Raw genomic sequence first — 72,089 nt, 5'->3', positions numbered from 1 at the left:
GAAGCACAGTGTATCTCATGTTTTTACAGGGGGGTTGTGGGATATCTATATCTAGGAAAGTTACTTTCAAACTTTGTCAGCTGTTTCAAATGAAAAGATATTGGTAGTTTACGAAGTGTGACCTGCTAATTTTCTGATGCCGAGTCTGACAAAGGAAATCTCTGAATATCAGTGGGATTACATCCATCAGTCTTCACATGAGTATACACATCCCTGAGGACTGTGTCCAGTGAAGGGGCCTCGGGTTTGGAGACAGAAGACTGGAGTGGGAATCCATTTTCCTTTCCTGTCTGGTGAGCTTGGTTATGTGATTGAGCCTCACTAGTTTTGTTTTCTCACTGTAGGTAGATATAGTTATAGCATTTATAGACCACTGACTTAATGGAATAGTTAAACTAAGGCAGATGAAGAGCAAAATGTGAATGGGAAAGGATATACAAATGCTAGTTTCTGTTCTTAATAAGTACCGTTTTCTCCTAACTTAAAAAAAATCATTCTTGTTTTAACTGTGTTTTTTCTTCTTACAGTATTTATTCATTCATTCATATGTCCAAACACAATTTATTAAGCCATCTGCCATCCCTCACAGTGGTTAGGTAGGTATATATCAAAATTAGGAGGCATCCTAACTTTGGTATCTATTGGTATCTATCCTCAACTTTGGTATCTATTGGAGATCTCAACATTTCAAAACCAAACCCCTGATCCCTGCCCTATACCTGCCCGCCCTGCCTCCCAGCTTCCCTCTCCCCCACCTCACTTGATAGCAACCTCATCCTTCCAAATGTCCAGTACAAAACCTTTGGAATCAAATTTGACTTCTCTTCATCTCTTGTATCCCACATCTCCAGCCTTTCAGAGAATGTTCTTAGCTATCTTCAAAGTATGTTGAGAGTCAGAATGCGTCTTTCCACATCCACTGCTGCTACCCTGGTCTAAGCCCCTGGAGTGGGTTGAGTTGTGTCTTCCAGAAACATACACTTAAATCCTAAACCTTGTACCTATGAATGTGACCTTATTGGGATAAGGTGTTTGCAGACATCATCAAGTTAAGATGAAGCCATACTGGATAGGATGGGCTATAAATCTCATAACTGGTGTCTTTATAAGAGCAAGTAGAGGGAGATATGGATATGGTGACACAGAGACACAGGGAGGAGACAGCTGTGTAATGGTGGGGGCAGTGATTGGAGTGATGTGTGGAGCCACTAGAAGCTGGAAGAAGCAAGGAAGGATTCTTCCCTGCAGACTTAAGAGGAAGCATGGCCCTGCCAATAACTTCATTTCAGATTTATAGCCCCCAAGACTGTGAGAGAATAAATTTCTGTTGTTTTAAGGCACGAAGCTTGTAGTAAATTGTTATGGCAGCCCCAGGAAACTAATACATCCCCTCTCATGCTTCCATGATTGCAGTAGCCTCCCTCACTAGGCTCTCTGTCTCCACTTGTATTCTTACATATATCCTCAACATAGCAGCTACATGATCCTTTCCAAAGCCTAAGTAAGATCATGTCCCTGTTCAAAACCCTCCAATGGCTTCTTAGAGCAAAACCCAGAGTTCTTGCAGTGGTCTTGGAGATCCTGTAGCATCTGCTATTTCCTACCTGTCCCCCTCCTTCACTCTGTTCTAGCCACCTGGCTTCCTGCCTCCTTGTTTCAAACACCCAGCTGCTCTGCCTCAGGTCATTTGCATTTGCTATTCCTCTGGTCTGGAGGTGATACCCTAATATTTAAACGCATGCTCAGGCATGGAGCAGTTAGGAAGAATGCTGGCCCAAGGGCTAGAGCTGAGTCCTAGAGGCTCTCTGCTATGCAGGGAGTCCATCCCTTAGTTGTCTACTGCCCGGGGTGATGGCCATACCAAACAATACAGCCATATTTCACTATTTTAGCAACATGTTTGGCCTTATAAACCTTCCTGGATAAACATCAGCTTTGGCTCTACTGTATTTTCTCATTTTCCAAAAGCCCACAGAGTTTAACCTCTTCAGATCTTTGCTGTAATGCCACCTTCTCAGTGAGTCCCTCTCCAAGCCCACTATTTTAAATTGTACCCCTACACTTCTTATCTAGCTCCTCTACTTTCTGTTTCTCTAGGGAACTTATTACCATCACACACGTGCATACACACACTGCTTATTTACCTTATTTATTGTCTGTTTTGTGCAGTAGAATGTAAGCTGCATAGAGCCAGGGTTTCCTTTTTTTATAATAATTTTTTATTATGTTATGTTAGTCACCGTACAGTACATCCTTAGTTTTTGATGTAGTGTTCCATGATTCATTATTTTGCGTATAACACCCAGTGCTCCATGCAATATGTGCCCTCCTTAATACCTATCACTGGCCTATCCCAATTCCCCATCCCCGTCCGCTCTGAAGCCCTCAGTTTGTTTCCCAGAGTCCATAGTCTCTCATGCTTCATTCCCCCTTCTGTAACCCCCCCCTTCATTCTTCCCTTCCTTCTCCTACCAATCTTCCTGCTATTTCTTATGTTCCATAAATGAGTGAAACCATATGATAATTGTCTTTCTCTGCTTGACTCATTTCACTTAGCATTATCTCCTCCAGTCTGGTCCATGTTGCTGCAAATGTTGAGAAATCGTTCTTTTTGATGGCTGAGTAATATTCCATCACATATATGGACCACATCTTCTTAATCCAGTCATCTGTTGAAGGGCATTTTGGTTCCTTCCACGATTTAGCTATTGTGGACATTGCTGCTATGAACATTGGGGTGCATATGGCCCTTCTCCTCACTACGTCTGTATCTTTGGGGTAAACACCCAGTAGTGCAACTGCTGGGTCATAGGGTAGCTCAATTTTTAACTTTTTAAGGGACCTCCACACTGTTTTCCAGAGTGGCTTTACCAATTTGCATTCCCACCAACAGTATAAGAGGGATCCCCTTTCTCCACATCCTCGCCAACATTTGTTGTTTCTTGTCTTGTCAATTTTTGCTATTCTAACTAGTGTAAGGTGGTATCTCAGTGTGGTTTTGATTTGAATTTCCCTGATGGCTAATGATTTTTTGCTCTGCTTTGCTTTGATTTTGTTATTTTTTTATTCCCTGCTCTGTTCCCAGCATCCAGAACAGTGCCTGGTACATTGTAGACACTCAGTGAACATTTTTTAAACACATGAATGAATGCTTTCAAATACCTTATAGTATGGCTGTATGTACATCTATGAAAACAGAGTCCTGAGAAGTCCACATGTATAAGAACTGCTGTTTACAAAACTCTCATCTGGAATGTTGGAGCCCAAGCCACAGGAAGATGCTCCCCCAGCCCTCCCCTCTCCAGCCCCCTGACTCTAGAGAATGCTTGAGCACGGTGGACCCAGGATGGACTCTTTCCAACAGCTTTCCTCATTTTTATAATTGTGATGAAAATGGCTTTTGGGACACAATCCCAGCATCCTCCTTCATGGCAAAATAGTTTTATTTCTATTTTGTCAGGTAAAGTATCATTAACAATTTGCCTTGTTTTGACAGCATGGGGCTATAATTAGTTTCTGCAGGAAAATGCACCAATTAACACAGTGCTTGCTTCTTGGCATGAATCTAAATGGAGACTGGAGGAAGCTAACTGAGAAAATGTAAAAAGAGTTTCATTGACATTAGCAAGAAATCCACCTGCCTGTGGATTAAGAATGCTATGTGATAGCTTAGTTACCTCTTTCTTCAAGGAACAGTGTCTTCTCCCTGTGTCAGCTCCCCCACAGTATTCTCTTTACGCCCATTCCACCTGTGGTCTCTCCCTTCTCTGAAATTCCTTCACATTTATATTACCACTCCTAACACTCAGAAATAAGTATTAGTCTTTTTTTATCTTTAGTATGTTGTCCAGATATGTTAAAAAGAATATGGAATTCTGTCTGGTAGATAAAAGATAGATGGAGAGATAGATAGGGAGTTAAGGAGATAGAGAGAGAGAGAACAAAAGCTAAGAGAGATCTCTGGGATAAGTTTAAATGAAAAGAGTATTTTGAAGAGCAACGTATATGTTACCTTTTGTGCTATACAGATGAGAAAATAAGGATATATATTTATATTTGCTTATACTTGGATAAAGTAGCCCTGGAAGGTGGCAAGAAACTATTAATGAAATGGTTATTTGTATGGGTAAGAGACAGGGAGAATGGGGATGGTATAGGAATGGGTTTCTCTGTGTATACTTTTTTTAAAGGTTTTATTTATTTATTTGACAGAGAGAGAGAGAGAGAGCAGAAGCAGGGGGAGCAGGAGAGAGAAAAGCAAGCTCCCCACTGAACAGGGAGCCAGACGCAGGCTTGGTCCCAGGACCCTGGGATCATGATCTGAGCCGAGGCAGATGCTTAATGGACTGAGCCACCCAGGCGCCCCTTGTATACTTTTTTTTATATCATTTTGATATCTGGAGCAGAGATATATGTCACCTATTCAGTGTTTTGGCTGCTGTTTTGCAAAGGACCATGGTGCTGTACATATGCACAGCCTAATACAATGCCAGTGACGCCAAGTGCTCACTAAATGAGGTTGGTCGCATGTGGAACAGTAGGGCGGGTGTGTTAGTATGTCATACCCACCCTGGCTGTTCTATGTTCATGTGAGCATGCTTCCACAAAAAGAAGAAACTGTGTTTGTTGAGATGATCTTTTCTCAGCTTGCTCTCATGCTGAACCTCCCTTTCACTTCAGTTCTATAGAATTACAGAAAAGCTAAGACATCATGTTATATTCTTCTGCCTATAATAATAATTAGCAGGTATACAGTGCTTCACAGTTTACATGGCCTTTTGCAAAAATGTTCTTTTGGACAGTTACGTGTGAAGCCCATACCTTTGTTGCCGTAGTCTAAGCAGTGGGGTGTCATCGTTGATCTGGGCCAGCCTTAGAGGAAATGTGCGGCAAAGCAGAATTGGTTAAATGGATGGATTCTGAATCACAAAGACCCGGATTAGAATCCCAGATTCACCACGTGTTTGCTGTGTGAGGTCGGACAGGTTACTTACATTTTCTGAACACTTGTATACTCATCTATAAATTAGGCATAATGATTCCTACCTATTAGGATTGTTGTGAGAGGTAAGAGAAGTTGAATATATAGCATTATCTCTCATATGTGTGAGTACCCAATAAATTTCGGAATGACTTATTATTATTATGATGATGTATTTATTTCCATTGCATCTGGAAGATTTATCTATCCTTGCCACCCCAAATATCTCTTGCCCCTTGGCACAATGGTCATTAAGACATTAAATATACATTACTTTGGGTTAAGTATATACTCTTCCTATGTGTTCTCATTAGCAATGCAAATTTACTTAATTTAGCTTAGCTTTGATAGTTTTTTCCAGGATGAGTAACTAAGAGCAGGTAACAAGTGGAATGGAAATGAGCCATCAGGAAGAATAATTTCAGAGCATGAACATCTCCTCCCCAGGAATAACAGACCAAGGAGGAAGAACCATGGGAGTGAAGGGAATCTGCACAGTCAGGAACTCAGACAGATGGGAAGCACTGGGAAGCAGCAATGAAAGCCAAGAGGAGGGCCGAAAACAGGGACTGGAGGGCCTGAGAGAGTCCTGCTCTCCACACCTGCCCGGCTGCTCCACAGGCACTGTACTGTGAACTTGTCAGCTGAGATCCTAGCCACGTACATCTACCTGTTGGAGTATATTGTGAGCTTGGGGCCTGCCCATGGATGCTAGTGGGTGTTACAGTGAGGCTATGTACCACGTGGCTCCCTTTCCCCTCGTAAATTACACTCAGGCTTGGAGCATGACTGTGGTACAGCAGATGAGTCCAGTTGCTTTGGTAAGCTAGATTAGAGCAAGATGAATTTAAAAGCAGAAACAAGTGTTGGAAAGTGATGTCTTAATCCAGGAGTGAAGTAAGAGGCCAGGTAGAGGGGGATATCTTTGCCTTTTCCTTGAGGATTATGCGCATCTGTGGCCATGTTTCTGCATTACCACCAAGTCTGCATCCCAATACTGATGCATTTTTGTCATCGTCTTAAGAATTTCCACATAATAGTCAGCTTGGTCTAGAAGTTGTTTCATTTTGGTATTTAGGATGGACGGCTATATCCCCTATTTCCCACAGTTAATTCAGTTATTAGACGAACAAGTGTCTCCCTTCCTGAGCCAGCACGTGTCAATATTGACCAGTTGGAAATAAATATGGTAGCCACTCCATGGTAGGTGTAGACCCACCCGTGATTAGGAAAAATGTGAGTTTGGCATTTCAGGTTAAAGAGCTACTACTGCTTCTGATCCACTGGCTTCCTGATTGACAGCTGAGTTCTCAAAAGGATGCATGTTTTGTCAGCACTGACAGTGAGTGCAGGGCAAGGAGGTCTTCATGTAGAATTGTCCTAATGGTTCCATTTCTAGTTCCAATGCTCTGAGATTTATGTTATAGCCTTATTTTCTATATTCTTTCTTTCTCTTTATAGCTAATTATAGCCAATTCCTCATAAGCCACTAAATGCATCTTACGTGGAAGATTTTAGCTCTAGAATGGCTTCCCTTCTTCAGTTTATTCCTCAGATATTAAACTTGATTTGAGAGAAGTCAATGCCAGAAATAATCAGGTGAGTAAATCATGTAGCGTGCTTCAAAATCAAAATATAAACTTGGGAAGAGATGTTTTTGACTATGCATCATCCAAGGCATTATTGTATTCTCCAACACAAAACTCAACATAAACAGTTTGGTAAATGTGTCCATGCATATACTTTTTCTCCACAAATATATACTGATTTATTATTTGCAAACTTCTGGGCTTCCTCTCAAAGCCTACTCCAACCTCCTTATTCTCTAGAGAATTAATTATCTCATGTAAGATTCCTCCATCCTTAGTATTTATTTTCTATCAATATTTCTCTTGTTTTAGTTTGTTATATGTGTATTTTTGCACTGTTGGATTGTGACTTCTAGATTTTTAAAGAAAAACACAGATATTAGATATTATCTACCAAGACCTTCTTCATTTCACGTGTGCATTATAACAATAGCTAGCATTAGATTAATTTTTGTAATTGAAACACTTAGTGTAATGCCTTGCATAGAAGAGGTACTCAATAAATATTTGAATGTCAGGCATTTCAGTTACACACACGAAAAAATCCCCTTCTCTACCCGCTTAGTGGGATGCTCATAGTCTGCTAGGGGACATACAATGCCTTGTCCTGTAGGAATGGTACACATAAAGTACATTGGAAATTCAGAAAGAAAATGGCTCTGAGTGGCTGGTCATAGATGGTTTGTGGAAAAAGTGGTTTATAAACTAGAAATATATATGTAGAAAAGAGTGGGGAGAAAAGAGTGAGATAAAAATATTTGGGATGAAGCAGACAGCAGATAAAGATATTTGGCATAGGGACAGGGAAGCCCAAATACATTATGTATGTTGTTCAGTTAAATGGAAACTTGACTAAGTGAAAAGAAAGTATGAAATATGACAAGAAAAATAATTTAGGTCTTGAACACATTACATTTTATGAGGATAGTGGAGAATTAATGAGTTTGGATCAGGAAAATCACATCTAGAGAACTAGGTATATGATATTCCATGTTTTAAGAAAGTGCAATGTTATAATCTAATATCTTTTTTTAAGATTTTATTTATTTATTCGACAGAGATAGAGACAGCCAGCGAGAGAGGGAACACAAGCAGGGGGAGTGGAAGAGGAAGAAGCAGGCTCATAGCGGAGGAGCCTTATGTGGGGCTCAATCCCAAAACACCGGGATCACGCCCTGAGCCGAAGGCAGACGCTTAACCGCTGTGCCACCCAGGCGCCCCTATAATCTAATATTTTGAACTGTACTATATTATCACTCTTGAAATTCTTCTGGTGCTTCTAGTAACTTAACTCCTTTGAATAATCCTTGATAATTGCTTAGGAAAGTGAAAAACTTTTCTTGTAAATTCATGCATTCCCCAAATTTGGGCAACAAGAATTTCAGGTAGAAGGAAGAGCAAGTGCAAAAGCTTGAGAAACAGATAAAAGAAGCTATTGATAGGAATTGGAGAAACACTTGGAAATGAGAAGGAAGCAGGAAGTACAGTAGTGGTTTCCTAACAGGGGCTAACTCTCTGGACAGGGGGCCAGCACCTGCAGTTTTGGGAGGGAGCATTTGATTGTCTGGGCTCTGGTCACCTCTTGGTCTCCTGGCTGAGCCAGGGTAATGAGAAGAAAAATCCATGAGAAAGGGCTTTCAGGGCCTCTTGGGAGTTTCTTCTGTTGGTGACAGGCTTGTAAATTTACAGTTTCACCAGAACAATGCCCAGTGGAGAAGAGTTAAAACCCCAGTGGAAGCTAAAGCATTGTGAGGAAGAAGGAAGAGCTGCTGAATGGCCTGAAAAGAACAAATACCCACTTCAAGGGGAGAAATGTTGATGCTTTCAGCAACAAGAAAATAGCTAGTGGAAAGTGGCTAGTAGAGAGGATTGGAGTTGAATGTTTTTTGGTCTGTTTTCTTTCTTTCTCTCTTTCTTTCTTTCTTTCTTTCTTTCTTTCTTTCTTTCTTTCTTTCTTCCTTCCTTCCTTCCTTCCTTTTTTCTTTTCTTTTCTTTTCTTTTCTTTTCTTTTCTTTTCTTTTCTTTTCTTTCCTTTTCTTTTCTTTTCTTTTCTTTCTTTTTTTCTTTCATATTACTCAAGAGCCACATAAGAAGATTCTTGACTCCCCTGCTTGTCAGGACTCTCTCAGTCCCAGTGTATTCAGATTTCTATTGTGAGAGACATAAAGTATGTGTTCTGAACTCATAGACATTTGAAGAGTGAAGATAAAAATTTTGAAGATCAGAGAGGCACTGAATAACTGGAGTTTGGAGACAATTCAAAAACAGTGACAAGAGTGTGAGAATATTATAAAATCATAAACCTTGGGTGAATTGTGCAGAATGCCCGTCCAGAAAAGAGCTAGATGATATACCACAAAAATCTGAGAACTTGACCGTGTCAGCTGTTTTCTGTTCCACAGCTCACACATGGAATGGGCAGGATTTATAGGTGTGGCGAATGATTACTGACCAGATATATTGTAGAAGAACTTTTCTCACCTCCTTTTCAGGGTTCTGTCACTCAGTCCAAGACCTCTTATCACATTACCTAAACATTTATGCCTGCATTACTGCCATGCTTTTATTCACATGATTTTCTCTATCTGTCAAAAACCTCATCTTGCCCAAATGTCAGCTTCCCTATGAATTATTCTATAATTGATCCCATCAACTAGAAGTTATTTGTCCTTCTAAATGCCCATAGAATTATAAATGCCCCTCTCATAAAGTACTCACTATATTTTTGCTTTTTTTCTAGTCAACTTTTTAACCCTTGCTTTTCTTGAGAATAAATAATAATTATTAGAAACAGACTAATTGAAATCTATACTTACGAGAAATTAACACATTTCCTTAACTCTGGAAATGCACATTTCTATAATAGGTCCAGTTTACCTCGGTAAACAGACAACTCATTATCTCAGTCCGAAACATCTCCATTTAGGCCAGTGATGACCTTATAATTTTGTATCAGAACCATGAAGCTGCATTGGGTTAATTTAAGTACCTGTTGTGGTTTCCCCAAAGCAAAGTGAGATCCATTTTCATGGGTAATGAGTGAAAACTGCTGGCAACTTTCAAATTACATTTTCTCCACTTTTATAAAGAGACGCATGGATTCTGGACTGCAGCTTTTGGGGTTAGGGACTGTGTCTGTATTAGTGCTATCCACACTTGCACAGTATCTGCATGTGGTAGTGAACAGTGACTCATCTCAGAAGTGATGAATGGATAGTCCCTGGAGTCTAGGAGGAGGACTCTGCATGTATTGTAGGATAACCAGCACTTTCAGTTCTGTCTCAGGGTGGGATTAGGATCTAGTTAGATCCATTAGAAGATAAAGGATATTGGAGAAGTAGGTGTACAGGAGTAATGGCCCAACCTTGTCTAAGGAGACTGAAGTTTTTCTGGCCTGTCTTTCTGGGGGAGTCTTTCAGGACTGCTGGGTTCATGTTTAAGGAAAGCCTTAGCAGTGAATAGTGGTTAGCCAATCCACATGCCATTCATCCTATTCAGTCTTAGAATCACCTGCACCTATATTATTAGTTACCTGAATGGCAGACAGCATAGGTATAAAAGACTCGTGGGGTTATTAGCTTAACTGACTCTGGTGACCTATCAGATTAGAAGGGGGATTTCATGTTTAAAGCCAGAAGAAATTGCTGGTGTACAAAACCACTTTATAGTACTTGGTCCTCCACAAATCCCAATGCTCTCTAATGTGACTTTTGAGAGGGACAGTCAGTGACAGAGAGACCACCAGGACAAAGGCCCCAGGCTCAGATTTTCTCTCTGTTTTTATGAGCAACAACTGTAGGAGAATGGCATGTTTATAGTTAGTTGGTTAAAGTTCTGGAGCCAGACCTGGCCTCGAATCTTGCCTCGGCCATCACTTACCTTAAAATATGAATGTATTTGTATTATGAGAATATAGTAATAGTATCTTCTTCACTGTGTTGTCATAGCATTTAAATGAATTAAATCATATAAAATGTTTAACATTGTGCTTATAAGACGCTTAGCAAGTGTTAGCTGTTGAAGTTTTATGGGTACTAGTACTCTTTTATGATTCCATAGTCATGGAAACCAACCCATACAGGTGCTCAGCATTTTTTTTTTTTTTTTTTTTTACTTTATGGAAACTTTCATACATGGATCCCTTTCCTTCCTTCCCTCCTTTAACTTCATTCAATATTTACATATTGAATATCTGGCCAAGATCTATACTGGGTGCTAGGTATGCAATGATAAACTTAATATCTGTTCCCGAGGAGGACATGGAGGAATAGAGAAGAGAAGTACATCAATTGGTTATTATAATGCATTGTGATCATTACAATAGTGTGTGCACAGTGTATAATATAGCATGAAAGAAGCAATGAGTAACTCTAATAGGGAGAGGATGGTCATAGGTTGGGATGAATGATCATTTACCAAGACGAATGGATGATGGGGAAGGCCATTTTAACAGAGGGGAAAAAAACCCAGGAATACTGGTGTTAGCGGTGTGTTCTGTAAATGTAATATAGTGAATTTGAAGGACTATTAGGACAACAGGCTGGGACCGTGGTTCGGAGAACTGGGTGTCAAGTTTGGAATTTAGGGAAAAGTCATCGGTTGCGATATGTCAGAATAATCCCCCTTGTAGAAGTGGGGAGAAGGGACTCTTGAATTCCACATATTTCTTATTAACAGATGTCTTCTCATTCAGTCGGCCATGATTTTGTCACGCACCCACTCCTGAACCAGTCACTTGCAAGGGGAATGGAAAGGCTGTTATTAGCTTAGACTAATCAAAATTCACCAGGTCTCCCTTGAAGCACATGGCCACTCACCACTTGAAGCAAGATGGAATTTTCTCAGCAAGGAGGGAGGCCAGAAACAACTGTTGGATAGACAGTGTTGTCGGCTCCGGGAGTCAGATAGGCTTTAGGGACCAAGTGCCTGTTAGGGACGAGGAGTGAGAGACGACTCCTAAGCTGTGGTTTGGGCCTCTCAAATAAGTCTATTAATTAGCTATATAGACATTGTTCAGTAGGCTTAGATTCAGAAAGGGACTGTACTAGAGTGCATTCATCCCATACTGAGGGGTAAGGAAAGGCCTTGAAATGTGAGTTTATCTTAACTGCTCTATAGAGTCAGGTCTGTTTTGAATGAAAGCTGAATATTCACTAAATTGTTGCCCCAAACTGAGCACATTTGGGAACAATATGTGCATATCCAATGATTTGATCTCATTTGTCAATAAGGTAAACATAACTGTGAATGCCAGCATTAATACAAAATAAAATATTCTGCTTGGAAAGAGATTCTTTTTAAGGCAGAACAAATTTGAATTTTCTTCTATATAAGGTCCCTTAATAAATGTTCCACATCTTATTTCCTCCTTATAGACTCACCAAAAAGTCTTAAGCTTGAGAGTTTATTTACCATGACCGTGGATCCAGAGTTCTATTTCCAAAGCAGTCAATCTTTGCATTCTCGTCAGAGCTACTGAAAAAGTGACCTGCAATAAGGGCATATTAGGTCTCTCCCTACAGTGGGAGGCCCATCTATTTCTAGAAATATGTTGCTATGTTACAAATGCACTATCCTCATACTATAGGCAGGAAGACAGTGGTTTGAAATTAGCGTATACAAAGCTAATAATGGGAAATAATAAATCTGAGAGTTCTAAAAGCATCAGTCCTTGTTCACAGTTTCCTTCTCTTTGTTTTCAAATAAATACAATTTTTTCCCTTTATACGTTTTCCTTTTCTTTTTTTCAGAGAAAACAAACTCAATGTTCCTAAATAATTTAACACAAAGAGAACCTAGATGATAGATTAAATTTCAGTTCATAAGCCTTCCTCTCCTGTGAATTTTCTACCACATGTCACATAAAAATAAATAAAAATAAAGATTATCTCCAGCAAATGTTAATTTCATTGCATGGCGCAAGTAGTACAAGGGACATTCTGAATATTGATTGATGTTGGAGACGAACTCCAATTAGTGTAAGCAGCATGGAGACATTTGACACTCATTTGCAGCAAGGGTGTTAAACTTTAGAGGAAACACTGCGCCCTGTAGAGTAAGATTTCATAGTGACAGCCTTGAGCACAAGAGATGTGTTTCTGAAGTAGAAGAAAGAGACTGGACTCTGCTATATGTCTGACATAGAAAAAAATTATAATTTTATAACTTTTCAAATTACATAGCATTATAATCTGCTTAGTAGAGTATCAGGTAATCTTCCCAAAATATATTCAAAGTGGCGTTTCTATTTATAGGCATAAAGGTACTTTGATCCCTCAGCAGACATTTTCTAGCTACCTGCTATGCAAATTTTTATCCCAACATCATATAACCCATATCTATGGCAACAGCCTCTGTTTGGTCTTCCTGGTCACCTTCTGTCATTCACGCTGGATCCCTTCTGTATGCAGCTATTATAGGACAGTAGTAATCATTTCACTCAGATTCTTTGTCCCTCAGCGATGCCTGTCACCTACCTGATAAAATTGATACTCCTCAGCCTTACATTCACGGTCCTCTCATGTAGAGCCCCAGTCTAACTCTCTGACGTATATGCTGTGTAATTCTACTTTTATCATTTGCATCAGTGTCATCACTTGAAGAAGGGGTTAATTAGCCTACCCAAATGTCTGCTTCTTTGAGGATAACCTGTAGATAGGGGACCGTTTTTCTTCTTTGGCTACATGTATAGTCTTCCTGCCTCTGTGTATGTTCTTCCTTCTGCAAGGAGGAAATTCCCATCTCACTCTGCCTCAAATCTAATTTTAAAGACTTATGGAATCTCAGCTCTCAGATATAGCAGTTCCTATGTCTTATTTCCCTAACAATAGCTTATAGAGGTTCCTTATTCATGGGTTTCTTACTCATGTCCATCTTTATGTAACATATAATCAACATACTTTGAACAGAGAACATTGAGAACTCACTGTGTCTTGAAGGTAAAAATGGTTCCATGTCACTCTTATCAGGTAACTGACAGAAACTGTAGAATTCCAAGACATTTGCATGCACATACCAAGCTCACTGACCTCACTGACCACTTTTAGAGGAGAAATATGATGCAGAGGCTCAGAGCTTGGTCTCTGGAATCATATAGACCTGGTTAAACCTGGCTCTACCACTTACTACTTATAAGATCTTGGGCAAGGTTTTTGGTTTGTCTTTTTGTTTTTGTTTTGAGATTTATTTGTTTGAGAGTGAGTGTGTGTGCTCACGAGCTGGGGGAGGGGCAGGGAGAGAGAGAGAGAAAGAGAGAGAGAATCCCAAGCAGACTCCCTGCTGAGTGCAGAGCCTGATGCAGGGCTCAATCCCATGACCCCGACCCTGACCCTGATCACAAGATCATGATCTGAGCTGAAATCAAGAGTCAGTCACTCAACTGACTGAGCCACCCAGGCGCCCCTTGGACAAGTTTTTTTATGCATTATTAACCTCTATTTTCTCATAGAGGACTGGGAATTGAAATTACATGGTTGTTATAAAATAGCAATGCGATTGACGAACACATGCCAACCAAAACACTTAAAGAATGTAAACTATATTTATGGAAAAAGAAATAGAACATCATGGACATGTTAAATACTGACATGAGACAGTAGGCTTCCAATTAGATATACTGATTTCTCAGGTCTTCAACTCTCCATAGGTCACAAAGATTGCCTTTATAAAGAACATATAAAGAATTTATATATCTTCTTACTTGACTCTTCTACCCTGGTTGTGTATCTGCCTGCCCACTAGTTCTTTATCATGAGTACTAAACAACGTCAACACATTCTGAAGTGTTTATTGTGATATTCGGTGGGTCATTTTCCCGTGGATAATTTCCCGTGGGTCATTTTCCTCCTGGCTGTACTAATATTGCCTATTTTGTTTGGTAGATGAAAGGACTAAATGAGGTAAGGCATATAAAGCACTTACAAATGTGTCGGGCACAGCCTAAGTGTTCATTAAATCATAACTGGAATTAGGGGTACTTGGTTGGCTCAGTTAAGCATCTGACCCTTGGTTCAGCTCAGATCATGATCTCAGGGTTGTGGGGTCGAGCCCTGTGGACTCGAGCGTGGAGTGTGGTTCAGATTCTCTCTCTCCTTCTTCCTCTGCCTGCCCCACCCCACTCCCACTCACATGCGCACTCTAAATACATAAATAAATAAAGTCTAAAAAAGAATCTCAGCTGGAATTATTATTTTAGCTTTTGAACATTATTTTTTCCTTCAGTGGGGGAATCAAACAGAATAATTTAGAATAACTTATCTGAATCTTTTATCAAGTGGTACCACTTTTTATTTCCCCCATGTCTTACCATGACCAATGGGGACAATAGGAGGTAGAATGGGAAAAATAATATTTTCCATATTAGCAAAGATATATTAATCAAGAGGAGTGTAGAATCCATGTTGGCCTCACTAACCTCTGGAATGAACATTCTTTTTGTTAAGGTGGAGCCAGAAAGGGGTGAAGAAAGGCAATAAAGGGAGAGGCAGTTGTGATACTGTGATTTATAATAAGAAATGTGTATTTGTCTTCATCCCTATTTCTGGCACAGAGCTCCTAAAATTTGGAATTTCCTGTGATGAGTGCCACAAAAGTGTCTTTTGTTATATTAATGAGGTGACTTTTGGACCACACCTAAGGATGGGGGCTGGTTGCCAAGAGAACCTGCCATATGATTAGCAGGTTAGAACTTTCATTCCCACTCTCCTGACCTCTGAGAAGGGGAGAGGGGCTGGAGGTTGAACCAGTCACCAATGGCCAGTGATTTAAGCCATTATGCCTATGTAATGAAGCGTCCCTTGGGCTTTCTTCCAAAGGAAAAGGACTGGGTTCAAAGAGCTTCTGGAGGTTTGGGGAGAGTGGCATGTTGGAGACAGCATGGAAGTTCCATGCCCTTTCCCCATTCCATGCCTTATATGTCTCTTCCATCTGGCTGTGTTTGAGTTACACCTTTTTGTAATAAACCAGTAATCTAGTGATGTAAAATGTTTCTCTGAGTTCTGTGAGCTGTTCTGGAAAATTAATCAAACCCAAGGAGGGAGTTGTGGGAACCTCTGATTTATAGCCAGTCAGTTAGAAGTAGAGGTAATAACTTGGACTTGTGACTGGTGTCTGAGAAAGAGGGGGATAGTTTCATGGGATTTAGCTCTTAACCTGTGGGGTCTGCTGCTATTCTCCTGGTAGATAGTGTTAAAATTGTGTTGAATTGTATGATACCCAGCTAGTGTCTGGGAATTACTTGGTGATGTGGGAACACCCTCCTCCCAACCCTCCCCCACAATAGACACATACACATTGAAATTGGTATCACAGTCCTTTACCAGTCACTTGAAATCTGTAGCTAATCTGTCTGGCTGTTGGAGAACTTGTGGAATTTAAGAAATAAAACAGATGAACATAGGGGAAGGGAAGGAAAAATAAAATAAGATAAAAACAGAGAGGGAGGCTAACCATAAAATACTGAACAATAGGGAACAAACTGAGGGTCACTGGAGGGAAGGGGGGTGGGGGATGTGGTAACTGGGTGATGGGCATTAAGGAGGGCACTTGTAATGAACACTGCGTGTTATATGCAACTGATGAATCACTAAACTCTACCTCTGAAATGAATACTACACTATATGTTAACTAACTACAATTTCAATAAAATCTTGAAAGAAATGACGCAAAACAAAATAAAAAGCAAAGTCTCATCAAGCAACATGTAGTATTAGCCATCTCCTGTATGTTCAGTGTTTTCCTGAATTCTTTGAAGGAATAGGAAAGAAAGTAGATGGTATGCTGCTTCCTCCTCTTCAGTCTGACGTCTTACCATTGGGATGCTCAAACCTCAGCTTTTAGTATGGTTTTCTTTCTTCTGTACCTTACTCACAACTTGGGTGAGCTAATCCCGTGTCATGGCTTTAAATACCAACTATATGCCAATGATTCCCAAACTTACTTCTCCATCTAGAACTCTCCCCTCGACTCTGTAGTTATATGTCCAGCTGCCTACTACAGATCTTCATTATGAGATCTAAAGATTTGTGAAATCTGAGAAGGAGTTTAGTCATAATTAAATTCCTCTTCTTGCCGCCCCCTCCTCTAGGCAGCCTCATCCCTCACAACAAAACCCTGTCCCACTGGCACCTCTTCCTCTTACTTAAGAGTAACTACATTCTTCTGATTACTAGGACCAAAAACCTTGGAGTTGTCACCCTTCGTTTGAGATTCCCAAAATACTTTGTTATAAATCTTATTAGATTTACCTTAAAAATGTGTCCAGAAGCTGACCATTTTTCATTGTGTCCACCGTTACTGCTAAGGTCTGGATTCCTGGGTTATTGCCCTGGCCACTTAACTGGTCTTCCTATTGGTAGCCTTGTTCCAACCTCCATGGTCTATTCTCAGTTCATGAGAGTGATGCTCTAAGACCATAAGTCAGACCATGTCACCCCTCTGCCCAAAATCATGATGGCTTCCCATTCAGATGAAAAGCCAGAGTCCTTATAATATTCTCTGGGACCTTACATGATCTGGTCCAATGCTTCTCTAATTCATCTAGAACTTCTCGACTCCTTGCTTGTGCTGAGGCACTACACTGGTCCCTGCCCTCCTTGCTGTTTTACAAGCACATACAATCCTTGTTCAAGCCTTCACCTGCACCCAGAGTTCTCTTTGCCTAGATGTCCGCCAGATGGCTATTCTCTTGCTTCCTTTACATTATTGTTCTAATGTTACCTTCTCACTGAGACTGACCCTGTTCACCTGATAATCTTAAAACCAGGACTCCACATGGTTAGTCTAATCACAGAATTTTATTTAAAGACACAGCTAACCCCCTGGGGGAAAAAAATGAAAGTAACCTGATCTTTACTCAATATTGTCAAGTAGAATGAAACGAAACAAAACAAAAAGATGGGAGTGCATTCTTAAACATCAGCACTTTTTAGAGAATCTTCTTTTTCTGTCTTCTCAGTCTCAGTCACTCTCACAAACATCATGGCTATTCCAGTTTCCCTCTTCACCTCATTCTGCCCTCCTCTCTGGAAAACAATCACATGTATTATATATATTACATATTTTTCCCACTCTCATATACTCTCTCAACTGTTTCTGTTTCCTTGATCTTTACACTTTAGTATATGAAGCAATTTAATCTCTCTGGGTTCCACAGCTTTGTGTTTTGTTCTGTCAATTTTTTGACATCTGACCTCCAAAGGAAACCCTGGTCCTCACCTAGTGAGCAGGAATCTTCAGTCTTGGAGAAGGAATATTCCTTGGAGAAGGAATACTAAAAACATTCATAATTTATGAACCTTCCTTTTATCCCTGGTGGATGAATGGGAAAGCATAGAGTCTGAGGAATTTTCGTGGGTTATGTGAGAACTGAGCTGGACTTTGAAAGCTGGGTAGAATCTCTATAGGTCAAAGATAAGGGATCCAGGTAGAGAACAAATGCAAACCTCATGAAAGGATGAGGTAGAAGGCCAACCAGGACATCATGATAAATACGAAGGACAGGGAATCAGGTTGAGATGTGATTGATATGGATGAGCTAGAGCTAAATGATCTGTTTCTTAAAAGCTGGGAAGGAGCTTCCAGTGGGGAAGACTGAAGATATTTCAGTCATGCTTTACTTGTAGTAGGAATATTGTCAGTTGAATTGGTGTCAAGGCGGTGGTAAAGGTGACACATTGATCATTTACAGTGTTTTATAAACCTCAAACCTGCTGCTTCCCCAGGCTTCTTGATTTCAGTGAATGACAACCTCATCATTCTAGCTGCTTATGTCCAAAGCCTTGAAGTCATTCTTTTTTTTTTTAATATTTTATTTATTTATTTGACAGAGAGAGACAGCCAGCGAGAGAGGGAACACAAGCAGGNACCTCATCATTCTAGCTGCTTATGTCCAAAGCCTTGAAGTCATTCTTTTTTTTTTTTAATATTTTATTTATTTATTTGACAGAGAGAGACAGCCAGCGAGAGAGGGAACACAAGCAGGGGGAGTGGGAGAGGAAGAAGCAGGCTCCTAGCGGAGGAGCCTGATGTGGGGCTCGATCCCAGAACACGGGGATCACACCCTGAGCTGAAGGCAGACGCTTAACGACTGCGCCACCCAGGCGCCCCCTTGAAGTCATTCTTAACTCTTCTCTTTCTCTCATAATCCTTATTAAATTCATCAGAAAATCCTGTCTTCTTTACCTTCAAAATACNTGATCCCAGAACACGGGGATCACACCCTGAGCTGAAGGCAGACGCTTAACGACTGTGCCACCCAGGCGCCCCCTTGAAGTCATTCTTAACTCTTCTCTTTCTCTCATAATCCTTATTAAATTCATCAGAAAATCCTGTCTTCTTTACCTTCAAAATACGTAAAGAATCCACTCATTTCTCATACTTTCTCAACTTCTACCTGATCCAAACTGTCGTCATCTCTCCCCTGGGATTAGTGCCATGGACTTTAAATGGTCTTCCTGGCCCATTCTTGCTCTTCTTTGATTCATTCTCATCATTAATAGATACACTTTATATTTAAATATAAGCTGATCACTTATTTCTCTGCTTACATGCTTCTAGTGGCTTCCCATCAGGATCACATAAAAGCCTAAAGTGCCGTACATAATCCAGTTCTTTGACTGCATTTTCTTTCACCTTCTCCTTCCTCTACTCCAGCCATATTAGCCACCTTATCATTCCTTGAACATGCTGAGTATGCTCCCATCTCAGGGCCTTTGCACCCGCTGTTTCCTAGGCCTAAAAAGTTCTTCCTTTTGTTAAACTCAGTCTCTCACTTCCAATCCAATTCCACCTCCTTAGGTAGGTCTTTCCCGATCATCCCATATAAAATAACACAGGAATGTCTTGTCAGCTGCCTGTCTCCCATCCCTCTTACCCTGCTTTATTTTTCTCCATGGCACCTCCACCATCTGTCAGAGATTACATATTAACTTGCTGTGCTAGATTTCCTTTTGCCTTTCCTGATTCGCTCTCTACTCTTCCGCACTCATTCTGTGCCTTGGGAGGCTCACCAGTATGGACTGTATCACATGGGCATTCTGGCCCCTGACCTTCTAGATTCTAGTTAGATGAAGCCAGTGGTGGGCACTGGTGGGAGATGGGACCATGGGAAGAGGGCACGGTTGAAGTGTTAACTCCCTGTCTCCCTTCCTGCTATGCTGCTTTTTGGTCATGTGTCTGTTTCTTTTCCCAAGGCCACACCTCCTACCAGACAGTGCTGTCCCTGCTCACAGCTACAGGCATCTCTCACTGGGTTCTTGAGACTGCTCCCTTCCTCTAACCCCTGAGGCCCAGAGAGGTAGCAACTCTCTGCTATCGCTGGCGCCCCAGGGTACTTCACCAGACCTTGTTGGTTTCCCTTTATCCTGTAACAACTGTGTCATCAGCCTTTTCATCAAACTCTCTCCAATCAATTACCCTGCTTGACTGAGCCATCTTTTTCCTGCGGAGACCTCAATTAATTTACTTGTTTATTGGTTGTGTCTTCTGTTCATGTGTGTACACACAGACACACATAAATGTATGGTTACTTAAGAGTAGGCATTTTATGACTAGAACAATACCTGATACTTAGTGGGTAATTCATAAATTTGTTGACAGATACTGAATAAATAAATGTATTTCTTTTTTCTTCTTACAAGAAGCTAATGAGATAGAAATGATTGTCTCCATTTTGTTGATAGAGAAATTGAGGTTCAAAGAGAAGTAATATGCCCCAGATCATGCAGCTAGTATAAGGCAACACTGACTGGAATCACTGTGCCATATTTGCATTGCTACCTTGAATTATTTTTTCATTAAATCACATTATACCTTTCATATTGTTATTACATGAAAGGTTGTTAATTTTATTATCCTCGTTCTATGGTACTGGATTATGTCACATAGTTTGTGAAATCATCAGCTGCCATGGCAGTTAAGAAATAGTCACAGAGAAAGGTCTTGGCTTTTAGCAAACAGTAGACTTACTGACCCATCATCCTGCAAAGAGAAGATATTTTAAATCTAACACATATATTCAATCCAAACCACATGTAAATATTCTTGGCTGATAAGGCTGTTTCTCAAGCATACAGTTAGAACTGCTTCAGCAAAGTTGCATTAAGTTTCCAGTCACGTGAGAGAATGGAATGTGGGCCAGAGGAACTGCTGATTCAGAGCCAGCTAACAAGAAGTGCTTTCAATCCCAGATGAGTTTGCTGATTTAAGGCAGAGAAGGACCAAGGTCCCACAGTGAAAAGCAAGGGCTCCAGTCCTTGTTTTGTGCCAGTCTAGCTGACTCCAAATCCATGATCTGTGCTCCTCTGAAAACTGAACATTCCACCTTCTTATTCCTCTAAAACCTACCAAAAAATACTCTTTTCTGCTCTTTTATCCTCCTTCATAACACCAAAGCTTTGGAAGGTTTTGAGGAGGGATGAAAAAGGTGCTAAGAGGTTAAGGTCTTTTGAGGGAAGTACATGGAGAAGTCACAACAAGCAAACAAAAACCGGGAAACTACGGTGCATATAATTTCCAAATGAAAATAAGCAAAAGATCCTTGGGATCTTTTAGGTTCAGACTGCTCCTGTAGGGCTTGAGCATTCCAAACCCCTTAAAAAAAGGACTTGTCTTCTCTCAGTTGTCCCATGGGAAGTGAAGGAGTCATCATCCCAGCATCTTCCCCAACATCAAAAAAACAAAAAAACAGGCTACAGGCAGGCTACTGCCAATCACTGGACCAACAAATGCCAATTGGGCATCTGTCACGCCTCAGGTGATACACAGGGTGCAGATGATTCAGTGGGGAGCTAGACATGCATGGACCCTTACCCTCATAGTGCTTGCACCCTACCAGGGAAAACAGACACGAAATAAATAAGTTACTTCTGAGTGTGCAAAGGGCGAAGGTGGAGAAGTAAAGAGTGTTGGAGCTTATTAGACGGGCAGCTCATTTGATAAGCAAAGTCGGGAAACATCCCTGAGAAGGATGAGCCTGGGAGGATGGAGTAAAGGTGGGAGGCTATGGCCCGTGCATATTGTATTTATAATTATAAATGCAGAACTAGCACAGGACCTGGAAGATACTCAGTTTGGGTTATCATCGTTGTGTAGCAATACACTCCAAATGTCAGTAGCCTGACAAATTACAGTATTTATTATTTTTCATCATCCTGGGGGTTGGGGGGCCCCACTGACGATTATCCTGCTCCACGTGTCATTTGGTTTCAGCTGTAGTCGTCCAGGGGCTCAAATGGGCGGGAATGCCCAGGGTGGCTCACTCAGATCTCTGGTCCGTTGGCAGGGGTAGTGGGGAGACGTGGACCCAGCAGGTATGACTGGGACAAGTGGGCCTTTCTGTCCATGCAGTTCAGCAGCTCTTCTACTCCAAACAGCCTCTCTGTGTGGTTTCTCTAGCTGGACTTCCTAAATGACAGCTATGAGATCTCAAAAGTGCAGAAATAGAAGCTTCCATGGCTTTGTAAGGCCAGGGTGGGACTCTGGATTAGAGTCACTGTTGCTGCATTCTACTGGTAGAAGTGAGTTCAGTGCCGGCCCAGACTCAGAGGGGGAAAGGACCAAACAGGGGTATGACTGTCAGAGGTGTGGTTCATTGGAGGCACATCATCTTCAGAGATTCCCTACTCCTCTATGTGCTCAGTAATTTTATTTTTAGTCATGGAAGTAGGGAGAGAAATGAATAGGGATCAGTCAATGTGGAGGGAGAGGCCTAAGCAGCATCTTTGATGATTAGAAGGCATGTGCACATAAGTCTGGTTGAAGGACCACGGAGGGGTTCACTTCAGAGGGAGCATGGAGAGAGGAGAGATATGGAGGAGAGTGAGTGAGCTGGGAACAGGCTGAGCCTGGAGCCTGACTCCCCCAGGCTTTTCCGTTATGTAAGCCAATCATTTCCCTTTCTCCCACTGCCAGTTGGAGCTGGTTTTCTATCTTTGAATCAAGAGGCCTGACTAATGGTAGGGAGGCAGCAAATCCTGCTGCCCAGGAGAGGAAGGCCCTGAAGGTGACCTCACCATCGAATGCAAAGCCATTTGGAAACAGCCTGTTCTGTACAAATGCAGAGCATTATGATTATCCCTGATGTGCAGGCTGTACACTCACCTTGAGTAGGATAGAATCTGCCCCTGACATCAAAAAGAGAAAGGTCTGTGGGTGGATGTGCCTAATGGCTCAGAAAGCCCTTTCCACATGCATAATTAACAATGACAGCCAACCACGGCTCGGTATTCCTGCAGAAACTGGTCAAACATTTTAAAGGCTCTTCTCAGATCTCCACAATATAAATATGCTTGTGTTGGTTTCCAGTAGCCACAGTTGCTGCTTTCTAAATCCTCGACCCACACTGCCTTGAGGATTCCTCTATTACAAGTTTGCTGAGCAAATTCAATAAGATAATTCATGTAAAATGCTCAGCACAGTACCTAGTCACAATCTGATAAAGCCCCAGGAAACATAAGTTGCTTTTTTTTTTTTATTGTTGTCTTATCTTATTTCTTGAATCCCAAGTGCTTTGATAAATGTGGTTTTAAAAAAAACCACTTTAGGCCCCCAAAGGATCAAAATGAAAGGGAGAGCTAAATTAGATGGGAGGAGGGCTTGTCTGGGGTCCCCTTCCTTGGCCAACCTGAAACCCAGAGGTAACCATCATCTTAGCTATGTGGTCCTGGAGGACTTCGGAATGGAGATGTTTCCATGTTAACCCTTCCCGACCCCTGTATTAAATGAAGGCTCATCTAGGGCTTTGGAAGCAGTGGCAGAGGTCCTTAAGGAGGGCTGCAAGGCCCACCCCAGTGACCTGACTCCCCCCTCATCTCAGATTGTATGTCTGTGCCTTGCTCCCTCCTGCCATATGGCCTCTGCTCATGCCATCCTTCCTGCATGGAGCATCTCACTTCCATCACATTCAGATCTCAGCTCAACCTTTACTTCCTCATTGACGAATTCCCTAATCCCAGTCTAGGCCCATTTGCATTCCAGCATGGTGTCCTGCCACTTCAATCCTCAAACTCTGAATCACAATTTAATGTGTGTCTTTCAGTGCAATTCTTGGATGAATAATGGATTCCCTCACTTGACTAAGTTTCATGAGAGCATGATCCAAGAGATTTGGTTTGTTTTCTTTTCCTTTCTCTTAAGCACCCAGTACTGCACCTGACACATAGTATGTGCTCAGCAAATACTGGTTGAAGAGTTGGAAAGAGGGAATGATAGATGCTATCCACTGGGATTAGGGACTTAACTCATCAGTTTATTCAGTCAAGCCAGGCCATCCCTGAGACATCATTGAGTTCCCAGAGAGATTGGTAATAATTAACTCTAGGACACCAAGCAGGGATGGCCATTGCTCTTTGTCTAACCTCTGAATCAATTGTTTGTCCTTTGGGAATTGATTTGTTTTCAAGTGTTTCTCTCCTTGAAAGATGGCCTCTCCCAGAGGAGCAGTTCTCACTAGCAGGAGACATACATACAGAGGCTAGGACTTTTTTCCTTTTGCCACAATTTGCAAAACAAAGTCAACTGTACACTCCATACAACCTATATCTCTTTTCTAAAGGTTTTATCTGAAAATCTAGAGAAAGAGGCAATATATAAAGATTAACAGGCACTGGTTTTAATATACCGGCTATCTAAAAGGGTCACTTTTGTGGCTGTTTTTACTTAGCTGCCTACTTGAAGGTAGAGACAATAAAGTGTAGGGCTTTAAAGAGTGCACTTCAGGGGAGGTGAGGCTGAGTCAAACCTAGGAGCTGGTATTTACTTTGTGCAAACTTAGGCAAATGAACTTACTTGTAGTTTTGTCATTCAAAATGGAGAGATTTACTTCATAGCATTGTTGGGTGGATTGAGTGAGATAATGGCTATGAGCCACTTGGTGCCGGACATACAGTAAGGGCTCAATTAGTGCAAGTTATATCATCGCTCTTCTGGATGGTTCTCTTTTTCATACCATTGGCAAAGAGTGGTGAACAGCTCGTGAAGGGAAATAAATCGATTCTCTTCTAGGCTGAAAGACACATTTCTCCTCAATCCAAGAAGACTTCCCATGGATAAACTGGAGTTGTTATCAGCTAAATTAACCAAAGTCTTTGCAGTCACCATATTCTGAGCCTTCCAACACAATCTTAATCCTGCTGCTCTTGTTTTTCACGCTTTGTGGAAAATTTCTTCTATTCTACTAATGTCTGTGATTCAAATCATGCTCTTTTCCGGCCAAGACTTTGGTGATTCTTCTTTTTATTGGAAGCAGTACATTGTTATGGAAGGCTCCTGGGTCGGAGTCATAAAAACCTGAGGTCAAGTTCTAAGTCTGCCACTGGGTATCTGTGTGAACCAGGACACGTTGCTTTGTGTCTCTGATCGTCAGTGAACTATAGGGGATGGACAGAGTGAAGTGAAATGAGGTAGTTACAGTGCCTGCCATAGAGGCCAGAGGTGACTGGACTGTGAGGTATTCATGGGGGCTCTCTGATTTCCCTTTACATGTACATTTTCACAGGATAATGATGCCTAAGGAAGAATGATCTGCATGAAGTGCTTGGCCAAAACTTGTCTTATTCTCCGTTTGCCAATGATTTGATAGATCTTTGTGTGACTAGAAAAACTCTGTAACTTCTTTGAGCTTGTTACTCCCATGTATAAAAGGAATTATTCTTTTAACAAATATCTCGTTGAGACTAATTTTTCCTCTTATCTTTCACTTCAGGATGGACCAGGACAGGGAAGAGGTGGTGGTTATTATAAAGTCATACAGGGATCAGAGTACCTCTGTCTTACCTAATGTACAGGTATCAGGCTCTATAAAGTTTCTTTGCCTGCTTATGGCCCAACTTCTGAAGGTGCTCACCTTCCTTCCATCATCCATTGATCAATGAATTCACTGCTAAGTACCCACTTAGAACTATGTGCCATATACCCTGGTAGAAGTGGGGACAAAGAGAGGAAAGATATGGGTTTGTAGGAAACAGCCAAGGAAACAGATGACTACAGCATAGGATTGCAACAGAGAGTGTAGAAGTTGTGATGATAGAGGGTCACAAGGGAGGGGAAGGAAGTTATGAGATTAAGTGGATGAAGGTAGGGGACATTGGATCTTGAGCTCAGACCCAAAACATAAAAAGAAGAGGAAGGTGATGTGTTAGGCTGAGGCAAGACAGACCACAATAAACATGTGACACAGTAGTAGTTTTGCAAAGTTCAAATGCAAGGTAGCACAGGCATAATCACCGTTTCTTTTGTTGTTGTTGTTGTTTTTTAAGATTTTATTTATTTATCGTGGAGAAAGAGAGAGAGAAAGAGAAAGTGCGCATGAGCCGGGGGGGAGGGGCAGGCGGAGAAGCAGACTCCCGTTGATCAGGGAAGCCTAACCTTGGGGCTAGATCCCAGGAACCTGGGAACATGACCTGAGCCGAAGGCAGACAATTACCAACTGAGCCACCCAGGTGCCCCAATAGGGAAGCCAGCAATCACCCTTCTGAAGAATATTCCTAGTATCTAATAATTGCCACTTTTTAAAGCATTCCAGGAGAAATCAGATGTACAGAGCAAGGGTAAGAGTAGGTTTTGTTTTTATATCGCTAGTTTACTCATTCAGAGCAAACCAAGCTAGACTATTTAGAAAAGCCAAGTGGAAAACTTTAATAATTTGGCTGTTTTATTGATCAAGATACAAATTTAGTTACATATTTGGAGCACAATATGACTGACCTCCAAAACGCATGAAACTATTTTCCAGAAAGTGTCCCTCAATTGGACATTTTTCTTCAACTTTAGGCATAAGCCTAAAAATATTGCGTGATCAGTAATTATTTGCTATTTGATTCTTTTCAGTGGGTGAAAGTACAGACAATGTAAAACTCTAGACTTATAGTTTTTCCAAAAAATGTAAAAAATAAAGCCCAACTTATTTCCCAATATCCTCAACTTAGTTTCAAGATCCAGGGGACAAAATGTTCTGACGACAATTCCTGAGAGAGCTCCGTGTGGGCCACACATTAAAATGCTTCATTAAATCATCAAAAGTGAGTGACCTTTTAGCAGGAAAGAATATCTTGTACAGGAGGCAGAGACTTTGTGATCCCAAAGTCTCAAATTAGTCAAAGAACACAATTCTGATAGTCACTAAAACAAGTTGATGTGAATTTTATTCTAATGCCACCATGATGATGTGATAAATATATCTTGTAGGAAATACTTAACCCTGTTTCTCCGAAAGTGGTCTGTGGTCCCAGCTCAAATTTAACGATTATTTATTTAGTCCTTTACAGGTACTGTAGTAGGACCATGAGATACATGAATGAATCAAAAAGACAAAACTCCTGCCCTCATGGAGTCTATATTCCAGAGCAGAGAGTTAAAAATTAAGGGCAGACGTAATAGATAAGCAAACAATAGTGTTTATCAGAAATGGAGCAGGAAAAGGGGATTAGGAGTGTCAGAAGTAGGGGGTCGAGGGCTGTGGTTTCAGTAGGTTAACTGGGATGGGCTTTATTGAGAAAGGTGTGTTTGAACATGGGAAATGACAGAGGTGCAGGTGTCTGCAGGAAGAGCGGTCTGTGGAGACAGGACAGTCCTCAGGCAGGAACAGTATGGCTGAGACAGAGCGAGGTGGGAGTAGAAGGAGATGATGTCAGAGAGGTAATGGCAGGATGGGGCAAATCATTTTAGAATTTTAGGCTTGTAGGTAAAATGAGGAGTTAATGGGTTCTGAGCAAAGAATTGAGAGATCTGATGACTGCATATAGCTCTAGTTTCTGAGTTGAGAATAGAATATGAAAGGGGCACCTGAGTGGCTCAGTCAGTTAACTGTCTGCCCCAGGTCATGATCCCTGGGGTCCTGGGATTGAGCCCTGAGTGGGAAGTCTGCTTCTTCCTCTCCTTCTGCCCCTCTCCCCGACTCACGTGTGCACTCTCTCTCTCTCTCCCCCACGCACACAGGCTCTTTCTCTCAAATAAATAAATAAAATATAAAAAATATATAAATATTTAAAAAGCATGTGAAGGGCAGGTGGAATCAGGAGACCTGTGAAGATGCTGTTGCAATGGTGCAGTAATCTAGTTGATGATTCAACCAGGGTGATAGATGAGTGATTAAAAATGGTTGGACTTGGGGCACCGGGGTGGCACAGGTGTTAAGTGTCTGCCTTCGGCTCAGGGAGTGATCCCAGTGTTCTGGGTTCAAGCCCCGTATCAGGCTCTTCCGGTGGGAGCCTGCTTCTTCCTCTCCCACTCCCCTGCTGGGTTCCCTCTCTCGCTGGCTGTCTCTCTCTGTCAAATAAATAAATAAATAAATAAATAAATAAATAAATAAATAAAATCTTAAAAAATAAAATGGTTGGACTCAGGATCGTTTTGCAATCTTATCGATGTCAATTGGTTGATGGATTTAAATATGGGATATGAGGCATCAAGAGTGAGTTTCATGGTTTTGTCCTGAAATGGGGCAACTGAGATGCCTCCAGTTAAGATGGAGAAGTCTGTGAGTAGAGAAGAGTTTGAAGGGAGGGGAGGGGTACATTAGTGGTTAACTTTTGGATAGGGCAAGCTTGAGATATCCTTTAGATTTACAGATGGAGATACAGAGCAGACAGTTAGATATGTGAGTCTGGACTTCAGGAGAGAAGTTCAGCAAAGAGTTTAAATTTAGAGATATTGCAGGGGGGACGCCTGGGTGGCTCAGTCGGTGAAGCATCTGACTTCAACTCAGGTCATGATCCCAGGCTCCTGGAATCGAGCCCTGAGTTGGGCTCCTTGCTCAGCAGGGAGCCTGCTTCTCCCTCTGCCTGCTGCTCCTCCTGCTTGTGCTCTCAGTGTCAAATAAATAAATAAAATCTTTAAAAAAATAAATAAATAAATTTAGGGATCTTTGGCATAAAGATGGTACTGTAGTCTTGAGATTGGAAGACATTACAATGAAAAGGAGTATAGAGGAGGAAGAGGACAAAGGACTTTTATCATAATTTTATGTGTATTAGTTTTTTATTGCCTCTGTAATAAATTACCACAAATTGAGCAGCTTGAAAAAAATACGTATTTATTATCTTAAAGTTTTTTCTATATGTCAGAAGACTTAAATGAGTCTCACTGGGCGAAAATCAAGGTGTTAGCCATCTTGTGTTCCTTTTTTGAAGGCTCTAGGGGAAAATCTGTTTTCTTGTCTTTTCCAGCTCCTGGTGGCTGTCTACAGTCCTTGGACTGTGGTGCCTTCCAGCTTCAAAGCCAACAATGGCTGGTGGAGTCTTTGTTCTACTATATCACTTTTACCCTCACTTTTCTGCTTCCTCTTTCACATTTAAGGATCCTGTGATTACATCAGGCCCATCTGTATAATCCAGGATAATTTCCCCATCTCAAGATCCTTAATTTGGTCACATTTGCTAAGTCCTTTTGCCATGTAAGTTCATATAATCACAAATTTCAGAGACTAAGGTGTGGACCTCTTTTTTACTGATGAGGGAGCATGATTCTACCTACAACCTGACAGAAGCCTATTAATAATGCACCCCAGGTGTGCTGATTCAGAATCTCGAGGGATTAGTGTCCAGGAATCTGTTTTATATCAGACCCCCAGGGGATTCTTATGTACTCATTGGCTCGATGGTGAAAAAAGATGGGGCTGAAAGGGAATAAGTGAGAATCTGGTCCCACTCCTCACTGAGACTATAGTCCTAGTGGATTAGGATGACCTTCTGTGTCATCAGCCACCTCTCAAGGCCACCATGTCTGGTCATCCATGTTACACGGCAGTATGGGCAATTCTCAGCCAAAACCAGGCTACAGTTCAGAACCTTGGTAGTTACAGGACCAGGCTAGAATATGGCGGCATACTTGTTGATTCCTTTCCCAGTGAACCCAAAGGCACAAGTTGTAAAGCGCTGCTTTGTCAAGGTTAACTCGAAAAGGAGCCACTTCTGGCTGGCTTGAGGAGAAGTGACATTCTATTACAGACACTTGCTTTAGGAGCAAGGAAATTAGCACTTGGGTGAGTGTTTCTTCTCACAAACTTAGAGAAATTTCCAAGTCATGTAACATGATTCAAAAACTAAACAAAAGTAAAAATAAAACAAAATAAAACTATTCATACCCAGCAGAGGTGTGAATGATGAATAACCTTGAGGGGAGAATACTTAGATCTCCAAATTTCTGGATTTTTCTCTCAAATTGACTTCAAGAACTTTTTTAACTTTTAAGGCTTTCAAGTGAGAACTTTTCCTTATAAGAATTTAAACATTAAAATGTGTTTTCTAAATTTTTATTATACATGAGGTATAAGAATGCATTTTCTTTTTTTTTTTTAAAGATTTTATTCATTTATTAGAGCGAGAAAGAGAGAAATCATGAGTGGGTCGGGGGGGGGGAGGGAGAGGGAGAAGCAGACTCCCGGCTGGGCAGGGAGTCCGATGTGGGGCTCAGTCGCAGGACCCTGAGATCATGACCTGAGCCAAAGGCAGATGCTTAACTGACTGAGCCATCCAGGCACCCCAAGAATGCGTTTTCATATAAAAATTTCAATTCAGAAACACAGAGAACAAAGCATGAAAGTTTTTCTTAACCTCCTCCATCCCCAAAGGTAACAAATTACTGTGCGAAGTTTGGAGGACATCTTTCCTTATTCCTTTACACACATTTACCTGCATATGTATGTGTATGCACACATTTATCCCTTATATAGATGAGATCATTTGTTTTTTTTCCCTGTAATGATGTCTTAGAGATCTATTTGTATCAGCACAAATAGTTTTACCTTATTCTTTTAAACTATGGCATCATACTTCCCTAGTTCCCATGAACCATATTGATGAACATTGAGGATCTTTCTTCCTGTTTATTAACTGTGTGATCTTAGGCATGGTACTTAACCTCTCTGGGCCTTAGTCTCCTCACTGTAAAATAGGAATAATAATTTTACATACCTCATAGGTTTGAGTATGGTTTAAATAGGTAGAACCTATAAATCACTTAGAGCTGTGCTTGACATATCATAAGCCTTTAACTAGGTTGACTGTTGTTAGTGTTACAAACAATGCCTAAGCAAACATCTTTATACACATTTTTATACATAGTAATTAGTTCTGCTGAGTAATTTCCTAGAAGTGAAAGAGCTAATCATAGTGGATGTACATTTAAAATTATCTTTGCTTTTCGAAAATCCTTCCCCAATTGAGACTCCTATCAAGAGTATATGAGGGTAGGGGCGCCTGGGTGGCACAGCCGTTAAGCGTCTGCCTTCGGCTCAGGGCGTGATCCCGGCGTTATGGGATCAAGCCCCACATCAGGCTCCTCTGCTATGAGCCTGCTTCTTTCTCTCCCACTCCCCCTGCTTATGTTCCCTCTCTCTCTGGCTGTCTCTGTCTCTGTCAAATAAATAAAATCTTAAAAAAAAAAAAGAGTATATGAGGGTATCCAATTCCCAGTATCTTTATCAAAAAGGACATTAAATCATTTGGAACTAGTCAAAAGTTTTGGACACCTTTTATATGTTTTGATAATTTTATATATTTGAATCCCTCCATTATAAAGTAGAATTCAAAAACTACATTTCCCAGTTTCCTCTGTAGCTAGGAAACTGCCAGTTAGAGGCAATCACATGACACTTTGATCAGAAAAGAATTACAGGAGAGAAGTGGCTACACACAGGGCATCCTGTTTTGCTGGTGCTGGAGGTGGCAGAGACAGTGTTATTCAAGGTCCAGGATGGTAGCGGCTTCGTTATTAGGATGGTTCTGAAGCCTTGCTCTGAGAGCTATTCTGGAACACTTAGTTTAGAGCCTGTTTCTCCTAATTTTCCAAGCATCTAATAATTCTTAAAAAATTTTTGCTTCTGTTGAAATTAGCTGCAGTAGATTCTGTTGTCTGCAGTAAGAACTCTGATAGAATCACAAAAACCTTAACAAATGGCATCTTTCAGTTTTTTTCCAATCTTGTTGGTCATGTGTATTTCATTATTACTCATATGTCTGAATCATGACTCTTCACATCCTTTAGGGGAGGTCAGATCTGAATGTGATATTATCAGTGCCATAGTTTTGACTCCAATCCAAGTGGCAAACCTATAATGCATCCTCCCCTTCTTTTATCATTCCTTTAATACATTACTGTTACTAACAAGTATTCTGAATAAGTAATTTAAAGCTAAGGTGCCAATTATTAATTTGAATTCACAGAGATATTTTAATTTCCATCTTTATCACATTAAATTATTTGTATGCAAATACGTCTTTTTATCTATGATACTCCCACAGTTAGTTTTCAGGGAGAAATTTTTCATATAATCATTTATAAGGAACTCTAACACTTCTTTGTTATACCAAATACAATATACCAAATACAAATGGCATCATGTCATCCATTGTTGAAGAACGTGATTTGCTAATCCTTCCTCTTTGTTACCTGGCTAAAATCTCCCTACCAATATTATGGGTGTTTACCAAGCATGAAAAAAGTGAAGTATGCTAGTATGAAAATCAGGAAACACTGTTTAATGTTGAATGGGGCAGAAATCTGTCATTTTCAATGGTAAAATCAATTCATAACCTTTCATAAAACAAGAAGTAATCCTCTGAGATACAATAGCATGCTGTTTTTCCTGGTTATATGTGCAGATATTGTCAGAAAACCAAATCAAATCAATATTTACTATTTAGAATTATGTTTTTAATTTAATTTTTATAATAAAAGAAAAATAAATAAGTTAGTGTCTTAGCTTGAGTTACTATAACAAAATGCCACATACTGGATGGCTTAAAACAACAGAAATTTATTTTCTCACATTTCTGGTTGCTGGGAAATTCTAGATCTAGTTGCCAACAGAGTCATTCCTGGTAAGGGCCCTCTTCTTGGCTTGCAGATGACTGTCTTCTTGCGGTATCTTTAATTGACCAGAAGAAATTGAGAGAGAAGGGGAGAGAAAGGGAGAGAACCCTCTGTTCTCTTCCTCTTATAAGAAAGCTAATCTCATGATGAGAGCCCCATGCTCATGAATTTATCTAAACCTTGTTACCTCCCCAAGGCCCCACCTCCAAATACAATCACATTGGAAGATAGAGCTTCAACATATGAATTTGAGGAGGGACACAAACATTCAGTCCCTAGCAGCTAGATTCCAAGGTGCTAATCCTGAAGAAGGTTTTGAATTTATCCCCAGCTGACCAAAATAACTTAAGTCCCTTAGCTTCACTCTGCATTTATTTTCACAATATATTAAATTAAAGTATATTGGTAAATGCACTTCAGTAACAAATGTCTAATTCTTTATTCAACTTTCATAGTTCCAAATGAAATAAATGATCTATTTACATGCATCACTAGACCATCTGGTTCCATGCAAGGACCCAACACAGAATCGACTAATTGTTATCCATGTTTATTCATCGCTCTTAACTCATTTTCTTACAAAGAATGAAAATCTAGGACCTTTAACAAACAAACAATCTTCACCATTAGTTGAAGGCATGATCTCTTGAACTATGTAATAGAACATGACAAAAGAGCCCAGAAAAATATATACCTAAGAAAATTAATTCCTTGTTAACTCCATTGTGCCATTCCCATTTTATTGAGACTGAAAAAGCAGGGCAGAGTATGGATTTTAAAGAGCATTGTGGAATTAGAAACAGTGGTCGGTATACCAGGGATGTGAGTTTGTCACTTAAGCAATAAAGTTCAGTTTGCCAGGGGCACCCCTGTAATCCTTTCTTCTGGGTTATTTCCTCCCCATCTTCCAATCCAGGGTCACCTTCAGTATTTGCCTTCACCAGGATTTCGGAGCTGACATGTAAGCCACCAATATGCTGATGGGGAGGAAAACATACCAAAACACCAGAATAATAAGTAATTTAAACAATCTAATGTTTACTTGAATTAAAATTATAAGCAGAAAAAAACAAAAGCCCAGTATATTACAAAAACACTGTAACTTATCTTTTAGCAAAGACCATGGTGGAAATTATTTGGTGGTTCTCTTAACTTCATGAATAAGAGCCACTCATTATTCAAAGCTACGTCCTACTCAATTTTTACCTTAAACATCCCTTTTCCTAACCACCGGGGCTGATTTGATCCTTCTTTCTAGACACCCCACAACACTCTCCACCTCTTTGTATGTATGATTATTTGTAATTGTGTGCTGTGTGATTGTACAGCCAATACCAAGAACAACAGTGACTTCTCTTGTTTTCTCAGCAGATAAATGGTTCTCAACAAGTATTTGTTAAGTGAAAGAGAGGGACAGGCCTGGAAATTCTTTGTAGAGCACCAATTTACTCAAAGATTTAGGGTTTTTAAATGAAAACAAGAACGGTTGTATCATGATACGAAGTACAAAATTCATGTGCATTTTCAAAATAGAATTGAGAACTTCTCCCAGTGAATGCTTGCTTTCCTCTGTCATTGATGCTATTTCAGAGGAAAATTTAATGATGTATTGATGTGTTGGTTTGGAGTGTGAGGCTCCAGTGATCGGGTAATTGAAGCCAATGAAGTTAGACATTTCATTATGGAAGGAGAAGTGACTTCCTCCTTCCCATGGAGAAAGCAAGAAGAGGCAGAGTAATGAGGTGCAAAGTGTGCCTTAGCAAGTTATTTTAATGCCTCAGATTTTCCAACTGTAAAATGAAAGCATGAGATTGGATGTTCTCCAATGGCCCCCGAATCTCTGAAATTCTGTTGTGCATAAACTCTCAGGGTTTTTTTTTTTTTTTTTTTTTGGCCTACCATTATTCTTACTCCTGCAAAGGGGAAAAAAGTAGGGGAAAAAAGGTCATGATATTTCTTTTTCCTTTCTTAAGCCTCTAAGTGTTTCATTTGTCTTTTGAATGACACCTTTAAACACTGTGTAGTTGCGTTTCTTTCCCTCTTTATGAACTTGTAATCCCATTCATATGTCTAAAGGAGAAAGAAAAGTAGATCAATATCAAACCACAGAAGTACGTTTTTATGGATCAGCCACTCAGATATTATCAGCTGAGATGTATACATACTTCATCATCACAACCAGATGTAATGGAAAATATTGACTTCAAACACTACGTGGAAAGAGGGAGAGAATTTTGTAACATCCGTCCTGCTATCTCATCTGTTCATACTCTCTTTCTTTCTTTGGGCTTGACATATTATCTTTACATCAGAAAGTTTTGCAAGACCATGAATGTAGTAATTACTGTACCATTAATGCAATGTCTCAGGGGTAGTTAGATTAAACAGCAGCTATGCCTCTGTACCAAGCAAAGATTATCTGAATGCAAATAAAAGAGAATAAGTCGATGTCAGTGTGGTGCCAAGTACTGATAAAAAATAAGTGGTTGATATTGCAAGCAAAGGAAACTAACATAAAACAGCAATTATAGTTTTCCAAGTCTGTGCATACTGCCTCATGATTGCTTGATTCAGTAAAGCTCTATGAAAAGAAAGACTTGTTTTGTTCTATTATAACCAAATGCATTTGTCTTATAACCAAACACAGTTAATATATATTGGCTACAAATGGCTTTAAGGTATCAGTACTGCCTATGTTGTGCTTTTTTGTTAATAATAATAAAAATGCCTGCCAAAACCCACTATGATAGACCTTGTGCACGACCTAAAGGCTGGCAAAATAAGAAATTACAATCAGAGCTCCTAAATTCAAAAATCAGGCAACTTGTAGTGTAGTAAGTCTATTAGAGACAGGAACTCTGGTGCACCGCTGGTGGGAGTGTAAAGCGGTACAATCACTTGGGAGAGCAATTTGGCAATTATCTAGCAGAGTTGAAAATGCAAACGCCTACAAGCCAGCAATTTCACTCCGAGGTATATACCCTACAAAAACAGGTACATGTGCACAAGAAGCCATGTTTGTAATAGAAAAAGCTGGGGGAGGGGAGCACTAAACGTCATTGATAAGGGAGTAAATAAACTCTGATATATTTAAAAAATGGGATATGATTGATAGGGCAGCTAACATAAAAGTTTTTTATGTATTAAGCTGGATAGATACCATGTTTAGCAAAAAAAAAAAAGGCAAATAACAGAATGCAGCACATGTAATAGACGACTTTTGTCAATTTTAAAATCACAAACAGTAATATAATACTTGGTCTCTGGCTACCCAGTAAACTATAAAAACATGGATTAGAAGGATACCCACCAAATTCCAAAGAGAAGCTGTCTCAGGGGAGAGGGAGAAGGACAGAGGGATGTGGGACTGGGGAGGGATACAAAATACTTCAGTGTTTTCTGTAATACCTTATTCTCCCTTTATGAAGAACAATTTTAGGAACACATATGGCTGACTGTTAATATTAGTTAATTCTGGGGTGAGGACACATGGATGTTTTTATACTATGTTCTTTTCTGTATTAATTGCTTTTCCAATGAAAAAACAAGACTTTGGTCACTTTTGGTCTCTCATGCAGCTGGAATACTGTATTTCTTGAATTTAAGGAACCACGATTCTATATTTAAATTGTTTAATACACTGTATTTTATTCATTTACAATGTTTATACTGAATGAGTAAACTAGGGGCTTTGGAAAGCTTTCCATGGAATTTCGGTTTAATTAGGTCCATTTATATGCTTGGTAAACGTAGGCAAAGTAAAGTTTTAAACATCTGTTTATACAAGGTACACAAACCAGAAAGCATTTTCTTTGGTTTGTCCATATTATCCTTTGCCAACATGAATATTAGCATCAGTTTACAGGATTTTTCCCACTGAGAGATTCAGGGTTAATGTTGCTATGTAAATGCCGCGTGAATCCCATTTTGGAACAATTTATATATCCATACAAAGTGCGGAAATGAGAGACTTTTAGTCCAGCGGGCCTCATTTAAGTATAAACAATGAGAAAATCACTTTTCATGCTGTGGAGTTTTAACCCCCTCTCTCCTGTTTCCTACCTATGCACATTATCCTGTCTGAGCCTCAAGGCCGACGAGGACAGTTACCTGAGACTCTGCAAGCAGCTGGAAGAGGTCAGGGGGATGGGAGGGAGCAGGAAATGAGCTTTGGCCGAACACAGACTTGGGTTCCAATTCTGGCTTTGTCATTGACTCACCGCGGGTCTCAGCAGACTACTGAATTCCAACTGTACAGCAAGGATGAGGGGAGCAGTACCGCACAGACTGGTTGAGGACTGCATGATCCCGTGTGTGGAGGGCAGCACATGAGTGGTGGCCATTATAATTATGGCTGTCATTGCTGTCCCCACCGCAATCTAAAGGGACTGAATCCCTGTTTCCATTCAGCAGATGCAAAACCACTTCCACCTTGAATGGAACTGGGGAAGTCTGTGCTCCTCGGGTGCACCTGCTGCTGCCTTATCAAGGGATAAAGGGCAAGGAGCGGCTGGAGCGCTTGTGGAATATATTATGAACAAGTCTTACCAGAGTTGGTTTTTTTCCTTCTATTTTTTTCTTTGTTTAGTATATGTGCCTCTTTTCTTTCACTTTCTTGTTATTCTTTTAGTTTGTTTTGTTTGTGTTGGTGGGTGGGAGGGTGTTCTGTGTTAAGAAGGCGAAAACATCCCCTTGTCTTTCCATCGCTCCTTTGTTCCTCTTTTTTTTTTTTTTAAGATTTTATTTATTTGACAGAGATAGACAGCCAGCGAGAGAGGAACACAAGCAGGGGGAGTGGGAGAGGAAGAAGCAGGCTCCCAGTGGAGGAGCCTGATGTGGGGCTCGATCCCATAACACCGGGATCACGCCCTGAGCCGAAGGCAGATGCTTAACGACTGAGCCACCCAGGCGCCCCTCCTTTGTTTCTCTGTGTCCACTCATTTTTTTATCCTCCTGGCTCTCACTTTTTCTTTCTGGTGAATATTGCTCTTATTTCAATACAAAGGATCATGTCTTTCATTTACACTTAAGGTTGACAAGCAATCTGATAGATTTGTGTCTCAGATACTTTTTAATAATAGCTTAAATCCATGATCTTTTCCAGAATAAGGGCAATAGTTGTAGTATTTCAATAGTTACTTTTCCAAAATTTGTTTTCAATAGTGTAAGTCCTCAAATAGTCTTTATGAATTGCTTGTCCTGGAATTTTAGTATTGGAGGGGAAGGTAAACGGCTACTTTTATGCAAAAAGCCTTAATTACCTGCCTTTCCAATGCCATGCAGGTGCCCAACTCCTACTTTGAGATTGGCCTTAATTCTGGCTTCAACTCAGGATGACCTACAAGTCATCACCTGTCCTTCTCAAGCCCACAGCAGACCTCACTAAGTGACCACAGCCCCTGGTTGTGACCACCAGTCCTTTCCAAAATAGCCCTCTAGGGAGCAACTAGCAATCTTAGCTGATAAGGAAATGGAGACCTATTTGTCCTCACTGGCTTAAAAATGTTTTGTTTTGTTATTTTTTTCCCAGTTGTAGAAAAGGGAATGGAAAAATGAATCATTTAAAGAAATATTAGGAAAGAAAAATAGGAGATTATGGGTTCTTCTTTAGTTTTCTCTAGTAACCCCAAACATTCAGGACTGTAGAAGCAACTTAAATATGAAATGAAATAATACAGTCATTCACAAGTAGTGTTGGAATGGGCGTTATAATGACTTGGAGAGAGTGAAGGAAGATTATCTTTGTTTTAGAAGATAACAGAAAAGTTATAAAGCCATTTGCTCTTCCCAATGGTCTCCTATGATGTTTTAGATTTATTTTAAGCTAGAAATAAGAAACTATTCATAGCATGATGTCATGCTTCATTTATTTCTGGCCTCAGCGGTTGATCATTCAGGAGACACTCTCATGATACCTTTTTGGACAGCATCAAACTGTGCAGTAGTTTGAGGACCCCGCAAGAGAAATTTAGACGTGACTGAAAGATACTCAGCTCTCCTGACAGGCTCAATTTGCAAAGCGACGCCCAAAGAAGGAATCCAAGATGATCTTGAAGTTTTGAGTGTCGGTATCTTGGGAGAACAGTGGATCCTAATAGACACAGGACAATCCATAGGAGAAAACAGCTGTTCTGTGAGACAGAAAGAGTTCAACTTAAGATTCGTTTTGTCTGAGGGATGTCAAAATGGAGAACATCTTGCGAGTATTTGGCTCTACAGGCTTGGCCTTTGAAAGCCTGTGGATAAAGATTTGGAAATCATTCCTTGAGCAGATGGTGGAAAGGAGCATTGACCCATTTCAACTTTATTTATTATCTGAAAGGTATTTTGAAGGGTGCCAGAAACTGCAGAAAGGCAGATCTGGTTCTCCAGTGAGTTACCAGGATTATGAAGAAATAAGAAAGAGGCAGCTACAAAGTTTTGTATGGGGAAGGGGAGGCAATTTTAAGTGCGAAGCTGGTGGTGAGATGGGATAATGTGCTTGTGTATGTAGAAGTTTGCAACAGATTGAAAAAAAATAGATGCTTATTAGAGTGGGAGAGGGAAATGATGATTATGAGAGGCCTCCTAGGGAGCTGGCATAAATGCACTGATGAGGTAGAAAGGGGTCTGTTTAGACAGCTTGATCCCTTCAGGGTCCATAAGAGCTATACTCCATTTCTGTGTATTCACATTAAATCAACAAGTCGCTGAAAGAAATGATCAGAGAGAACATAATTTGATATTAGACAATGTGTAAAACATTTAATAAAGACATTTCAGCCAGTTCAAAATTTGCTTGAATTTTTCACGTATCTGGACACTACTCCTAGTTGAGAAATAAAAATTGTGTTTATTTTGATGGTAAGGTGACATACCTTGACCAGTGTTCCTTGGCAACTCCAATATTTTACCAAGGACATTTAGCAAACCGGCAATGAAAACACATGGAGATCTGTGAGATTTATTCCAAACCTGGTAAGAATTGTTGTAAATCTAAACCAGGTGATTCCAGCACAATGCAAGTCATTGACCCTCTCAGGCTTCATGCGACTTGAATGTTGAGGAGGTGCTCATACAGTGGTGACTCATACTCGGGGCAGATTATGTTAAATGGACTTTCCTCTTTCACATTTTAGGTACTAGCTACAATTATACCAATGATGAGAGTGATTTCAACTAACTCCAACTGTGGTCAAATATATTTTACCTTGTGACTCAGAGCATGCCCGTGCATGTGCATGCCCACACATAAACTGTAACCAAAGTTTTATGAAACAGTTCTTAATTTCACCATATGTGCTGCACTTTCCTGTTTTCTACTCTATTTCCTTTTCTTAAATTTGTCATGATTCTCTAAATTGATTTCACGGCCCCAAAATAAATCATGACTCAAAGTTTGTAAATCATTGAGATGTACAGTGATATTCTCTTAATTTATGGTCTGCTTCAATCTCTTTTTTTCTTAACGTCTTAGGTACTCTCAGAACTAATAGCCAATTCTGATCCTTAGTCTCACGTGTGAGAAGCTATATTATCTCCCCAACTGTAATGATTGGTTGTACTGAGTGGATATTAGCTTGACAATAGTCGTCCTACATTTATGTGCATTTTTTCTTTGTGTTTAAGACGATATCCTTACCACAGTGGAGTTAGGGCACAAGACAAGAAAACATGAGAATTTATTTACAGGTGGCTTAGTGATTACTGTGATTTAATGCTTACAGATTACTCAGTGAGCATTAAAACATAATGTAATAGAATTATGTTGGTAAAAGAGCTCTAATCCCATAACCTCATCACCTGCCCTGATTACATGTCCATGACCCAGACCTGGCTAATGATACAGTCTAAATACTTGGTTGGTGATTGGTTCAAAAATAGCCTCTTCACCCAGTCGAGTTAATTAGATCCATTCTGGTGACTGTGAGGAAGGAGAAGTTCTTTTCCATCTAAGATTGACTAAAGGTGAGAACTCTGGACCCTGGCAGCCGTGTTTGCCATCAAGAGGGAGCAACCTGCCTGAGAATGGAACCAACACAAAATCAAACAGAGCCAAGGTTTGGAAAGCCTGAGAATCGTCCCTAAGCATATCATTTGAGCCTAAATTTTTGGTTGTACCTGAAGCATGACAGGTCCAATGACTGCCACTTATAATCTTGTGTCCTGATTAAGAACAAGAGAAGTGAAGAAAAATTGGTATCTGTATTTGAGTGGCAGCATCATAGGTGATTTTTATACATTGTTGTTTTTTTTTAATGATTTTTTTATTATATTATGTTAGTCACCATACAGTACATCCCCGGATTCCGATGTAAAGTTCGATGCTTCATTAGTTGCGTATAACACCCAGTGCACCAAGTTTTGTTTTTTTAAATAATGTGGACATGTCAATTTTACAGAGGGTCAAAATAAAAAGGTAGCATTCCTCCAAACGCTCTTTGGAAAGTTGGACTCCAAGTCAATCTTATTTGGAAATAATATTCAAGCTGCCTCTCAAATACTGTACTTGTAAAATGCTGAAAGGATCTAATTTTATAGTTTGACCACAGAGATTTTTCCTCCTTGGTTCCAGCCTCACTGTTTCCATGAACTACAGTCAACAAATACTGGAGCTTTTGTTATCTCCCCAGCAGGCATTTTCCAGAGGGCACTTTCCTGAGTGTTGTGGAGAAATGTAAATAAAAGCACCAAGTGGAATTATTAATGCCTCGAATACACAGAAGCTTGGGGGTAAATGTTTTAACTCAGACTTGGTCCTGGGAATACAGAGGAAGAGCACTCAGCAATAACCAGGTTTCCCCCAGTAGGGGAGCATAGGGTAGAGGAGCAATGCAGGGGTAGGGCAAGAGCCTGTGGTTCCACGGTCATTTTCATGTGTTTGAATGACATATATTTTTAAATTTTTATTTTGTGTAATTACAGATTCATGTGCACTTGTAAAAAATAATACAGAGTGATCACATATACCCTTCTGTAGTCTTTCCCAGTAGTAACATCTTGGATAATAATTACATAATATCACTACCAGGAAATTTACATCCTTCAATTTTATTTTCATCTCTCCAATATTACATGCACTTGTGTGTGTGTATTTAGTTCTGTGCAGATGTTTCATGTGTAGGTTCTTGTAGACTTATAATTACCACCACAGTCAAGACACAGAACCGTTGTATCACAAGGATCTCTCTTATAACCACACCCATCTACCATGCATCCCCCAACCCATGGCAACCACTAATCTGTTCTCTGTCTCTATAATTTTGTCACTTGAGGCATATTTTTAGCATGTTTCTCTTATTCTAGAAACACCTAGAATACGTGAATGTGAAGTTTAGGAAGACACTGAGAACAGGGCTATGCGTTCTACTCTTTTTCACCCTCTCTTTACTTAGAGAAACCTTTTAGCAGTCATCCGTGCAGCCTCTCTGTTAATGGAGAGATGGTGGAGGTCATAGTGTTTAGTAAGTGATAGGGTGGCTCTGTAGTGTTCTAACGTGGTGACCTTCAAACCTCCGCTGTGTCCTATGTTAACTGGAGTTAACAGTTACAACGATCTCACAGAATGATTTGAGGTTAAAATAAAATAATGCATATCAAACGCTGCATGCAGCTAATTAAAGAGAGAACCCCGTAGCACACCACCTTGCACAGTTATCATGCAACCATACAACCAGGATTTTTAGACAGGTATTGCTCCTAGAGATCTGGAATCTTCCTCTCTCAGATTTTAGGTATTGGCCTTAATTTTATTTTCCTACGTCTCACAGAATAAGTTGTATCCTTGTTCTACCTTGTTCTATGGCATTTAGCTCAGGTAAGCCAAATCCTATACTCACCTCTTCTCCAGGCCCCACTTTCTTTAAAGTGATCCACATATGATTTCTTGAGGACTGAACTGGGTCTGTCTTGTTCATGATGTCTTCATCACCTAGCAGAGTGCCTTGCCCATGCTTTGTGCTCAAACATGTTGCAATGGATGACATGCTTTCACATTCCTTAATCTTCATGGTTGTCCTATTCAGAGCACTCACCATTCAGCCACTTTCTCTTAAGTAATGGTACAAAAATGGCCCTTATTAAGCTCTCTCTATAAAAACAAAGGTGACAAGGTGTACCATTTCTGAGCTCCAGCAACAAATGGCAATGTATTGTGTTATTTTGAGCATGAGAAAAAGAAATGGACTTCTGCACAAACGTTTGGAGGTAATGTTATGGAGTAACAGAGGAAATGCTCTATTTCTGGATAGGTTTCTAACCATGTTTATTAAGTCACAGCTAGGTTTTTTGGCTGACTGGTTTGTCAGGTAAACCACTAGATCATTCCATAGGAGCAGTCACTGTAGCTTCAATCATTTCTTCCACGTTAGTTAGAATTAAATCCAAAGAAACAATGCCCCATCTTGCTTCCTGTCCTTTTTGAGAAAAGGAATGATCATGAAACCAACTACAGGACTATCTGATGTCCCCCTCCCACATAAGTGAGACCCTAGCAGAAGCTTAGAAAATTAAGTCCATCTCTGCCCCATCTCCACAAACATTGCCCTAATTCAGGTCACTATCGTCTCACCTGAAAAGCTGGCAGCAGCCTCCTAGCTGGTCTCCAGGTCTCTGTTCGTGCTGACACTCTTCTCCACACTGCTGCTGGAATGGTCTTGCACAAGAAGCAAAAGCCCCAAACGTTGTTTCTTCCTGTGACTACAGCCTGAGCTGTCACATCCTTTTCACCCCTCATTTACTGTGCTCTATCCATTTCAAATGTCTTGTAATACCTCACTGTATTTGTGTTCTATTTCATCCCTTGGTTTTTGAGGAGGTATCCTCTGCCTGAAATAATTTTCATCCAGCTGTAACTTGTCCCTCAGCTTACATGTTACTGGTCGAGAAGGTCTTCCCTGACCCCAAGTGCAGCCCTGCTACTTCTTCTCAGGGCACCTGGACTTCCCCCATTACAACACTCATCATGCTGTGTGGTAATGCTGTTTCCTCGCTGTAAGTTAGGGGTGGGTATAAGTAAGTTAAGGAAGGATTCTATTTCCTTCATCTTTGAAAACTGAAGGAATTGATTGTTAAAATACTGTGACTCATTTTTATATGAGTGAGATGGATGGGGGGGAAATTTTGGTGTAAAACTATAATGTTCTAAAAAGAAATATTCCCATTATAAGTGTTTTTCATACACATGCATTATGCTTCAAATTTTTGTTCCCAAACTGGTTTTAAGAATCCCTTCTGTCATACAAACATTTTGAATATGATGCGAATGATTTCTGCATGCCTTGTGGGCTTTCCTTAGATGGAGTAAGAACTGTGTACTATCTGCAGTCTTTTCAGTCCAATGATAGACTTTCTGTGGTTGGCAGCTGGATGTTTGAACACATTCTTCCTATAGCATGAAGATCCAAGGAGTTCTGAGTTTGTGATTAGCAAGAGGAATTGTGGCTTAAAACATACATCACTCCCAAATGGAACTGAAACATTCAATGTCTCATTTATTCTGTAGTAAACAATTATGGTTTCTAACAAGGAACAGTTGCCATCCAACTCATTCTAAATTTCTATGTATATTTCCTTGAACAGAAAGATTTTGTGAGGGTTTTTTTTTTTTTTTTACCACTTTTCTTTGATGGTGTGCCCAGTACCACAAGGTGAAATTAGACAATTTTTAAAAAGTCTCATCTCAGCTTACGTTGTAACAAAATTTCACAACCCTTCAGAGATGAGTTGAAATGCCTCATCTCCTTATTGGGGATCTTATTTTGTCCTGAATAAAGAAACTCCTATAAGATGAAAGAACTTCAATGAAAAGAAGTTCTAAGCAATTTCTCATTTTCTTTTATCTCCGGCAGTTTATGGGGCAAATAATAAAAGCTTTACAGATTCATGGGGACACACACTCACACATATGGGTATTTACTGCAGTATTGCCTGAAAGGACAAAGAACTGAAAACCAGAATGTCCATTAAAAAATGGTTGAATATATTAAGCACATCTACACTATGGAATATAGTAACCCTTAAAAAAATCAAGTTAGACTCGTTTCCACAAATCATGATTTATTCGAGTGAGAAAGTAAGGCTTCAGAATACCGTGTATAATGTAATTCCTTCTGAGAGCAGTATGGCAAGTTGGGGGAAATTCGCTTCCTCTGGGGGAGAGAGAGAAAGAGGGAGAGGTTTGTGTGTAGTTGTGAGAACACTGAAAAAAGACTGGAATATCCTAAGCTGTTAACACTGGCAGAAAGGTAGGATTGGGAAAGGCATATTTCTTTATTTTTTTTTAAAGATTTTATTTATTTATTTATTTATTTGACAGAGATAGAGACAGCCAGTGAGAGAGGGAATGCAAGCAGGGGGAGTGGGAGAGGAAGAAGCAGGCTCATAGCGGAGGAGCCTGATGTGGGGCTCGATCCCATAACGCCAGGACCACGCCCTGAGCCGAAGGCAGGAGCTTAACCGCTGTGCCACCCAGGCGCCCCGGAAAAGGCATATTTCTTTACATGTCTTTGGGCTATTTCATTTCTTACAAATAACATAATATTCTTTTGAAATAAAAAAATCAGAAGGGGGAATGAAGCATGAGAGACTATGGACTCTGAGAAACAAACTGAGGGCCTCAGAGGGGAGGAGGGTGAGGAAATGGGATAGACCGGTGATGGTAGTAAGGAGGGCACGTATTGCATGGTGCACTGGGTGTTATACGCAACTAATGAATCATCGAACTTTACATCAAAAACCAGGGATGTACTGTATGGTGACTAACATAATATAATAAAAATATTATTATAAAAAAAATCTGATGAAAATTTCTAACAAAATAAACAATCAAAAATAAGAGTTAAAAAAAAAAAAAACCAGGGCTGTCAGTCTATTTATTCTGCACTCTACCAGTAGGATAGGATTCCTGCAGTCCCTGCCAGGGGCAGATACCTAAGACACGCAGTGAAGCAGGAGGAAGAGCAAAGGGGAAGAAGAGAAGACGTAGATGAGAATGTTGAACAACCGCAGATTTTGTCAAGATTTACAGGCTGCTGAGAATGCCAGCATTTCATTTAATTCATATGGGCTGAGCACATATTAGGTACAAGGGGCCATGAGGGTGCTGCAGATAGGACTGTGAACAAACACACAGTCACTGCTCAAGCCTATAACTGATAGCATAGAGGTAGGGCTCAAATGAGGTGGGGGTGCAGGCACTGGTCCAAATCGTCATGGCAGCAAGGGAGCATTCAAGAACAATTTCATTATGGACTAAAGGAATAAAGAAGAAAAAGAAATCACTATATTGAGTTAAATTGCCAAGTCTTTTCCTACTTTTTACTAGAATTTTTCATCTGAAGATTTATTGTCAATCCCCTTTCTAAGCAGATAAAATGCTCACCATAAATCAGATTGTAAGGATGCCACTTGCAGAGAAAGTTGGCGTAGCCACTTTGCAGTAAGTTTGAGAAACATACCAGTGAAAGTGTATCTAGAAACCATGATAATACATTGTAAAAATGTAAAATGAGGCCATTTGGTGTCCTGGTAATGTTCTAGTCTAACCTGGATAATGAGCACATTGTTGCTCCTTTTATTACTATTTCTTAAACTACACATACATGTCTCAGGTACTCTCTGTAACATCATGCATATGAAAGCCAAAACAACAAAAAAGTAAATTATTTTTGAGCAAAAGTTAATGTTTCCATAATGTATGAATTAAATTTTTATATCAAACTTTCTCAATGACATGTAGCTGTAGATGTTCGTTTTTCTCTTTTTTACCCACCAAATTATGCTGTTTCTACCACAGTAATTCATTTAGGGAAACACAACATGATTTTGAATGAAGTTTCATGGAAATTTTCAACAAAGAGCAAACATTTAACATTGAACTGAACTGTCATCATGAATCCTTTAATACACATATATTGATAATATTTTTCTTTAGCTTTGGCAGGGACGAGAGAAATGATAAATATTCTAACAATGTCAAAGAGCTTTGAATAATCAACATGTGAGCAAGCCCTTACTGCATTCATTTTCTTTTGTAGTGGGGAAGGGTTGTCAGAGAAACTTCCTGGAGGAAGTGACCAACTTTCCCTTGAGAGGTGTTAAATGCTGGCCACACAAAATATACAAAATACCCTGTGTTGACAAAGCCAAGTTCATTGCTTGATGCACTGAGGAGAACACCCCTCAACAGAACCATAACAGCATCTCAGAGAGAGAAGGTTGAAGTTGAGATAACGATTGAAATTTGAGGTCTGGTTTAAGGTAGGCCTCTCCATGTAGGAGGTCTAGCTAGGTTTGGGTCAATATCATGACAACATAATTTGGGATTTGTAGAAACAGCAAAGGGAGGATTTTGAGTCTTGGGCTATAAACTGTTAGTTGATTTTTTTATAATAATTTTTTATTATGTTATATTAGTCACCATACAGTACATCCCTAGTTTTTGATGTAAAGTTCCATGATTCATTACTTGCGTATAACACTCAGTGCACCATGCAATATTTGCCCTCCTTAATACCCATCACCGATGCTTTTTATTCAATCAACTGATGAGTCTTTCAATTCCTGGAATGAACAACAAGGCTGGTTGCAACGATTTTCTTCCTGAGCAAGTCTTCTGGAGTAGTAAAATTATGTTGATGAAGATGGTAGAATTGCGAAGTCATGTTAATAATTGCAGGTAAGCTGCGTGGAAGATTTCCATTCTCAGTGAGTAGGAAGTCAGAGACAGCAGGATGGATCCACCCGTCATTGCTCCCACACGGCTAGAGACTTGGCATCATTTTGCCCACTGCCTTAGTAGACTTGCTCACTAATGCGAAGAGAAGGTTGAAACTGCTCTGTCATTGCGTGTTTTGTAATCTGTCCCTTTCTCTGGGCCTCCATCTGGTCCCTGTTTCAATATTCCTAGGGCTGTGCTTAATCATCCTCTTGGTGCTTCCATTCTCTGACTATAGGTGGGTGGGAGATGGTAGTGGATGAAAGCAAGTACCCTAGAGTCAGGGGCCGTAGGTTCAAATGCCACCTCTTCCACATAGTGGCGGTGTGAGCTTGTGTCAGGTGCCTAACTTATCAATGTCCCAATGTTCTTATTTCAATAATAGAAGTAAGAACAGACCTCATCTTGTTGAGGGAGCTAAAAGCACATTAACTCATGATAACTGCTCATATTTTTCTGGTTGTTGTCATTACTCTTCTTATTTTCACTCTGTAGTGTCAGAGGTTAGACCGCTTAAAATATTTTAGACTGAGAGTTTTAACCTACATATTACTTAATCCAGTATGTGTTCCTGTGCATTTAAATCAAATGGAACAGCCAAGCATATAACTGAGAACTCCTAATGTTTAATGTTATTAAGGTAAACAGAATAGAATAAAATATTAAAGTCACTAGTTTATATTTTTAAATGATATAAAACAATTTTGAGAAAGATTTTTCTTCGTCCTTATAACTTGCTCACAAGCATTTAATTGCTGTGGGTTGAAAATGTGGTGAACTGCTCTGGTCTGTCTTTTTTTTTTTCTGTCATGAAAATAAGGTCATTTCTGTCTGATCTTAACCAACCAGATTTGGGACAGTAGGATTTGGCCAGTTAGTCAAATTCCTTTCTCATTTTGCACCCACTACTCTGAGGTCCAGCTGGCAATTGCCCTGTTGTTGACTTGTGGGATCTCTGAATCTTTCTTCCTGCTCTAGAAGGGGCTGAGAGAACAGCATGGGGGCACTCTGCTGTTGTGTGGGCATCACAGTAAGGCACCATGGCCTGGCTTGCTTTCTGAAGTGCACAGAGAGGCCGTGGGGGTAAAATGGAAAGTGAATCACATTTTTGGAAGAGCTGGCTCCCTGCAGTAGCTAAATTTTAAAGGATGCTTCTGTCGGTGTGGCATAGACTTTCTAACTCCATGTATTTATAGCTAGGTGTAGAGGCTGGATTTCTGTTGTGAATTTGTCCAAGAACCATTGTCACCATTAAGAACAAAAACCAGCTGAAACACAAACCAGGGGTCCAAGTCATGGTTCTTTATGTATGTGATCAGGCTTTATTCTCATAGGTATATTAAAGAAAAGTTAGAAGACATGTACAGGTATTTTTTCTTATAAACCATAAACATAATTGATGTAAAACTTATCAAGTAACTCACTTATACTATTATAGAATATTGGCAATTATGTGGTTAAATCTTTCATCCCAAGCAGAAATACATCTATAATGATTATCCAGCATTTTGTTGAACATTTATTTCTACTGTTTTTTAAAGCTTTATTTATTTATTTGAGAGAGAGAGAGAGACAGAGAGTGCATGAGCTGGGGGAGGGGCAGAGGGAGAGGGAGAGAGAGAATCTCCAGCAGACTCCCCACAGAGTGCAGAGCCTGTTGTGGGGCTTGATGTCATGACCCATGAGATCATGACCTGAGCAGAAACCAGGAGTCAGGCGCTTAATCAACTGAGCCACCTAGGTTATTTCTACTTTTCGTAAACTGAACATTTTTGTGCAGCTTTCACTCTTTTGGGCCAGTGTAGGAAACTTCTTATATTGAGACAGAATTTATGGCTAAACAACTTCTACCCTTACTTCTATCTCTGCTTCCTTGAGCTGCACAAAACATATGTAATCCCTCTCTAACTTGATTTCCCCTCAAAAACCCATTCCATAGATAATTACTGAATATGTAGTTTATGCCAGGATGCAAAGAGCTGGGAGAATAAAACAGAAGTGGTCCCTGACCTCCCAGTGTTTGGGGGACGCTACCTTATTTTCATCAAGCCTCTTATTTCCAGGCTTACCATCACTAATCCCTTTTCATTTCCCCCATGTAACTTATTTCTTACCCCCAGGTCAAACATGTAAGGCAAGAAACATAAAACTATACACATTCTCCAGATGTGGTTGAACTAATGCAGAGCACAGTGGCATTATTAGCCAATTTATCTTTGCATCACTATTAGCATTGAAATCAGGTCTCATACACATCTGAGCGCTCAATACATATTTATGAAAGGCTGTAGACACTCCATTCTTTCTCATGTGATCTCACTGGTCTTAGTTCTTCTATTAACTTCTCATGATGGATACAACCATAGATTATGCGTGATTAAAACAAATGCTTGGGGAATAAATAGTGAACCACATGTGACTTAGAAGTTTCTTAAGAAGTTTCTTAAAGAAGAAATTAAATCCACCTCAGGAAATTCCTGTGAAAATAGTTGCATTCAAGTGAGTCTTCTGCACAGTAAAGTGAGGTTTTTAATCTAAACGATAAATAATGTTTTTAACTAAAATGATGACGATATCTCTGCATTGGTATGTGATTCAGGATAGATTTGTCTACTATCTGTTGACTGCTCATGGTTGTACTGAACTAAGGTGACCAGGTCAAAAAATTAAAAAAAAAATGTTCACCTTCTCACTTTGGATCTAGTTTTTAGGAACTGCTATGTTAACATACTCTCTCAACCTTTAGAATCCACTCCCTTAGACTACACACACACACACATACACACACACACGCAGTTTGTTGGATATAAAGATATTTCCATGCATTGTTTCCCATGCCTAATTATGCCTTGAAGAATAATCTTCAAAGAGGACAGAGGCTCCCAATATAAAAGCAGTTGCAAATGCCTCATTTGAGTGTGACCAGCAATTAAAGGCAGACAACCGTGAAAAGGATCTCTGGTGTGGTAATGTGATTCTCTTTTATTGATCTCACCAAAAGACTCTTCTCTACCTCTCTTTCCATCCTGGTGCATTGACCACCTATTTTTAATTTAGTCCTTCTTAGATTTCCCAAACAAAAGTACTTGCGAATCTTCTTGGCTTTTCCAAATAATAATCTTTATGCTTGAGATTCTTATTCACTAGCTTATGAACTTTTATTTTTTTCTATGGTGAATAATATTTAGTTTCCATAGTACTTTAACATCTTTAAAAACTCCAAATAATTCATTCTGACGTCAGTAGAAGTCAGACATCTTGGATTACAATGTCTATATGCTTTTTATTTTTTTATTTTTATTTTTTTAGAGAGAGAGGAAGAGGGAGAGAGAGAATCTTAAGCGGGCTCCATGCCTGACATGGAGCCCAAAGCAGGGCTTGATCCCACAACCCTGAGATCATGACCAGAGCTGAAATCAAGAGTCAGAAGCTTAACTGACTGAGCCACCCAGGTGCCCTGTCTATAGACTTTTAAAACAGCATGTTGATTCTTTTCTACCAATCGTTTATAATATTGGCAGAACCAGGCACAGCTCACCCAGCAGGACCTGCTAAATGTGTCTCAGTCAGTTGAATTGATGGTCTGTTCTCATCCAGGGAAATGTGAACAACTTTAACATCAAGTAACCAATCCATCCATTACTGAATTTATCAAAGCCTGTGATCCCCAGTGACTATTAAGAAGCTGTCAATTAAATGGGCTGGTCAAATCAAAGTCCACTCGTGCAGTGCCTACAGACATAGTCTGTGCTGAAATGACACTTTTTCAAAACCCAGAAACAAGTGCTAGGCAAGACGGGGAATAAAATGAGCCTTTGCTTTGGGAGTCTGTTCCCTCTGCAGATTAGTCTTTGAGACATAATTAAAGCATGGGAAATAATTCATAGAAGGAATTCTAGGTCTTATGGGATGACAAAAGAGCCTGACCAGCAGTGCAACTCCACATGTTAGATATTAATAATCAAAATGATCATTTTAGGAAATAATTTGTCAAAAAGACAGTGCTTATAATTTTTTGAGTTCTGAAAAAGATAGATGAAACCAATTTTAATATTTCTTTAAAAATTGTTGAATGGCTTTTGTTTCATTCACTCAAAACTGAATTAGTATGAACCAAGGTATGTCAAAGAACTTTTTCTGCTTTTGATTTTCCACACAGTCTCTCCCCATTCTTTCAGGGTAATATTTTAAATTAGCTTGTGTTATATCACCTCTAATATATCAGTTTTATTTGAGAGATAATACAAAATAACTTCTCTTATTTTACCTCTCATTCCTAGTTCAATTCTCTTTTTTTTTTTCTTAAAGATTTTATTTATTTATTTGACAGAGAGAGAGAGAGACAGGCAGCGAGAGAGGGAACACAAGTAGGGGGAGTGGGAGAGGAAGAAGCAGGCTCCCAGCGGAGGAGCCTGATGTGGGGCTCAATCCCAGAACGGTGGGATCACACCCTGAGCTGAAGGCAGACGCTTAACAACTGAGCCACCCAGGTGCCCCTCAATTCTCTTTTTAATTCACTTTCTATTTGCAGTTGCTGCTTGTCACAACAGAGCCATAACTCTTATGTAAAAATGAGGCTAAGCCTAATTTCTGATAAACTTGAATTTAGATAAATATACTTTGCTTTTAAAGCAGGATGCCCATGCGTCGGAGAGCTTCAGGCAGAGACACACTTGCATCAATATTGGTGCTGACAGTAACTGATGGTACCCTTGGGCAGGAGGGAAAAACTAGGAGATTTAGGCTATGTGCACATTTTCCCTGTTAACTTACTGCAAGGCCCCAACCCCCTATGAGTGACAGGACAAGCCTCTACAGAAGAACAGAGCACATTCAAATGTTTTGTTAGTTCTGCAATAACTTTAGAAGTCATCTGGGTCATCACTTCATTTTGCCATTGGCAAAACGGAGGCCCAAGGAGGAGAAGTGATTTGTCTCGTGTCCCAGAGCAGGTTAGAGACAGATTGGAACCAAAACCCATGTCTCTACTCCCTTAGTCCAACACATTTTCCACTTCCTAGTTCCTGGTAAGGACAATTACCCCTCCCTAAGACATAGTGTGGAGTTTTTCTTTCCTACAGCCTTGGTGCCCATAAAGGCCCATGAAATGGGCCAGCAGATTAGATGATCTTTATGATATAAAAGTAAGATATCAAAATACCTCCTGCATCACTCATACCCTGGTCTTTAGTACACCAATCCTATTCAAAACAGTGTTTTCTAATACCTCTGTAGGCAATGGGAGGAGGCCTAAGCAGAGGATAAGTATGTTGCATGCAGATTTCTTCAGGCCTTCCCTTTGGGTTTCACCAAAAGGTCCTGGCATCATACAGTATATAAATGATTGACACTCATTCCCTGACACTGACTGACACTGATTTGTGAACACTAGATGTTGACCAGATTTTTCAGCATTGTATGCTCCTTTTTAAATTCAGATATTCTAATCCTAAGGATGGGCTACGGTTAACAGTTATTAAAGGACAGCCTTTGGGATTAGAGACTGAAAGATGAAGTAGACTTCCTCTGGTCCAGGAGAACCAGAAGAGTTTCCTTACCCTGGCAGTTCTACTGGGACATTGCTAAGCCACTTTTTTTTTTTTTAAGATTTTATTTATTTATTTGACAGAGATAGAGACAGCCAGCAAGAGGGAACTCAAGCAGGGGGAGTGGGAGAGGAAGAAGCAGGCTCATAGCGGAGGAGCCTGATGTGGGGCTCGATCCCATAACGCCGGGATCACGCCCTGAGCCGAAGGCAGACCCTTAACCATTGTGCCACCCAGGCGCCCCCATTACTAAGCCACTTTGTGGAGTTAGACAGTTGATGAGATAACTAAAGAATTTCGATAAAACTACCAATACTACCTACATATGGCAACTCTGACCTTTCGCATTACACAGGTTGTGGAAGACAGAATGGCACAGCTCTAAAATCAGACTGATCTGCACTCGGAGCTCAGACCCATCGCCTACCATCTTGACCTTGGACAAATGACTTAAGAGTCCTAGCTTCAAAATTGATTTTTCAGTGAAATGGAGATGGTAGTGTCCATCTTGTCACACTGTTGTTGAAGGAAATAATGTGCACAGAGCACTCAGCACAGGCCACATACCAACCACATACATGATAGCTCTTACTGTGACACTGAAGCAGTTCATCTCACGGTGTGGAAGAGCCTGACCTTTGTAGTCACAGCAGATGCAGGGGAACAACAGCTCTTTCCCTCAATAGCTCCATGACCTTAGACAAATAACAGTTCTCTAAGCCTCAGTTCACCCATCTATAAACTGGGGGCAAAGATGCTTTATGGTTTTTGTTTTGTTTTGTTTTACAATGGACTTAAACAATGACTGGCACAGCAAAAAAAAAAAAAAAAAAAAAAAAAAAAAAAACATCACCAGGGAGCCTGGGTGGCTCTCGTGGTTAAGCGTCCAACTCTTGATTTCAGCTCAGGTCATGACCCTGCATCAAGCCCTGCATCAGAGTCGCTTGAGATTCTCACTCTCCCTCTCCTTCTGGTCCTTCCCCACCTCTCTCTCAAAAAAACAAAACAAAACAAAAAACAAAAAACAAAACCAAAACCAAAAACACATTGCCAAATAGCAATAATGTTATTGCTTTCCCAGTAAATCTTCACTATGAGTCCTGTTAAATTTTCCCATTTTATGCATGAAGAAAGTAAAGCTCAGAGAGTATCAGAAACTTGCCCAATATCTAGCTGAGACTTTATTATCTAGGACCTAAATTGCCCCCAAACTCAATGTTTTTTTCAACATGCTCCTCAGCTTTGCTCACTTGTGTTCAGGGATCTTGTCAATCCACTTCCTCTTTTTTTTGTTGTTGTTCCTGTCAAATATTTTTTCAGGCATAACAGAAACATTTGGGATAAAATAATAATATATTAAAAAAATGTTAGTGGCAATTTGAGCTTTTAAGATCGTCAGCTAAACTGACATATTTCTCCAGAATTCTAAATTCTCACCATTTCTTCAACTAATATGACACACGTTAATATTTGTTAAAGCCTCTGCGTTTGGTTAAGACTATCCCTAAGTTTTCTTCTGTTTCTCTCATAGTGTAGAAATAATAATGGTTATAAGAATATGCTACTCCTAATCTAAGCCAAATATATTTAGATAATTTAGTTAATTTAAGACAGATGTGGAAACTAAAAAAAAATAAATAAATAAAAAATAAATTTAAAAAATCAGTACCTAAGAAATTAAATTCACTGGTATAATAAAAAGCAATAAATAAATAAGATTAGTTGCTTCCTACAATTGGCCCAGTTGTACTGATGAGGAAAATTTCTCGTGGTAGCAGGAAGGAATGATTTGTGAAATTTCATTTGATCTCTCACAGAAGCACAGGGCAGAGATCATAGTTTAGATGCAGACTCTGGACTTAGGCAGACCTGAGGCCAAATAGTAACCCTGCCAATTATTAGCTGTGATCTTGAACAAATTAATTGTTCTCCCTAAGCCTCATTTTGTCTTGGTAAAACTAGTGTAATAAAAGCATTTACATTATAAGTCTTACGTGAAGGTTAAATGAGTTGGTCCTGATAAAGTAGATAGCACAGTGTCTATAGCCAGTACACAGTAGGTATTAGTTTTATCAACACATGTACTCCAAATTTTATAAAATCTCCTTAGAGTATGGAATGCAATTCCATGATCCAAAAGCACATTCACAGGTCACCAAACCAGTCAATTAATCATTTACCAGTATTTCCCTTCTGCTCTATACCATTTTGAATTGTGTCTTTGGCAGTTTAAACAAAGAAAAACCCATGACCCATTAGAAGTATTAGAAAACTGGTATCAACAGAGCACCAAAACAGTACTTAAACTGATGAACTTGATCAATCAAATGGTAAGTTCACTTTGAAACCAAATTGGAAACTGCACTGAACTTTACTAGTAAACTTGGTTTGAGCAGTCCTCCAGTTGGTTTGACTGATAAAGAAAAGACCACATGATTTTTTATTTTGTCTGATACTTCAAATAGAAACTCATCTTTCCTGCCTCTCCTTTTGATGGACCAGTCTGGGTGTGTAAAACACGACGGCTTTATATTCCTCTCTCAAATTCTGTGAGATTATAAATAATTCTTTGCAATATCTCAAACCACTATCAAATGCACCCACACCTAAGAACATTTTGGATCATAATCATGGTGTGTAATGCATAAACATATTCCCATCTCTCTGCTCAGTGTATCTGTGAGGAAGTCAGCTTAGAGGCTGGGTCACATAGTACATGGAAATATGGGTAATGGTAACCCTAGACTTTGCCTCCCAGAAATTGGTCCAAGGAGCTAGACACAGCACAACTGCTTCCCTTCCTTGGGCCAGTGGTGCCTGAGGGCAGCACAGGAACTGTGTCCAAAAGTGGGAGAATGGAGGGGAAGGTGTTGCTCAGTGCTGCTACCACTGCCTCCCTCATTCAGGTTCTTCAGTCTGTTCTTTACACTGCAGCCCAAGAAAGTATCTATTTAGTTATTGATTTATTGATTTATTTATTAAAGATTTTATTTATTTGAGAGAGAGAGAGAGAGTGAGTATGAGTGGGGAGAGGGGCAGAAGGAGAGGGAGAAACAGGCTCCCCACTGAGCAGGGAGCCCAGTGCAGGACTTAATCCTCCTGGGATTGAATCCTGGGATCATGACCTGAGCCAAAGGCAGATGCCTAACCAACTGAGCCACCCAGGCGCCTACCAAGAGAACATTTAAAATGCCAGTATTATCAAATCATTTCCCTGCTGCACACCCCTCGGGAGCCTCCCATTACTCTAACAATCAAGTTCAAAGTCCCACAAGTGACACTCTAGACCCTTCCTCCTCTGAAGCCTATCACTTAGAGAGGCTCGTGTCCACCTCACCCACATATTGCAGGCACGGTGCCCAGTGTTAGGTTCTCCAGCCTCCTCTGGGCATTCACTGCCCCTTCTCTCTACTCAGAATGCTTTTCTTTTATGCACCCCAACTTTCTCACCAGCTAGGCCCTACAGGCCTCAGTATAGCCACTTTTACTTCCATTAAAAGCTTTCCTGATTCTCCCAAGCCAGATGTGGTTCCCCCTTAACAATCTGTACTTTTTTGAAGCTCTTATTACAAGTATGATTAATGAGGTATATAATTGCTAAATATCCATTTCCTCACCAGAATGTAATCACCATGACTGTCTCTGGTTCACCTCTCTGTTCTCAGCTCCTGGCACAGCTCCTGTTTGGTTCAACACCCTGCATGTCATTTCTCACCGTCGTCCTCCACAAGAATGGCTAAGTGGACGAAGGAATTAATGAAGGGATGGAAGGATGAACAGTGCACCCCGAGAGGAGTCTCCACCTGCTCTCCCAGATCCAGACTTCGCAGGTAGGACGCGAACATAGGCTTGATTCCTGGGGTAGGTTTGCATCATGATGTGGCAGTTACGGATGGAGCCTGGAAGCTGGGTAATTTTGTATTCAGACCTCCTACCGAGCTTTGCTCACGGATCCCAGTCATGCCCTTCAGCTGTGATCTGATATGTGTGAGAGCCCTTCTGTCTCACTGTGAGAACCTCAACTCCCTTGAGTTTACAGACCAAGCAAGATTCAGATTTTTCTCCTCCCGGGCACCTACCTAGCTCAGACATATGCACATAGTAGGTACACAAAACATGCTCTATAAATATATTATAAGTGACACAGTTGTTTTCTCTGTACCCTTGTTTGGATAGAATAGCAATTCACCCACATGGCCCTACACTGTTCATGTTCTAGTTACCCCAGTACTAACCTGTTAACCTTTTTCCTTTCAAGTCAGACATTAAAGGAGACCCACTCCCTTCCTTCTATTGATTCAGCTACAATGTTTCTGAAGCCCTTTTAGGTCTTGGGAAGAAAGGGACGATATATAAAAGTACAATTACTATGAATATTATAATCTTTCTTTCAAATCTCCTTGAATGTAGATTATTAGAACAAATCTTGTAAACATATTGAATATAAATTTCAAAACTTATTACGATTTCAAGACAATTCCTTATTCATTTCAAACTATCCATCTTGTATTAATATTTATTTTTTAGTTCAGTTGGAGGCATTCCTTTCTCAACAAAGCCAACTAATTACCTGAAAGAACATAAAGCCAGAAGCTCAAATATTAAGAAAGAAATTCAGGTTAAAACACATTTGTTGCCCTTCTATTGAAAGACCATAATAACTGTGATGATAGACTGCATTTGCATGGCATTGTATAAATCAAAAGAAAAATGTGCTGTCTTAACAAATCATTGTGAAAAATCATGACTAAAAAAGAAAAAAACCCAGCGCATTTTAGACTTCATTTACCATCTTGTATTTGACATTAAAAAAAAAAAAAAAGTAAGTTCTCAAGTGGGCAAAAGTGCTGTACAGTTATTTTCCAAAGTGAAGAATAAAAAATGAACAAAACTTGGAGGAGAAAAACATGCAAAAATAAAATGAAAGTGTAGAAGTGATTCAGTGTGCGTTCACACACACACATGCACACATACACCCATACTCTCACTGTGGGTAGGATCTGATCGCCAGCCCCTGCCACAGCAAATTCACCAAGTGGTATGCTAAATGTATTCTGCTGCATTCTGCTGGAATCCAGAAGAAAACTCCACTTCTTCTCCGTTTTGCTCATTTCAACTGTGGCCGACCTCAAAAGGAGCCCAGGAAACTGTGAGACCCTGAACTTGAACTGAAAGAGGCAGGATGAAAAAAATCTTTTTTCCACAAAGATCAAGGAAAGTGAAAGAACTGTTTACATAATCGGGTTCAAACTCTGCTTTATTCTCAAATCCCCCTCTGCTATCTCGGCTTGCATTCAGCATGCAGGATTTCATCATGGGTCACACTTTCATTATGTGAGTGGCTGCTGGCAGAAGGTGGAGTATGGACTTTTGACATCAAGGAGACCACTAAGCTGCCCAAGGTGACTCCTTGATGGCAAGTCATGGCATAACACTTCATATCAATTCAGGACTTGCAAAGAATTTCATTGCATCATGCACATTTCATGGATAGATGCCAGGATCATAAAGCTTTTGTTGGGAAAAGCAAGGTTATAATTGTCAGGGAAGTTCTGTTACTGGCCCTTTAAATAGAGTACTAACACATCCGTAGAAAGGAGCCTAGGGAGCCCATGACCAGTAACTAACCCCCACCCCTCTGGGTGTCTCTGCTATGTATTTCAGGCCAAGAAATGATTATGATTATGAACTAAGGGAGGGGGGAGAAAAGGGAAAGGTTATAGAGTGCTTAGTAGGCATGAACTAAGTGCCTTATGAACACTTTCTCATTTAATTCCAACATGGTCCCATGTGGTAGATTTGTAGTGTCCCTATCTTACAAATGAGTACACTGAGGCTCCATTAGATAACTTGCCCTAGTTCATCCCTAGAACAGTGCCTGGTATATATACGCATTTCTAATATTTGTAGAACGGAGGAAAAGAGGGAGGGAGAGAGAGAGGAGAAATCAAATGAGGGGACCATCGTTGTAAACAAAAACGAGTGGGGAAAATTTAGTTTAGAGCAACGCTAAGGGGATCAGAATGGGGCAGAGATTCATAAGGTACCTGAAGAACTAGTATTATAACCTTAATAAAAACAAGTACTTATTCAGCACTTGCTGTATGCTAGGGACTGTTCTGTTTTACTAATATTAACATACATTTACTTATTTTGTTAATATGTGCTTTACTTATATTAAAGTACATTAAATTATTTACTTAATTATATTACTTATTTTAACATTTAATCCTTGCAACAACCCCATTTTACAAATAAGGTCAAGTGTCTTAGGTCACGTTCCCTACAAGCAGAGCCTGAAGTGAATTTTCTTGTGCAAGTGATTTATTGAGGAAGTGAGAGAAGTAGGGGGTCTTGTGAGAATGCTGGAGCATGAGTAAAACCACAGGTTGAACTGAGCTGAGCTATGGGGGCTGGGCATTTATGCTCTTCATCAGCCAGTCATGGGTTAGTGGGGGTTCAGGCAAGTTTCTGGAAGAAGGGCAGTGGTGAGCTATTAGCAGCCAATGCTTATCATTTCTATCAACATCATCATCATCAAATCACCAGGGGTATGTTTGCACCTGCTTGTAATGGGGATCTGGGTGAGGCCTCACCAGGGTCCCCCGTATCAACTGCTGTGCCTACATCATTTGGTTAGTGCCAGTGCCCTTAAGCTTGATGGCCAGAGTATGCTGCCTTCTCTAATCTTATCCTCTGATTAAATCTCAGGATTGTTTCAGAAACTCATTGCTCAGACTTTGCACTTTCTGTTTGGGTGGGTTGAGGTGTCAGGAATAGAGAATAGAGGCAATGAATTTAAGCAGGGAGGTCAGAGAGGCCATCCTCCAGGAAATAATAATGAGTGGGCACAGAGGAGCCAGGGTTTTCTTCTTAAAATACAGATTTGATCATGTTAATCCTGTTTTAAGGAAACAGTAGCAGAATAATGCCTATAGAATAATGGCTTTACTTCTTAGAATGGTTTCCAATGGTCCCCAAAATCAGACTGTAGTCAACAGACTACTTTTTCCAGGTGTATGTCTACACCCTCTAGGTCCTGCCACATGGAACATGGAACTGCTCACCACTCCTGGAATAGGTTGCACCTGGAAAGGACAGTTGTCCTTTCTGAGCATGCTCCCCTTTCTAAATGCCATTTTCTTCCATGCTCATCTCTCATCCACCACTGGAAATTCTACTTACTCTACAATGCTCAACTTCAGTACTATCTACTCCTTCATTGCAGTTTTCCTCAGTGTCTTCATTTGGAATTAATCATCTTTGTTTTATGCCCCCAAGTGATGTCTGCAGGTACTTCCCATACACATACCACTGTGTGCCTTCCACTATAATTATATATTTCCTCATTAGATGACAAAATTCTTGAAAGCTGTAAAAGTACCTGGGTTCTTTTTCTTGCAAGAAACAAAACTCAATTCAGACTAACTTCAGCTAAAGAGATAATCTGTTGGTTCCAAGAGCATGGAAGTCTAAGATGAGTGGCTGGCTCCAGGCATGATGGAATCCAAGAATTAAAATGATGGGAGGTTTCCCCCTCTCAGCTTTGGCTCTGTCCACATGCCAGTAAATATGGTCACAGCAACTCTGATTTTGTCCTTTTCACAGCTAGAGTTTCCAGTGAAAGAGCTGAGCCATTTCCCCAGCAACCACATGAATCTTTGTAGCTAGTGATTCCAAATAGAGTGAAACTCTCTCCCTAGGGTCCTGTTGGTCCTACATTCATTGGTACCCGCTCCCGGACCTGCTTTTGGGTCCAAGACGTGGGTGTTCTGATTGACTGCTTTGGGTCATGTATCCACTTCCATTTGATTAATAGCTTTACCAAAATCACATGGATGGATTACCAAATGGAAAAGAGAGGTTCTAATGGCAAATCACAGAGTAGAGATGAAAGACAAGAACACTCAACAGATATCCATTCCAAGTGACAATATTATGGCCCCTGAAGGAAGAAAGTATTTGGTAAGTTACCAAGAGCAAAGCAAAGGGGAAGAAAGAGCAGTAAGTGGAGAATGCGGCAAGGAGGTGGTATAAAGGGATCCCATGAAAAGCTTGACTGACTGGCAACTTGCAGAAAAGTAGAGAATGAAGCCTAAGGTCTGTCGGCCCATGTCTTCGAGAGTTCTCATTCTGCAGAGAAGCAATAAAAAAAGCTCAGTTCTGTTTTCAGTCAAATATTCATACTTCACAGGGCTTCAAAATAAAGAATCTCATAAAACGTTGCAGATATGAGAAGAACAGTCAGAGGGACTTTGGCTTTAATAAGCAGTTAAAATATATTCTCTTCGATATTTTAGGAACCTAATAAAAAGTACAAGAGCTCACAAATGCAGGAGACGAGCCTGTTATATGTTTTCCCCTTGTTAAGCTTTGACTAACTTATATTTTGGTTAAAAAAAGCTATCAGTTCATGAAATAGCAGAGTACTGATTATTTTGTGTATAGAGTTTACTTTTTTCCTTGTTGAATTTTGCTTTTCTCTTTTTTAAAGAGCTATCTTTTTTTCCAGTGTTGAAGCAGTTTTATCTTTGTCTTAATTCGGCATTTGCATTTATACATTGCTCTTAGTCACACTGGGACATGGTCACAGGAAGGGAAAGCTGAGCCTTTGTACACAAAGCCGACACTGGTGACTCACTGTCCTCACATTCCGGAGGCTCAGAGCTGGTTTCTGAGGAACTGAGCAAGAGCCAGTCTGGCCTCCTCTGGACTAAGGGAATTCTTTCATGACATAGATCACTTGGAGGAGGATGTTTTCATTACAGACATAATTAATTGTATGGAGACTCACACTTGCAATTTGGACCCTGTCACCCTTATTACTGAAATTTATAAATGTCAGCCTTTTCACGGCTGTTATATGATGCTGGAAAGTCACTGTCTGATGATGAGTTGACAACAGTCATGGCACAAGGTGTCTTCGGGGTGCCCTTTTAATCTTTATCAAGTCCCCCAAATCCAAGCTAAATAATCAAGTGTCTGAGACACCCCCCTTCCTACCACACCGCTGCCCCCAAAACCTCTTCATTTGGATATTTTAGGGATGGAACCATGTTTTTTGAAATTCTAGAAAATGACATAGTATTCCCCTTCCTGCAGCTGTGTTTTTGAAATCATATTCCTTGCGACTAGAGCTTTGTACAGAAGTAGAGTTTAAGTACGTTTTAATTATACAATACTTCTTTAGAGTAACTGAGAGTATCTCTCACAACTGATTCTCAACAGTGTGGGCCGTTAACTAGCTTTTCGGAAAGTTCGCCTTCACTTTGAAGAACTGTTTTCCTATCTCAGCCTCAGTTTCTTTGATTTGTTATCCAAAAACCCTTGTCGGGGCCCTCAAATGTAAGAAAGCATAGAAATTCCCCAGAGAGTTTGTCAAAACTGCAAATGTAGACTCAGCAGGTCTAGGGCATACCTCCAATCTGTAATTTTAGTGAACAGCCTAAGGGATTCTAATGCAGCTGATGGCAAAGTCAGCACCCCACTTTGAGAAACGCTGGTGCAATCATTAAGAAGTAGGGCTTGGCATTCAGACAGAGTTAAATTTTGGCTTAGCCTCTAAACTAGCTAAGTTCAGTGAACTAATTACTTAACCTTTATATGTCTCAGTTTTCCCTTCTATAAAATAGGAACATTAATAGCTCCCAGGTCACAAAGTTGTTGGGTGGAATCAATGAGATTATGAAATCACTTAAGCATAGTGCCAGGTGACATAAATGCCAATTACAGTGTACCTTTAGAACCGTGATTGGTACATTGTAAGCACTCAACAAATGTTTGTAGAATATTGAATGAAGGAAAGTGATATTATCACAGATATCTTTCCAGGTGCGTAAAATGCTGTCCTAAGCCTTGATTATTACAAAGGGTCCAGGACAGAGAGAGAGGCTACATCTGTAGGCTTTAGAAATGGGCTGCTCAAGAAAGAAGAGAGTGGACTGAGAAATGAACTGGCCATTTGAGGAACCAAAAAACATTCATTCCAAGTAATTTCAAAACAGACTATTTTGAATATACTGTACAAATATAATTTGTAACTTTCAGTTCTAATCAGCTAAGACTACACTGAAGTAGAGAAGAGGACTAAAACAGAATTTTTATACCCGAATTAAAATTAAAAGGATGGGGCGCCTGGGTGGCTCAGTTGGTTAAGCATCAGTCTCTTGATTTTGGCTTAGGTCATGATCTTAGGGTCTTGAGATTGAGCCCCACATCAGCTCCACACTCAGTAAGGAGCCTGCTTGGGATTGTCTTTGTCCCTCTCCCTCTACTCCTCCCCCAACTCGTGCACTCACATGCTTGCTCTCTCTCTCAGATAAATAAATAAGTAAATAAATAAATAAATAAAATATTTAAAAACTGAAAGAAGTCATAATACCATTCATATTAGGAAGATGCCATGCATTGCAAATTTAAAATACAAACCAAAGAAACAAAAACCCCTGGAGCATTATCAGAAATGGCTTTGGAAGTAATGAAGCTAATGGAAATGTTGATCACTAAATAATGATAATTATAATGGGCTCAAAAAGTCCATGACACTAATTTGAAGTTGTGTTCATCAGGTTTTACAGCAGTTCACTGACTGATTCTCTTAAACTCTTAGGGATTATTAAGATTTAAGTATTTTCAGTAGATGGCCTATTATAATTGACTCTGATTCCTATTAATAATTACCATGTATTAGCATTTACAGTGTGCTGTGCATTTAAATGCTCATTATTTTAATTGACATTCACAACAACCCTGTAAGGTAGGTTGTCAACATCTCTATTTTACAAATTATGAAATGAAACTCAAAACTCAAAGGAGTTGTTTGACCAGAGTGACCTAGAGGGGATAGAGATGTGATTTGAACTCACGTGTCTCACAGCCATGATGTCCTTCTACTATACTGCACTGTCTCCAGGTGGTGATTGCTGAGTGCCCTTCCCTAAGTAGCCAGATGTGGCGATGGATCTCTGTACCACAACTGGCCTGCGCCATACCATGGCATTTCTCCATGGAACTCTTAGGTTTCATCTATGTCTCCTTATGATGGTTGATTGAAATAGACAGTTGCCCAGTTTATACATGGCTTTGGGCAAATTACATAATCTAATTAGTCTGAAGTACATCTAGTGACCCAAAAGATCCAAGCAATAGGAAGCTTTGATCTGTGACCATTGTTTTTGTATTTCCTCATTTATATTGAAAATAAAAGTGATAAAAAGGATTTGGACAAGCTTGTTCAATGATAAGAATGATAATGGTTAGCATACATTAAGTACTTACTGGCAGGGATTGGGCTAAGCACTTTATATGGAATATCTTATTTAACTCACCCAACACTGGGGCAAGGTGTTATCTCCATTATAAAGATAAGCAGATACAGGTTCAAAAACCTTAAGTAATGTGACCAAGGACTCAAAAGTGTAAGTGGCCAAGCCAGAACTGGAACCCAGGACAAAGGGGTTCGTGGCTTTGTAGGCAAAGATGGACCACAGATGAGTAAAACCAGCCAGGAAGGGGCCATGGCAGATGCCAGATCACATGTGTGTTTACAGAGATGGTTACTTAGATCCAGCACTGTGAGGCTGTGCTGGAATGTAGTCTTCTGACTTTTTTTAAGTCAGTAATCTGAATATTTTTGATGTGAATTCTCTTAATTTTAAAATTCCAGCATCTATTTGTTTCAGTTGTGTCTCTGTAAATATTTTGAGTGCCCTCAAGCACATCTGTGGGCAAAGGCTGGGTTCTGGGCCTCCTGGATGAGAGCTTGAGCTCTAAGCCTTCAGGCTACAGGAACTCCAGAGTCCCTTACCTCATCTATGCGAGGCGGTATTTCCAGGTCTATCATTTCCTAGATCTGCAGCTTTGCCTTCCTTCTCAGAACTCTCCCTTACCAGAAGCAAACTTCTGCTCTGGCCCCAAGGTTGATAAATACTTGCATCCACAAAGGAACAAGGGCCAATGTTTTATTAAAAGAAATATATGGTGCCCTTTGAAGGTTACTTGCCTTTTTGCTTGGGAGAGATTAAGCAGATATACTTTGAGGGGCAGAATTTCTTCAAAGTTTGGAAAATATGACCATATGCATAGTATCCTTGAGTTTTTCATTTTACTGAAGGCCATCTGCCTCCTGTTATCCTGATGCACCCAGTCATGACAGCAGTGCTGTAGCATGGAAATTGGCTCCAAACAGGTTTCCATATTGTTACCCAAAACCTTGTTTTTATTGACAGATTCTCCCCTCAGGGATTTTTCCTCAGACAGCTGGGCTCCCAGTGTGCCTAATCTTCACCCCATCTTCAACCAAAGCAAGAGGGAAACTCCACGGGCTTAAAAAGGCTGAGCAGCAGAACTGCATGCATTTATTCCCCTTCCCACTCATGTTTATTAATATCTGGGCAGAAATGTGACAGTGAGAAGTTTTGACGTGCACAAGGAGGACAGCTACTGCAAATTAGCATTCTCCTTTTAATATAGTATCAACCAAGTAGGCAGTACTGAAAAAAGGAAGGAAAATAGATCCTAAATCTATCTGTAGGCAAGGATTCTGATCCTAAATCTGTTTTGCACAAAATAACTAAATGTTGGCTTGGGTTAGCAAATAAGCTACAAAAGAAAGTAGAAAGCTAAGGGTAGGACAGAACCTTGCTCTAAGTCTAGCCTATAGATTTACAAATGCCATTTCTCTTTGGAAACTAAGAGGGTTTTTTTGGTGACTGATATATGCTGTTTGAGAAACAGGATTTCAATGGATTCTTAAAACTTCTGTAGAATTGGGGAAAATACCTTAGTTATGCAGAACAGTCATTTTATGACTAATGGGACAAAAGGTAACAGTCTGAGTATCTGTAGACTTTCTCGTCCCCTCTACCTGCAAAAGAGTTTGTGTTTTGCCTACTCTTTCTCTTTCCCATCTTCCACAGTGGGTTCTTCAAATTGTTGTGCTGAGTTGGGAGACTAGAAGAAGGGAAAAAAACACAAAGCACAGATGAACTCTGCCTCTCCAGAGAACTCTAAGTGGTAGGGTAATAATCTACTGAGGGTCCTTTGTGTGGGAAGGCAGAGCACAGAGATGAGGAATAGGTGGTCATCAGAGGGATAGCAGAGGTTGAAAGGGGTAGATAATGAGGGAGATGATTGTAGATTGGAGGATGAGACTTTTCAGAGACATCTGAATCCACAGAAGAGAATGGATGATTTTAATAATATTCCCATTTCAGTTGCTTGAGAGATGCCACAACACTTTGGAATTCCTATTTGGATGATAGCACTTTGAATTTCAAGTTTCGAATGGACAGAACCACATGGCTCATGGCTTTAACAGGGTTACAAGTGTAAATGGCATTGCCTCCTTTCCTCTCTGTCAAACCTTCTGATTATTTCCAAAGAGTCACAGATACTTAACCCAGAAGCACAGACACACATGACTTTGTTTTCTCAGACAGAGGTAAGGAGCTCTTTCAATAATGCTATTCCCAGACTTCAGAATAATCTGCCTTTGGGAAGTTAGAGGTCAGCATTTAGTGGTGACTTGGAGGAGTTTGGTGTGATCTCGTCAGGGAGACAAGCAACCAGGTGATTCTCTAAATCTCTCGTTCGTCCATTTAATCAACAGTTACTGACCGCTTAGCTTGTATCAGTCACACGTTCTTCGTTCTCAGAATATAATATTTGACAAAAACAATTACCTCTCTCTCACAGAGATGACTTTTTTTTTTACACATTTTTTTTCCCTAAAGAAAATGCTCCCATTAAGTAGGCAAAGAAATGTAAGGAGCAGGTTATGAACTTGATTTTTAAGTAATTGAGAAAATTAAATCATATCTTAGAATCCTCATGCAAAAATTATAGGGAAATAAGGGTTGTACTGAATATTCCTTCCTTTATTCAACCAAAAATAACTAAACTCAAAGGGAATTAACAACATACAGCCTCAAGTTAATGGAGCTTGGCATACTTTCAAGAAGAGCAGGGAGGGTTTAAGGAGGGCACGTATTGCGTGGAGCACTGGGTGTTATACGCAAACAATGAATCATGGAACACTATATCAAAAACTAAGGATGTACTATATGGTGACTAACATAACATAATAAAAAATTAAAAAAAAAAAGAAGAAGTGCAGGGAAACAGGGAGCTGCAGGGTCCATGATGCCAGCTCAGGTCCGTCCACCTGCAAGTGGGTCCCAGCTGAGTCAGTGTGTGCTTTGGGCAAGTTGCATATCCTATAATATAGGATTAATAATAGTATCTACCTCATTAGTGTTTTTGTGTGGATTAAATGAGTTAATTCATGTGAAGTACTTAGCTTGGTGTATCCCAGAGAGTGTGTGCTCAATTATTATTATTATCTGTTCTTATTCTCTTGTTTCTTTGCCTTCACAGAATGGGCTAGAGGAGTTCAGCTCCTCTTAAGGCAAAACTCTTTTCGCAAAAGAAATGAAAAAATATATTCATATAGCTGAGAAAGACTCACTGACAAGTGAAGAGATACATTGAGCAAGTCAGATAATGAGATGTGAGGATGGTGGCAGGTCTGTGCAAGGTTTAGAACAGGTAGACCATCATCAGAGTGAGAGCAGAGGCTGCGGTTTCTCCACATAGCTTGTGTGCGTGCCTGTGTCTCTGGGTGTATCTGTACAACCAGTGAAACGATTTTCTATTAACCACAGCTAGCTCTGGGACCGCAAATGATGATTTTGACAACTTGCATCACAAAGGAGGCAGTAAGACTCCACCACTCCTGGCTCCATGGTCCAGGAGCTGCTTCCAGCCCTCCAACTCAGAGAAGTTCCCCGGATGGAACACATGGTCACCTGACTGACATGGGCAAACAATGCAACATGCCAGCGTTGAGCCAGCAAGGTGATTTCTGAGGCAGAGACTTCATGTAATGAACAAGCCTGTGACATCTTTATATGCTAGAGTCTTTCCAGGGCTTGGATCAGGGTCTAGATTTTCAAGCCAAATTTTCTCTACTTGTGTTTTCTTCAGGGGCAGTGGGGGGCAGGCATCGATCATCCCAATCCCCAAATTTGTCTCCCACCTAACATTTAATGGGAATATTGCCAGAGTTTAAATCATTAGGCAAAAGGTTTTATTGCGTGATTTCTGAGACTGTCTAATTCTGGTATTCTCTATGAAATTGTAGTTTCAGCTTAATCATCTCAGTGGTAGTGTTTTCCGTTTTGGGCAGAATTTGTCCTCATGTTCTGTGCCACTCTGCTTGTCATCAGGAAGCAGGATGGTGCAGTAAGAGGAGCAGAAGGAGGTCAAGCAGACCTGGTTTCAAATCTGCATTCTTCCACATCCCGATATTTGTTGGTTAGCTGCTTCCAGTCTCAGTTTCCTTATATGTAAAACAATATCCATCCAGCTGTAAGGCTCAGAGGATTGGAGACAACCTCTGTAAACTCGCTAAACACCAATTATTGCTATGACTTATTACTTAGAGTCTTCTCTTCTGTACAGTAGCTTCTTTCTATCTCACTCCCTCTTGAAACATCCTTTGAGTGGCAGCATGATCACAAAGACAGTGAACAGAGATAATTGTGACCATGTGCTTTGAAGCCGAACGGCCTAGTTCGACCACTGATGAGCATTTTACTGTGTGCTTGCTTTTTAGCTTCTTGTGCCTCAGTTTCCTTACGTAGGAAATGCAGATAGTAACAAAATCTACCTCAAAGAGTTGTCACGTGGGTGACATGGATGCCACAGGCAGAGCTTTTAAAAATGTGAGCTAATATTTTTTATTTGTGTCTGAAAATCATCTAACCTTGTACCAGCACAGAATCATGAACCAGTGAAGTAGGAGGGAAGGGTGAGGCTGGGCAGGCAAAGCATGGGAGCAGGGAGAAGAGGGAAAGCCCGTCTACTCTGCATCTTGCACGGCCTTCTTGGCAATAGCAGAGGACGATCTCTCTCAGAGTTCATAGGGCTTCAACTCGCTTCCCAAGGAAGAGGATGGTTCCTTGCTTACCTGTGTATCCTTAGTGGCTGGCACAGAGAAAAACTTAGGAAAAAAATATTGGAATAAGTAAATCTAAGGCAGAACAGGAATGTAGAGCTTTGAGTTACTGCTAGGCTATCAAGCCCTCTGACTTATTGGGTGACCTTAACAGTTACAAATGGTAACACACACAAAGTAATCTAAAGCCCTTGAGAACATGCCAGTAGGGGACTTACCACCAAGGCTGCTTGCTCCAGGGGATTTACTTCCAGGACACTCTTCAAAACCATGAAAATACCTGGCGAGGCCTGACTAAACAGGACATCTGGTCAACGTAATAAAGCACATACTCCTGGGCGCTGTTCAACACAAGTAACCCGATCCCCCTGCTGCAGCAAGGATTCTTCGGATCATTTTTCTGGCGGCAGGCTGTCCTCCCCAAAGGTGGGGCTGTTATCCATGTGACCTCTCAGATCCATTTCTACCCTGTGATGCATTCAGCGACCTCCTCCGGTGTGAAAAATGATATCCTTGGGCTTGAAAGAGTTTCCCCCTCCTCCTTCTTCATCATTAGTCATCCGTTTCTTCTTGCCTGTAGGATACTGCCCTTGTTCATTCCCAAAACACCCCTGTAAAGAAGGCAGTCAGGGTATAAAAATAAACCCTTCAGAAGCAGAAATGCCTCATTGGGTAGCTGCCTGCCTGATCCAAAGGCCCTGTTCTAATACTACCCCAGCAGCACGGCCATGGGGAAAAGAGTTGTTTCACATGTCAGCTCTATAGTCAGACTGCCTCAGTTCATGCCCTTGCTCGACCCTCGCCAGCCGTGTTACCTTGGACAAATGACTTAACCTCTCAATGTTTCCATTTCTGTCTGTCAAATGGGGATAAGAATGGTACCTACCTGACAGCATTCAGGGAGGGCTGAATACAAGCAAAGTACTTTGTACAGTAGCCGGTACATAGTAAGAGCTTAATAAATTATCTAGAATTTTTGTTTCTGAGATCACTATACATTTTAGCATGAGTAAGTGAAAACTGGAATCAGATGATTTATATAACTGAGAGCAAAAATGTTTGATGGCCACAGTGCTCATCCCATTCCTTAGTTCCTTCCTTCCCATCTAGTGACTCACTAATGTCAGTAGTCAGTTTGGAGAAGGAAATTCTTCATTTGTTTTGCTAACGAAAATGTCATTCCTCTAAACCGCTCGGAAATGAACTAAAATTTCCAATTTCATTCACCTTTAACTCTGAATCATTGTCTATTTCCCCTGGTGAGAGGTTGATTCTTTGAGTTAGGATATAGAAAGAGAGAGGAAGTAAGTTCTGTGACAATTTAATTCTTGTTTTCAAAGGTGTCCTTCAATAATGTGCCCTTGCCTTCTTGCCTTGGCACCCATGCGTCAATTGGCGTAGAGCTGTGTTCTTAATGCTGAGCCTTCAGCATGCTAGTGTGGTTTGTGTGGCCTTCCTTTCTTGCTTTGAGTTGCAGATAGAGTACATTTCTGGAAACCACTCACCAAGTATTGACATTTCTGAATGGAGAGAAAAATAAAAATAAAAGTATAATTGTCACCTGCAGAATACAGTACACTGATCTGAGATTTTATAGGTGAAAGATAAAATTACATTTTATAACTGTGTAGGTCCTTCTGATTTTACATTTTTCCTTCGGATTTCTTAAATAGGCCAATTAACTATGAAGAAATTGAGTCAGTGATAAACAACCTTCCAAATAATAACACTCCAGGTCCTTCTTAGAAGGGAACTTGGCAGGAGTGTTTGACAGTGATGGATTCAAAAGTGTCTGGCATCCACTGTCAGGTGTGTTTCTTAAGCACATAGGTGGTGGACGTGAGCTATTGGCATTTTCTTGGGTTTCTGCTGCCATGTGCACCAAGGAACGAGGCTGAGAGGAAGCGGATGGCTGAAAGTTCCCAGCAGCAGGAGTGGATGAAGAAGAGTGTGGACATTCCTATCACTGCTCTCCACAGGGGCAATCTGATGCTTTCCCTCTGCTCAGGTGCAGGGGAGAAGACGCAACAGGCTTGTTCTCCGCAGGTCTGTTCCCTGGCACAGAAGCCCACCGTCAAAGGATACAGTAGGGCTCCCTCCCCTGAGCGGTTTGGCAGACACATTTTGTAACCAGTTGTGGTGCCAGCAGTTTGTAGCAGCCTCCGCCACAGCAAATCCACCGTGATATTAAAAAGAAAAACAGCCTGGCAATGTGGAAATTATCCCATCTCTCAGTATTTCCCAAAACAAGAGGCTTGATTTTGCTGCCCAAGTGAGAGTGACAGAACTGATTAATCCTCTATTCCAAATGCCATCAAATTTCGGTTGTTGATTTTTTAATCTTTTATATAAAAAGGCAACATTGTGGCTATTTAAATAGTCCAAGTGAAGTGAAGATTTGACAATTGCATAGTAAATTTAAGTGAGCCAAGCTAAGAAGGGAAGAAATGGGGTCGTGCAAGGTAAAGAAATCTATTATCCCTGAACTTTCTGGATTGGCTCACTCTATGGTGAAACCACTTCTTTTCTGCTGTAGTAACTCATGAGCCATCTGGATTATTTAATCTACACAGACAGCTGGGCCAGACACTTTTAGATGCAATTTGGAGGTGGTTTTTTTTTTTTTTTGTAATCTGAATAATCTGCAAGATTGAAACTAAGAGAATTTCCAGTTCTTTCCTCATTTTGTGCCAGTTCACCCCCGTGAGGAGCAGCAGGAAGGGTCGGGGGGGATAAGGAAGAGGTTGGTACCTTTAGCTGTTGAGCACTTCCGCCAGCCAGGTGCATAGTGGCTTCAGGTAGAATAGCTTCATGTGTCCAGATGCTGTAGGGGCTCAACATGCATGGCTTGCTTTCTCCTTTCAGCAGCTGCTCCTCCCCATATTTGACTCCCTGCAGTTGTGGCTGCAGAGGTGCAAGCTCAAGGATCATGAGGGTAAGGAACTACCAAAAGGCCTGGAGCTAGCAGAACCCAAGAAGAGGCCAGTCCACCTGGTGATAGTTCACCCAAACTTTCAAAGTAGGAAAGACAGTGAAAGCTAATACCATGGTACTCCAACAAACAACTAAATAATTGTGCAGGCTTGGGCACTGACTAGCTCTGTGATTTGGGGGCAAGTTACTTAATTTTTTCTGAGCCTCAGTTTCCCATATGTAAAATGAGCCTGCAATCAGTATCCACCTCAAAGGTTGATGGGAGGATTCAATGAGACAATACATGCGAAGTGCTTATGACAAGGCCTGGTATCAGACGGACTCAGTAAACAATAATGATCAGTACCATTCCCTAAGCATTTACTATATGCCGAACACTCTTGGAGCTTCTTAAATTGAAGCTCTTATGACAACCCAGTAGAATAGTTACTGTTATACCTATTAAACAAGAAGAAGAACAACAATGGTAACTAAAGGGCAGGTGACCCTTCTGCTACAAATCAATCAATTAATAGACAACTGTTTGTCATGATGGCTGATGAATCAGGGCTCTGGACTCAAACATCCTGGGATTTATTCT

General features: G+C 40.3%; 1 protein-coding gene across 7 annotated transcripts; it reads right to left on the bottom strand.

The window, feature by feature from the left end:
- Positions 1-32,271: 32,271 nt before the first annotated feature.
- On the bottom strand, positions 32,272-43,275 carry LOC117801490. Of its 7 annotated transcripts, XR_004624062.1 has the most exons (5): positions 42,926-43,275; positions 42,195-42,445; positions 38,292-38,507; positions 34,727-34,795; positions 32,283-33,353 (listed from the first exon to the last, which is right to left on the bottom strand). XR_004624062.1 is itself a non-coding variant. In XM_034656205.1 (4 exons), exons 2-4 carry the CDS (start codon positions 42,390-42,392, stop codon positions 33,003-33,005), a joined length of 765 nt encoding a protein of 254 aa, XP_034512096.1. In that variant the 5' UTR covers positions 42,393-42,405; positions 42,926-43,275; the 3' UTR covers positions 32,283-33,002. The 7 variants fall into 7 exon arrangements, 3 of the variants coding, with proteins under 3 accessions (XP_034512097.1, XP_034512096.1, XP_034512095.1); XM_034656205.1 differs by lacking the exon at positions 34,727-34,795 and having other exon boundaries at positions 42,195-42,405; XM_034656204.1 differs by lacking the exon at positions 34,727-34,795 and having other exon boundaries at positions 32,284-33,353.
- Positions 43,276-72,089: the final 28,814 nt, after the last annotated feature.

Source organism: Ailuropoda melanoleuca, chromosome 3, assembly GCF_002007445.2.
Source record: "Ailuropoda melanoleuca isolate Jingjing chromosome 3, ASM200744v2, whole genome shotgun sequence".
NCBI classification, from domain to species: Eukaryota; Metazoa; Chordata; class Mammalia; order Carnivora; family Ursidae; genus Ailuropoda; species Ailuropoda melanoleuca.
The sequence above is the reverse complement of the archived record's forward strand: the minus strand, read 5'-3'. Positions and strand labels throughout refer to the sequence as shown.

Excerpts from the sequence above, each read along its gene's own strand:
- LOC117801490 (XM_034656205.1), bottom strand. The coding sequence starts at position 42,392 with ATGGTGAGTGCTCTGAATAGGACAACCATGAAGATTAAGGAATGTGAA. Across the intron at positions 38,508-42,194 it reads AAGTGGGGCCTGGAGAAGAG|AACAGCTGTTTTCTCCTATG; the intron begins GTGAGTATAGGA and ends TCTGTCTCACAG. Across the intron at positions 33,354-38,291 it reads GTTTGATGCTGTCCAAAAAG|CATATTGGTGGCTTACATGT; the intron begins GTATCATGAGAG and ends CCTCCCCATCAG.